This window comes from Phyllobates terribilis, unplaced genomic scaffold (assembly GCF_046119375.1).
Source record: "Phyllobates terribilis strain yellow unplaced genomic scaffold, ASM4611937v1 Scaffold_9__5_contigs__length_417890890, whole genome shotgun sequence".
NCBI classification, from domain to species: domain Eukaryota; kingdom Metazoa; phylum Chordata; class Amphibia; order Anura; family Dendrobatidae; genus Phyllobates; species Phyllobates terribilis.
This window is the reverse complement of record NW_027362769.1, coordinates 247,657,733-247,729,821: the sequence shown is the minus strand read 5'-3', so window position 1 is coordinate 247,729,821 and position 72,089 is coordinate 247,657,733.

Here is a 72,089-nt window from a genome sequence, read left to right as displayed (position 1 = left end):
TGTGTTTTTGTTTGCCTGCCATTGGTTTTAACGGTGTTCGAAGGTGTTCGACGAACAGTTCGGGGAACACACGGGTGTTCGGCGAACCGAACCGAACTCGAACACTACGAGGGGTGGCTCAACACTAGTCTCCAGAAGCACAAGCTTGGCACACTGCGTGTTTGTTACTGAAAATCACCCATGGAGTCAAAATCATCACTACACCGTAAATTCATTCCTAGAGGACTGTAGTTACCAAAAATGGGGTCACCTGAGAGGAGTTTCTGCGGTTCTGACAACTTAGGCCTCTGCAAATGGAGTCTGCAAGCTATTATAGGAAAATCTGTGGCCAAAAAATCAAATCGCGCTTCTTCCCTTTTTAGCCCTGCGGTGTGGCTAAAAAGTACTGTACAGCTACATATGGGGTATTGCCAGATTCAGGAGAAATTGTGTAACAAATTTTAGTGACAAAAACTTAACTAATCTTTTTTCATTACCTAATGGCATGCAATTTTGTGAAACACTTGTGGTATCAATATGGTCACTGCACATCTAGGTTAATTCATTAAGGAAGTAGCCATTAAAATGTGGTCATTTATAGAAGGGTTCTGCTGTTCTGGCACTTAAGTGGCTCTGCCAATGTGATATGGCACTCACAATCTATTCCAGCAAAATCTGTTCTCCAATATGGCGTTCTTTCCCTTCTGAACTTTACACTGTCTGAAAAGTAGTTAATGACCACATATGGGGTATCGGTGTACTGAGGAGAAAATGCGTAACAAATTATGTGATCCATTTTATTCTATTAGCCCTTTTGAAAATTGAAAAACTTGGGGCTAAAACGACATTTTAGTGGAAAAATTAATTATTTTTTCTTCACCAGGTAATAGTATACAATTCAGTTACTCGCCTGTGGTGTAAATATACTCACTGCACCTCTAGATGAATTCATTGAGGGTTGTATATTTTTTAAAATAGGGTCACTTATGGGAGGGTTCTACTGTTCTGGCACCTAAGGCGCTCTGCCAATTTAACATGGTGTCCGCAATATGTTCCAGCAAATTTTGTGCTCCAAAATTGAAATGGCGCTCCTTTTCTTCCAAACCCTGCCGTGTATCAATGTATTCAGGAGAAGATACACATTTTAATTTATTTACATTTCTAACAAAAAAAATGTCAAAAATGATGCTAATATAAATTAGATATGTGTCAAATGTTTTATATTAATTATTTTGAGTGGAATGACTAACTGTTCTAAGGGCATGATAATTGAAAGTTCAAAAATTTTGAATTTTTCTAAATTTTAGTAAAAATTTTTGATATTTTCATAAATAAATGCAAATCATATTTACCAAAACTTACCACTAACATGAATTACAATGTGTCACAAAAAACATGTCAGAATTGCCTCGGTAAGTTGAATTATTCCAGAGTTAGACGTGCAATGGTATACGTGCAAAGTGTAAGAGCATGTTCACATGGTAGCCATTTAATAGACAAAACCTAAGATAAAAACAAAATGAGCATATACCCTGTAGTAAGTAAGTGAGTGGTAATAGTACATCTAAATAATATAGGGTACTTAGTTAACACTATTTTGATTTAAAAAAAAGCACCATAGCCATCCCCCCATGACAAGGTGTACTCATTCGGGATGGCCAACCCTCAATGTACAGTACAGACCAAAAGTTTGGACACACCTTCTAATTTAAAGATTTTTCTGTATTTTCATGACTATGAAAATTGTACATTCACACTGAAGGCATCAAAACTATGAATTAACACATGTGGAATTATATACTTAACAAAAAAGTGTGAAACAACTGAAAAAATGTCTTATATTTTAGGTTCTTCAAAGTAGCCACCTTTTGCTTTGATGACTGCTTTGCACACTCTTGGCATTCTCTTGATGAGCTTCAAGAGGTAGTCACCGGAAAAGGTCTTCCAACAATCTTGAAGGAGTTCCCAGAGATGATTAGCACTTGTTGGTCCTTTTGCCTTCACTCTGTGGTCCAGCTCACCCCAAACCATCTCGATTGGGTTCAGGTCTAGCAACTGTGGAGGCCAGGTCATCTGGCGTAGCACCCCATCACTCTCCTTCTTGGTCAAATAGCCCTTACACAGCCAGGAGGTGTGATTGGGGTCATTGTCCTGTTGAAAAATAAATGATTGTCCAACTAAACGCAAACCGGATGGAATAGCATGCCGCTGCAAGATGCTGTGGTAGCCATGCTGGTTCAGTATGCCTTCAATTTTGAATACATTCCCAACAGTGTCACCAGCAAAGCACCCCCACACCATCACACCTCCACCTCCATGCTTTATGGTGGGATCCAGGCATGTAGAGTCCATCCATTCACCTTTTCTGCGTCGCACAAAGACACCGTGGTTGGAACCAAAGATCTCAAATTTGGACTCATCAGAAAAAAGCACAGATTTCCACTGGTCTAAAGTCCATTCCTTGTGTTCTTTAGCCCAAACAAGTCTCTTCTGCTTGTTGCCTGTCCTTAGCAATGGTTTCCTAGCAGCTATTTTACCATGAAGGCCTGCTGCACAAAGTCTCCTCTTAACAGTTGTTGAAGAGATGTGTCACCTGCTAGAACTCTGTGTGGCATTGACCTGGTCTCTAATGTGAGCTGCTGTTAACCTGCAATTTCTGAGGCTGTTGACTTGGATAAACTTATCCTCAGAAGCAGAGGTGACTCTTGGTCTTCCTTTCCTGGGGCGATCCTCATGTGAGCCAGTTTCTTTGTAGCGCTTGATGGTTTTTGCAACTGCACTTGGGGACACATTCAAAGTTTTCTCAATTTTTCACACTGACTGACCTTCATTTCTTAAAGAAATGATGGCCACTCGTTTTTCTTTACTTAGCTGCTTTTTTCTTGCCATAATACAAATTCTAACACTCTATTCAGTAGGACTATCAGCTGTTTATCCACCTGACTTCTGCACAACACAACTGATGGTCCCAACCCCATTTAGGAAAAAAATCCCACTTACTAAACCTGACAGGGCACACCTGTGAAGTGAAAACCATTTCCGGTGACTACCTCTTGAAGCTCATCAAGAGAATGCCAAGAATGTGCAAAGCAGTAGTGTTGAGCCACCCCCGCAGTGTTCGAGTTCGGTTCGGTTCGTATGTTCGCCGAACTGTTCGTCGAACTGTTCGTCGAACACCTTCGAACACCGTTAAAACCAATGGCAGGCAAACAAAAACACATAGAAACACATAGAAAACACCTTCAAAAGTGTCCAAAAGCTGACAAACTGCTCAGAAGACACAAATAACACATGGAAAAGTGACAAGTACATATAGTCATGCGAAAAGAAAAGAGGTGGAGGAGTAAAAGGAGGGGGAGACACAGATATAGGCATATCTTGCCCTTCTAAAACCAAAAAAGTGCGAAGCTGACACGGCCAGTCTGTTCCTGCCCGTGCGACCTCCAAGTCACCGGGTTTGTGCCAGAGCCGAGGTGGACCCTGACGGCCAGACCCCCTCTCCCAATACTGGTGCCTGTCCGCTGGTTGTTCGAGCGAGCCCCCCAGCGGTGGAGGCAGGTCTAATCTTTTTAATTTAAATTGTGTCTCTAATTTGAATGAGTACACTTTAAATCCTTTTACAAGGATCTATTGGAGGGCAAGTCTCATTCCAGCAGCCGTGTAATTCCAGCTCCAGTAGCGTCCACTAAAGCTGCTGCAGTTAAAAAGCTTTTATAAGGATCGAGCTTGGCGGTCCACCGCAAGGCGTCCTACCGCCAATCCCAGCCCCTGTGCCTTGGGGTGCCTCCCCGATGTTCTTCACTGAGTGTCCCGTGGGCCCGAACCATTTCCTTTGAAAAAATTAAGTGTCCAAACTACAGGTGGTGTAGCTTGCTTAACAGCTGGGATAATCCGCTGACTAGAAGACACTGCTACTAGGCACAAAGAATTTCCTGGGCTAGATGCAGTTAAATATTTGTATCTAGATACTCTCGTTGGATGCTGAGAAAGCATTGCATAGAGTCTCCTGCCACGCTATATATTATTCTCTTAAAAAGCTTGGGGTAGGGGTCTAGGGGACCCTTTTATAGGCAAAATCAAGGCCCTGTATCGCAATACGTCACCTAGGCTGAAGATAAACTGAACATTTTCATCACCTTTCATAATCACCAATGGGAAAAGGCAGGGATTTCCACTGTCCCCTCTCTTATACATCCTAGTGATGAAGCACCTGCTCTCATCAATTCGCCATAACACCAATATTAGGTGGATTGAGGTGGGAGGCACCGAGTACAAGTGCTCTGCATTTGCTGATGATGTCCTAGTATATATCACTCAATCACATATATCCATCCCTGATGTTATGGCTGAAATAGATCACTTTGTTACATGGTAAAATTTTAAAATCAATGCAGGGAAGTCTGAGGCCCTCGATGTCTCCCTCCCCAAATCCATACAGGATTCCATCCAGTCCAACTTTCCCTTTGCCTGGCCCTCACAGGGTATCAAATATTTAGGAATTGCTATTCATAGAGACCTCTCCCGTCTATGTTATCTTAATTTTGGGCCCTTTATTGAACAACTCCATACAGACCACGGTTGGCAAGTTAGAACTGTAAGATTCACTACGTGAACCACAGGTGGTTTGTGGAAAAGCACATGTACACTGTGTTCCAAATTATTATGCAAAAAGTGTTTAGGAGTGATAAGGGAAGAATTTGTTTGTTTGTCAGTTAAACTCATTGATGGTGATGTGTGTCAGGGCTCTTTATATCACTGTAAGCAATTGCAGACATCTGTGCTAATTAGTTTGGCAGGTGTGTCCAATGAAAGGCAAGACTACTTAAGAAGGCTGTCCCACATTATTAAGCAGCCTACATTTTCTGTCAAAATGGGAAAGAAAAAGGATGTGTCGGCTGCTGAGAAGCAACAAATTGTGGAGTGTTTAGGTCAAGGCATGACTACAATCAACACTGCCAAGACACTTCATCCTGATCATCGCACAATCCAGAAGTATGTAGCTGATTCACAGTACACACGTGTGCATGCTGATAAGGGAAAATTGAGGACTCTTTCCTACAGGCAATTACGTCAGGTTAAAAGAGCAGCGGCAAAAAAGCCTTGTCATAGCAGCAGACAAGTTTTTGAAGCTGCTGGTGACTCCAACGTCCCCCGAACAACAAGATGCAGGGTCCTTCAGAGGTTTGCAGCTGTGCGTAAGCCATCCTGTCGACCTCCTCTATCCACTGTACACAAGCCGAAACGGCTCCAGTGGGCTAATCAATACATGAAGACAGACTTCAAAACTGTTTTGTTCACCGATGAGTGCCGTGCAACGCTCGATGGTCCAGATGGATGGAGTGGAGGATGGCTGGTTGATGGACACCCCATGCAAACATGGCTATGGCGCCAACAAGGAGGAGGAGGAGTAATGTTTTGGGCTGGAATCATGGGGAGAGAGATTGTCGGCCCCTTTAGGATCCCTGAAGGGGTAAAGATGAACTCCATAATGTATGTGGAGTTTCTCAAACAGCACTTCCTGCCATGGTTTAAGAAGAAGAACCATGTATTCCGCAGCCAGATCATTTTTCTGCATGATAATGCACCGTTTCATGCTGCACATAACACATCTGCATCTCTGGCTGATATGGGCAAAAAAGGGGACAAACTTATGGTGTGACCCCCATGCTCCCCTGACCTCAACCCCATTGAGAACCTCTGGAGCATCATCAAAAGGAATGTCTATGATGGCGCGAGGCAGTTCACATCTAAGCAACAGCTCTGGGAGGGTATTCTGTCCTCATGCAAAACAATTGAAGCAGAAACCATCCAAAACCTGTCAAATTCAATGCACGAGAGAGTTCAGAAGATCCTTTCGAACAAGGGGTCCTATGTGCAAATATAGCATCACCTAGAATAAAGTTTTGAGTTGAAAACTGTTTGATTTCAGTTTCTAATAACCTGCTAATGCTTATAATTTCAAAAATGACCATTTTTTTGTTCTTTATTAAAATGAAAAGGTTGATCGAAGAGTGTGGGGGATCTAAGAGTGTGGCAACCCAGTAGTCAGGATTATTTCGAATTCTGACAATCTGAGGGTCATGTTGCAGGTAGTGCAGCAAGAAGGCACTCATGTGTCTTGCGCATCTAGGAGCCACAAAATTATTTTCCGGGCTAGATGCAGCTAAAAATTATTAATAATTTGAAAGCTGGTGGAGCTTAGTATAGATGGCCTAATAGAATCAGTACTGTAAACTGCTACAAGGCCCAAATTATTTTCCAGCCAAGATACAGATAACCATGATTAGTAATTTTAAATCTGGTGGAGCTTAGTATAGATGTCCTAATAGAATCAGTACTGCAAACTGCTACAAGGCCCAAAATATTTTCCAGCCAAGATACAGATAAACATGATTAGTAATTTTTAATCTGGTGGAGTTTAGTATATATGGCCTAATAGAATCTGTACTGCACACTGCTACAAGGACCAAATTATTTTCCAGCCAAGATACAGATAAATATGATTAGTAATTTAAAATCTTAAAACGGTTGGTGAGGTGATTTTAACAAATCATCAAGCTTTTAGGATGACACAGAGAAAAGTAGTTTCGGATCCATGATTTGTTGATCTTTATGAACGTGAGTTTGTCTACATTATCAGTTGAGAGCCTCATGCGCTTATGTGTCAGCACACCACCAGCAGCGCTGAACACACGTTCAGACAGAACGCTGGCTGCGGGGCATGACAAGATCTCCAAGGCGTAAGTTGCGAGCTCCGGCCATTTATCCAGTTTGGATGCCCAAAAAGAGCAAGGGTCCAGTGACACAGTCATGGCTTCAATGTTTACTTGGAGATACTCCTGTACCATCGTCTCTAGGCATTGACTATGTGTCAGACTTCTCGTCTCCTCTGGCCTTGCAAAGGATGGGCTAAAAAAGTGGTGAAATGATTCCGCAAAATTGATGTTACCAGCAGATACTGTGTTTCTGTTACGTTTTGAGTGCTGAACACTCGACTGTCCCACGGTTGGCAAGTTGGAACTGTGAGATTCACTACGTGCACCACTAGTGTTTTGGGGAAAAGCACATGTAAGATTCTGCAACAGTCTCTGCTGATACACCGGCATGCGTGCATCTCTTTCTATGGCAGGAATAATTTCTGCAAATTTACTTTTGTACCGGGGATCTAACAGAGTGGCAACCCAGTAGTAAGGATGAGTTCTAATTCTCACAATTTGAGGGTCATGTTGCAGGTAGTGCAGCAAGAAGGCACTCATGTGTCTTGAGCATCCAGGAGCACCAAGTCCCTGTTGTGTTGGTGGCGAGGTAACAATCATTCTTCCTTCCTCTGCCCTCTCCCCCCAACCTCGCACAACAGAAATGTGATCAAGGTCTCCCTCATCTGATGAGTCTTCCATAAGTACATCCTCCACTTTTCCTGGGCTCCTGCACCTTCCTCACTAGTTTGGCTGCTACCATGCGCCCTGGTAAAACCATCTCCCCCACCCTCACATGCCTGCCGCTTTGGTGCTGCCGACCGTCTGGACCTTGCAGATGTTAGCCCTTCTGCATACAACTCCTCCTCCGCTACTTCCTCCACCTCCCCTTGTGCCACCACCTGACTCTTAATTCTGTTTAACATGTGCTCCAGCATGTAAATCACCGGAATAGTCTTGTTGATAATGGCATCATCAGCACTAAACATCTTCGTCACCATTTCAAAACTGTGCAGAAGGGTGCATAGGTCCCTGATCTGAGACCACTCCTCCAGCGTGATTTGCCCCACCACTGGATCTCGTTGGCCCAGGCTATACATCAGAAAGTATTGCACCAGGGCTTGTCGGTGCTGCCACAGTCGCTGCAACATGTGCAGAGTTGAATTCCACCAGGTAGGCACATTGCATTATAGCCGGTGAAGTGGCAGGCCCAATAACTTCTGTAGAGATGTAAGTAGCTGAGCTGTGGGATGCGAACGGCGGAAGTGAGCACACAGCGACCGTGACTCTGCAGAAGGCCATCTAGTCCGGGATAGTGGCCTAAAAATTGCTGGACAACCAGGTTCAACACGTGAGCCATACAAGGCACGCGTGTGACATTGCCCCTGCGAAGGGCCGCACCCAGGTTTGCAGCATTGTCGCACACGGCCTTCCCTGGTTTCAGGTCCAGTGGAGACAACCATTCATGAAACTGGTTCTCCAGAGCTGATCACAACTACTCAGCTGTGTGACTCACATTTCCCAGACATTTCAAAGTGAAAACCGCCTGATGACGTTGAGCCCTGCTGCCAGCATAGTAAGGAGGTGTGCAGGATCCCTTCTGCGCAGTTAGAAAGCTTGTGGCATGACCAGACAGGCTTTGGGTGCAGGGAGAGGACCGAGAGGAGGTTGAGGAGGCAGAAGCAGTGGAGGAACTTCGAGATAAAGAGGATGGACGCACAACTCGTGGGGACGGCAAGACTTGGACAGCAGCCCCTTGTCCTGCTGTCACCATAGTTACCCAATGCATAGTCAGCGACATGTAATGCCCCTGTCCATGCCTACTCGTCCAAGTGTCTGTGGTGAAATGCACCCTGTCACACACAGAGTTTCTCAAAGAAGCGGTGATGTTGTGTGTTACATGCTGCTGGAGCGCAGGCACACCTTTCTTTGAGAAGTAGTGCCGACTGGGCATCTGGTACTGTGGCACTGCGACGGACATAAGGTCTCAAAAATCCTCTGTGTCCACCAGGTGGAAAGGCAGCATTTCTGAAGCCAAGAGCTTGCAGATGGTGAAATTCAACCTCTTAGCTTTCTCACGGCTAGGAGGAAATGTTTTTTTACTTGTCCACATCTGAGGGACCAAGGGCTGGCTTTTGTGCTTAGACGAGGTTGAGAAGGGTGTCCCCGGCAAACTGCCGGTCTGTGAGGAAGATGCAGGCGGACATGTTAGGTTGCCTTGATCCAAAGGTGGTGCTATCGATGTCGGACAGCGCTGAACACCAGCTGGTGTTTCCACCTCCAAAGAAAATGATGACCTGCCAATCACACTGGCTGTTGCGGGTAAAGAGGTGGCAGGTCTGCGTCACAAAACAGGTGTGACTGCTGTCCCCCCAGTCACAGAGGATGAAGAGGCCATGGGTGCACAAGATGTGGCAGATGGTGCTTGGCCCGGCCGGCTAGGCCGCATTGTAGCACAGTGAGCTTCCCACTGCAACTTATGCCTCACATCCATGTGCCGGTTCATGCATGAAGTACTCAAACTATGTATTTTTTGGCCTCTACTTAGCTTTTGCTGACAAATGTTACAGATAACACGAGTTGGGTCATCCTTATCGATCTGAAAAAATGCCCAGGCTATGCAAGGCTTAGCATCCATGCGACTTGAAGAGCCACCACGACTTGTGGTCAGAGGCAGAGTTGTGTTTGAGGATGCAGCTGTTGACGTGCTTCCAGTACTACGTCTCGGTCCAGGAAGGCGCAACCTGACCTCGTCGTCACTAGCATCCTCCTCCACCTCCTCTGCTGACCTCATCTCTTGGCTGACTGTGGGTTGACAGTAAGTGGGATCTCCAACCTCGTCATCATCACCCTGTGTGTTCTCACACCCGTCGTCCTCAGAGCCAACCTTTCCTGCCCTGACAAAAAACTCAAGTTGTCGCTCCAATCAGGTATTTGAGTCTCATCATCGCCTTCCTCTTTGTCTCCACCAACAGGAGTTACAGTTTGGGAACGAGGGTCTACATTATGGTCAGAACCTTCTGCGTCTTGTCCTGGATCCAACTCATAAAGATTCTGGGCATCAGTGCAGATCATTTCCTCGTCTGGATTCACATAAGCTCTGGAGCCGATCTCTGATTCCCAGGCTATAGTATGAGTAAACAGCTCTACAGATTCAACCATCTGTTCTACCCCATACTCAGACGGGCAGCTGGAGACTTGGGAGCTGTGAGGAAGCAAGTGCGATTGGAGTGACACCTCTGAGGACTGGAGTATTTGTGATGCTGAAGTTGAGGTGGAGGAGAGCCCACTTAAAGGAGCACTTGATATCCTTGAAGCACCTGCTGTTTTTGTGCCTCATCTGGAATTTGTAGCGATTGGTGTGGCCGTAAGAAAGGGATCTTATCACATTGTCTGCTAAAAGAAGTCGACATCTTAGTTTGGCTGGAAGATGGTCTTTCTTCTGCAGATGTTACTGTTGCTTTAACACCTACCCCGTGGACACAACCTTTTTTTCCCTTCCCAACAAGCCTATTCCCCATTCCACCAGCAGCAGGCCTTTTTCCACTCATTTTGGTGGTTAACTAATTGACAACTCTGGAGTTGTTTGCACAAAAAACAATGGATGGGTACCGAGCAGAGCTGAGTGGCCAAACTGTGGTATTCGCCCAAAAGTATTGGCTGGGTTAGATGCAGATAAAAATTATATTCAATTTGCAACGTGGTGGAGGTTAGTATACATGGACTAATAGAACAAGTCCCACACACTGCTGCAAGCCAAAGCCCAAATATTTTTTCAGAGCTAGATGCAGATAAAAATTATTTTGATTTTGCAACCTGGTGGAGGTTAGCATAGATGGACTAATAGAATAAGTCCCACACACTGCTTCAAGCCCAAGCCCAAATATTTTTTCAGAGCTAGATGCAGATAAAAATTATTTTGAATTTGTAACCTGGTGGAGGTTAGTATAGATGGACTAATAGAACAAGTCACACACACTGCTACAAGCCGAAGCCCAAATATTTTTTCAGACCTAGATGCAGATAAAAATTATTTTGAATTTGCAACCTGGTGGAGGTTAGTATAGATGGACTAATAGAACAAGTCCCACACACTGCTACAAGCCCAAGCCCAAATATTTTTTCAGAGCTAGATGCAGATAAAAATTATTTTGAATTTGCAACCTGGTGGAGGTTAGTATAGATGGACTAATAGAACAAGTCCCACACACTGCTACAAGTCCAAGCCCAAATATTTTTTCAGATCTAGATGCAGATAAAAATTATTTTGAATTTGCAACCTGGTGGAGGTTAGTATAGATGGACTAATAGAACAAGTCCCACACACTGCTACAAGCCCAAGCCCAAATATTTTTTCAGAGCTACATGCAGATAAAAATTATTTTGAATTTGCAACCTGGTGGAGGTTAGTATAGATGGACTAATAGAATGATGCTATGCCCAAAAGGTTTTACTTGGCTATCTGCAGTAAAAAAATGTGTATTCTATACACAGGTGGTATAGCTTGCAACACAGATATGCTACTCCACTAACTAACACACTCTGCAAGAGGCCAAAAAGGATTTGCTTAGCTAGATTTAACCAAATGCTGTGAAAAAAACTTGCACAGCACTGGCACAGACCTGTCTGGCAAAAAGTGATAGGAACTGATGTAACCTAGCCCTCAAAAGGACTGCAATTACAATTAGTCTTTACTCCCAACCTATCTATTTAAGAGCACAGACCTGCCTGGCAAAAAGTGATAGGAACTGATGTAACCTAGCCCTCAAAAGGACTGCAATTACAATTAGTCTTTACTCTCAGCCTATCTATTTAAGAGCACAGACCTGCCTGATAAAAGTGATAGGAACTGATGTAACCTAGACTCCAAAAGGACTGCAATTACAATTAGTCTTTACTCCCAACCTATCTATTTAAGAGCACAGACCTGCCTGATAAAAGTCGTAGGAAATGATGTAACCTAGTCCTCAAAAGGACTGCAATCACACCTATTCCCTACTCCTAAGCTATATGTAGATTTGTGCGAAAATTGGCTTGAAATTAACACTGAAAGTATAGCGCGCACAGCAACAGCGGTGCCATCTAACACGCAGTTGCTGCAGTGAGAAAATGGTGGGTCTTATAGGGCAAGGACTTGTGACATACCCTGCCAATGACACATGCCCTTGGTTGTGTGAAAAAAAGCAGTTCGCTCCGTGTGTGCGCTGCTGATATGCTGACAGATTGCACCTCCCCACTGTAAATGCGGGAAAGAGAAAAAAAAATGGAGATCTTTATTATTTATGCAGAGATCCATCACCTGCCCCTCCCCCCGCCCCGCTGTACACTCGAACTGCTTATTAACCTTAATTTTCAGCATTACTGAGAAAAAATCCAGTTATGATTTTGGTGCAGGAACAGTTATCGAGCATAACCTCGAACAGCCGAATTCTTTTCAAATTGTTCGTGTTCTCCGAACGGCTCGAACACCGCCCAAAACAGCTCGAATTTGAGATTGGCGAACAGTTTGAGTCGAACACCGCTCATCTCTACAAAGCAGTCATCAAAGCAAAAGGTGGCTACTTTGAAGACCCTAGAATATAAGACATTTTTTCAGTTGTTTCACACTTTTTTGCTAAGTATATAATTCCATATGTGTTAATTTATAGTTTTGATGCCTTCACTGTGAATGTACAATTTTCATAGTCATGAAAATACAGAAAAATCTTTAAATGAGAAGGTGTGTCCAAATTTTTGGACAGAAAAGGACAGGAGATCAACTGAGCAGACACCTAGCTATGGGAATCTACAGTAGATAGATGACAAAATGGTCACTACACCTCTTGATAAATGCCTTATGGGTTATACTGTAGTTTCCATAATGTGGTCACTTCTGGGGTTTTCTTCTGTACTAACACCTCAGTGGCTCTGCAAATGCAGAATGGCAACAGGAAACTATTCCAGCAAATTTGAGATACAAGTGATACTCATTTCTGTCTGAAGTGTATTGGACACACAAACAGTTGTGTACAATTATATACAAGGTATGTCAATTATGTATGTAAATACTTGGGAGAAATTGAAGAGGAGGAAGACGAAGAGCAGCAGGAGGTGAATGCAGAGGACAACATTGAATTGGCATAGGCAGGAGATGAGCCTGACAGTCAGAATGAAAATGATGATGAAGATGCTGGCCATGATGAGCAACTGTGGCAGCATTGTAATGAAAGTGAACCAACAGAGCCTTTAGTCGTGCAAGCAATCATGGAAAGCTGTTTCCAATAATGCTTGTGGGATGTCAGATATATTATTATCAAGCACAGGGATGACTATTGGGTAGTTGTGCGTGAGACTTTCGCTGTAAAAGCAAAATGAGTCCAAATTGGTGTACTATCATGTACTGTGTTGTTTGCTTGGGGAAGCTTTCAAAGAGTGGTTGAGGAAAATCTTACATTTGTCAAAAAGAATCAGGCATGGATCAGTGCTAGGTTTCACTCACCCATATCTGATATCAATGAATAGACTATCTGCATCATCTGTCTATCTGCATTTCAGTTGTTTTCTGCATCATTCTCCTGATGCCAGTGCTGATGGCCCACACCCAATAAAGCATCTACTCCCATTCCATTATGTTATCCATACTGTACTGTCAGAGTTGCCGTTGCAGGGACTTCACTGCCAGACATCTCCTTGCCTGCACTGTCTTATTTTTTCTGTGGTGTGGCTTCTCCCACTGCCACTGGCTCTACATGTCTACACATATCTCCTGCGCTTGTCAGGTATGTTGTACAGTTATACTGTACTAATGCTTTGAAGCATACCCTATTTAGGATAAACAAGTATGAAACTGCTCATGAAATAGATATATATTTTTACAGACTTGTTGACAAGCCATTGCTTCCTCACTTTGAATACAGCAAACCCGTTCCTCTTCTCTAAATAAATGAATATTTTTTTTGGACATCTTGATAAAAACTATTGTAATTGCTTAAGCATTTAAAGGCTGGCAAACCTGTTTCAAATCCTAAATAATGGACATATTTTTCACTCTTAGTTGAGAAGCCATTGCTTCTTCAATAAAACAGCACGCCTGTTTCTGTTGCCTAAATTGAGGAATAATTGTGTTACCATTTGTGAAAAAGCTATTCATCATTTAGCAAAAAACAATACTCTTGATACTCCACAAACTGGGAATATTTTTGTATTACACCCTATGAAAAAGCCACAACTTTTTCCATTTGCACCACTTGTGTACAAACATGAGCAAGGCAGGCATCTGCCACCAAATGGAACAATTTTTGGACCATCTTTACATTTGAAGTAGCCTAAAAAGATTGTTACTGCAGTATTGACGAATGGGCTGTTGGTTACCAATTGTTACCATCTGTTTGCTTCTAACTAGCTGTTGTGTTGAAGTCTCTTGGACATTAATAAGGCATTCAAGACCATTAATAGGGCATTAGAAAACTAAAAAAGGCTCAGTGTTGACTTTGGAGACCTTAGAGTGTTATAGACATCTTTTCCAGTCACTTAGAGACTTTAAAGTATTGAGAATATTTTTTTTTTCTAAAAATTTGGCATGTCTGGTACATTTGAATTTCATCTCCACTCATCTAAATTCCCCAAATTACAATATGGTCTCAGATTTCTGTACAGAATTAATCATGGATGCAAATACAACCTATTTTTAAATCTGCACTAATTTTCAGCTAACTCCCTCCTAAAGATGACACTTCAAAGGTTCTCTTTACCCTCTTCTGTAATTGTATCCATGCTGAAATGCACCTAATGACTCTGTCTAATAAGATAGCAGCTCAGCTATTCTAGGCCGAATATCCCAGTGATTCCAGCTGCATTTTCAATTAATGACCCTGTCTAAAGCATTAAAAATGTCACTTATGACAATGTCTAATAAAACATCCCCATAGCCTCTCACGTCATCTTCATTGCCCTGACAGCTGTGTTGTAGCAAAGCTTAGCTATAGTATGCCCAGCTCTGAAATGCATGCAGAGGAGAACATGACCAGGTTCAAAAGATCAACATAAACAACCAATTAAATGTGGAATTTGTAAATACTAATGAATATTGGTCAAACAGTGGGTCACATTCACTACATTCAAAACTTTCAATACTCACCTTATCCATATAAATAATAATTGCCCATATTGACAATTATCTAACCCTAAGGCTATGTGCCCACGATGCAGATTTTAAGCAGAAATTTCCTGAGTGTTTTTCCCTCTCCCTGGCAGAAAAAACGCAATCAGATTTTACATGCGTTTTTTCTGCCAGGGAGAAGTGTTTTTTCAGCGTTCTTACATGCATTTTCGCATGCGCTTTTTAAAGCGCTTTTACAAGCGATTTTGAGCATCATTTGGAAAAGTGCTTGACAAGTTGGTCACACAATATAAATCCATGCAACTGACATGGATTTATATTGTGTGACTGAGATTTCTGCTTAAAATACTGCACCTATAGTAAAAAAAAAAGAATTATAAAGTAAAAAATAAAAAAAAATAATCATAATCACCTCTCCGGCGGCCTCCGGTCTGCTCCTGGCGGCCTCCTCTCTCCTTGGTGGCCCGCCGTGTTCTGCCAGGACCTGCGGTGACGTCATTTAGTCAGCTGATGGTCATGCGACTGCTACCATCAGCGGTCAGGTGATGGTCGCGTGACCAATCAGCTGACTAAATGATGTCACCGCAGGTCCTGGCAGAACACCGCGGGCCACGGAGGAGAGAGGACGCAGCCGGAGAGGTGATTATGAATATATTTTTTTATTTTTTACTTTATAATTCTTTTTTAACTTGCAGGTACCATGGTACCCGGGTTGGAGGAGAGTCTCCTCTTCTCCAGACCCGGGTACCATCCGCGAATTGAACCGCATAACATCCGCATGTGTACATGTATACATGCGGATGTTATGCAGTTCAATGCAAGTCAATGGCAGCGATTTTGTTGTGAAATCACACAATAAATGGTTGTGCTGCGGATTTTTCCGCAATGATAATCCGCAGCGGAAATTTCCGCAGCATGTGCACAGCACATGCAGATTATCATTGGGAAACATGGCAGACATCTTAACAAGCAATTTTAATGCGTTTCCTCTGCGGAAACGCATTAAATCCTCATCGTGGGCACACAGCCTAAGTGTACATTTACACTACCGTTTATTCATTCTGAGTGGTGTCTGTGAAAAAAAATGGCCTCTCATAGACAGTAATTTAACCACTGTTATTCACTTGAGTAGTTCACATGACAATTTTTTCCCACACATCAAAGGTCAATGTGAAAAAATCACAACATGCACTACTCTTTTCTGTATGTCGAATTAGATTTGTGTATTCAAGTCTATTGGTGCACAAAAAAAAATCTTATCCCATACAGATAATCCATTTAGCATCCAATTTTTATGGATAGATTGAGTTTTTCAGATACTTTGCATTGTAAAAATATTGCTATTGTGGGAATAACACTACAAGTATATTTATATAAGACTGTACATACACTATTTATTATCATGACTTTTTAAAGTAATTTATGACTCTATACTTAACCGGTTCAGGACCGCCCACTGTACATAAACGTCGGTGCTGCCTGGGCTCTGTGCAGCGCCGACGTTTAAAAACGGTGGGAGGTCCCGCAGCGCTCAGGACCCCTAGGGTCCTGCAAGCACTGCGGTTCCAATGCAGAGCAATAGCTCTGACAGGGGACATCATCGGGACCTGATTGGATCAGGTCCCAATGATGTTAACACTTTGCTATCTTCTATATACCACGATCTATTGTGATTGCGGCATATAGAAGATAGTGAGAGGAGAGGGGGTCGTCAACTTACTTCTCCGACGGCCCGCTGATATCTTCCAGGACCTGCCGTTTTTATGGCAGCTGGAGGTCACATGACCGCCTCCAGATCTGCCACATATGGTGTCCTGCTAGGATCAGCTTGCAGCTGAAGCCGGGCAGGAGATACTGACTGTGAAACAGTCAGCAAAGATGTCATGCATAGAGATGAGCGTTGTTCGACTCGAACTGTTCGCCAATCTCAAATTCGAGCTGTTTTGGGCGGTGTTCGAGCCGTTCGGCGAACCCGAACGATTTGAAAAAAATACGGCTGTTCGAGGTTATGTTCGATAACTGTTCGTGCACCCAAATCATAACTGGATTTTTTCTCAATAATGATGAAAATTAATGTTAATACACAGTTTGAGTGTACAGCCGGGCGGGGGGAGGGGCAGGGGATGGATCTCTGCAGGAATAATGAAGATCTCCATTTTTTTTTCTCTTCCCCGCATTTACAGTGGGGAAGTGCAATCTGTCAGCCTATCAGCAGCGCACACACGGAGCGAAGTGCTTTTTTTCACACAAGCAAGGGCATGTGTGATGGGCAGTGTATGTCACATGTCCTTGCCCTATAAGACCCAGCCATTTTCCCCGTCGCCACCATTTTCTCACTGCTGCAGCTGCGTGTTAGACAGCACCGCTGTTGCTGTGTGTGATATACCTTGAAAATTTCAAGCCAATTTTCGCACAAATCTACAGATAGCTTGGGAGTAGGGAATAGTTGTGATTGCAGTCCTTATAAGAACTAGGTTACAGCATTTCCTATGACTTTTATCAGGCAGGTCAGTGCTCTTAAATAGATAGGTTGGGAGTAAAGACTAATTGTAATTGCAGTCTTAGTTTCAGGACTAAGTTACATCAGTTCCTATCAGTTTTTGCCAGGCAGGTCTGTGCCAGTGCTGTGCAAGTTTTTTTCACAGCATTTGGCTAAATATATCAAAGCTTATCCTTTTTGGCCTATTGCAGAGTGTGTTAGTCAGTGGAGTAGCCTATCTGTGTTGCAAGCTACACCACCTGTGTATAGAATACCAATTTTTTTACTGCACCTAGTGAAGTAAAACATTTTGGGCATAGCATCATTCTATTAGTTCATCTATACTGACCTCCATCAGGTTGCAAATTGAATATAATTTTTTTCTGCATCTAGCTCTGAAAAAATATTTGGGCTTCTAGCAGTGTGTGGGACTTGTTCTATTAGTCCATCTATACTGTCCTCCACCAGGTTGCAAATTGAATATAATTTTTATCAGCTTCTAGCTCTGAAAAAATATTTGGGCTTCTAGCAGTGTGTGGGACTTGGTCTATTAGTCCATCTATACTGACCTCCATCAGGTTGCAAATTAAAAATAATTTTTATCTGCTTCTAGCTCTGAAAAAATATTTGGGCTTCTAGCAGTGTGTGGGACTTGGTCTATTAGTCCATCTATACTGACCTCCATCTGGTTGCAAATTGAATATAATTTTTTTCTGCATCTAGCTCTGAAAAAATATTTGTGCTTCTAGCAGTGTGTGGGACTTGTTCTATTAGTCCATCTATACTGACCTCTATCAGGTTGCAAATTGAATATAATTTTTTCCTGCATCTAGCTCTGAAAAAATATTTGGGCTTCTAGCATTGTGGGGAACTTGTTCTATTAGTCCATCTATACTGACCTCCATCAGGTTGCAAATTGAATATAATTTTTTTCTGCATCTAGCTCTGAAAAAATATTTGGGCTTCTAGCAATGTGTGGGACTTGTTCTATTAGTCCTTCTATACTGACCTCCATCAGGTTGCAAATTGAATATAATTTTTTTCTGCATCTAGCTCTGAAAAAATATTTGGGCTTCTAGCAGTGTGTGGGACTTGTTATAATAGTACACCTATACTGACCTCCATCAGGTTGCAAATTGAATATAATTTTTTTCTGCATCTAGCTCTGAAAAAATATTTGGGCTTCTAGCAGTGTGTGGGACTTGTTCTATTAGTCCATCTATACTGACCTCCATCAGGTTGCAAATTGAATAGAATTTTTTTCTGCATCTAGCTCTGAAAAAATATTTGGGCTTCTAGCACTGTGTGGGCTAGTTCTATTAGTCCATCTATACTGACCTCCATCAGGTTGCAAATTAAAAAGAATTTTTATCTGCATCTAGCTCTGAAAAAATATTTGGGCTTCTAGCAGTGTGTGGGACTTGGTCTATTAGTCCATCTATACTGACCTCCATCAGGTTGCAAATTGAATATAATTTTTTTCTGCATCTAGGTCTGAAAAAAATAATTGGGCTTCTAGCAGTGTGTGGGACTAGTTATTTTAGTCCATCTATACTGACCTCCTTCAGGTTGCAAATTGAATATAATTTTTTTCTGCATCTAGCTCTGAAAAATATTTGGGCTTCTAGCAGTGTGTGTGACTTGTTCTAAAAGTCCATCTATACTGACCTCCATCTGGTTGCAAATTGAATATAATTTTTTTCTGCATCTAGCTCTGAAAAAATATTTGTGCTTCTAGCAGTGTGTGGGACTTGTTCTATTAGTCCATCTCTACTTACCTCTATCAGGTTGCAAATTGAATATAATCTTTTCCTGCATCTAGCTCTGAAAAAATATTTGGGCTTCTAGCAGTGTGGGGAACTTGTTCTATTAGTCCATCTAAACTGACCTCCATCAGGTTGCAAATTGAATATAATTTTTTTCTGCTTCTAGCTCTGAAAAAATATTTGGGCTTCTAGCAGTGTGTGGGACTTGTTCTGTTAGTCCATCTATACTGACCTCCATCAGGTTGCAAATTGAATATAATTTTTTTCTGCATCTAGCTCTGAAAAGATATTTGGGCTTCTAGCAGTGTGTGGGACTTGTTCTATTAGTCCATCTATACTGACCTCTATCAGGTTGCAAATTGAATATAATTTTTTCCTGCATCTAGCTCTGAAAAAATATTTGGGTTTCTAGCAGTGTGGGGAACTTGTTCTATTAGTCCATCTATACTGACCTCCATCAGGTTGCAAATTGAATATAATTTTTTTCGGCATCTAGCTCTGAAAAAATATTTGGGCTTCTAGCAGTGTGTGGGACTTGTTCTATTAGTCCATCTATACTGACCTCCATCAGGTTGCAAATTGAATACAATTTTTTTCTGCATCTAGCTCTGAAAAAATATTTGGGCTTCTAGCAGTGTGTGGGACTTGTTCTAATAGTACATCTATACTGATCTCCATCAGGTTGCAAATTGAATATAATTCTTCTCTGCATCTAGCTCTTAAAAAATATTTGGGCCTCTAGCAGTGTGTGGGACTTGTTCTATTAGTCCATCTATACTGACCTCCATCTGGTTGCAAATTGAAAATAATTTTTTTCTGCATCTAGCTCTGAAAAAATATTTGTGCTTCTAGCAGTGTGTGGGACTTGTTCTATTAGTCCATCTATACTGACCTCTATCAGGTTGCAAATTGAATATAATTTTTTCCTGCATCTAGCTCTGAAAAAATATTTGAGCTTCTAGCATTGTGGGGAACTTGTTCTATTAGTCCATCTATACTGACCTCCATCAGGTTGCAAATTGAATATAATTTTTTTCTGCATCTAGCTCTGAAAAAATATTTGGGCTTCTAGCAATGTGTGGGACTTGTTCTATTAGTCCTTCTATACTGACCTCCATCAGGTTGCAAATTGAATATAATTTTTTTCTGCATCTAGCTCTGAAAAAATATGTGGGCTTCTAGCAGTGTGTGGGACTTGTTATAATAGTACATCTATACTGACCTCCATCAGGTTGCAAATTGAATATAATTTTTTTCTGCATCTAGCTCTGAAAAAATATTTGGGCTTCTAGCAGTGTGTGGGACTTGTTCTATTAGTCCATCTATACTGACCTCCATCAGGTTGCAAATTGAATAGAATTTTTTTCTGCATCTAGCTCTGAAAAAATATTTGGGCTTCTAGCACTGTGTGGGACTAGTTCTATTAGTCCATCTATACTGACCTCCATCAGGTTGCAAATTAAAAAGAATTTTTATCTGCATCTAGCTCTGAAAAAATATTTGGGCTTCTAGCAGTGTGTGGGACTTGGTCTATTAATCCATCTATACTGACCTCCATCAGGTTGCAAATTGAATATAATTTTTTTCTGCATCTAGGTCTGAAAAAAATAATTGGGCTTCTAGCAGTGTGTGGGACTCGTTCTTTTAGTCCATCTATACTGACCTCCTTCAGGTTGCAAATTGTATTTAATTTTTTTCTGCATCTAGCCCTGAAAAATATTTGGGCTTCTAGCAGTGTGTGTGACTTGTTCTAAAAGTCCATCTATACTGACCTCCATCTGGTTGCAAATTGAATATAATTTTTTTCTGCATCTAGCTCTGAAAAAATATTTATGCTTCTAGCAGTGTGTGGGACTTGTTCTATTAGTCCATCTATACTTACCTCTATCAGGTTGCAAATTGAATATAATTTTTTCCTGCATCTAGCTCTGAAAAAATATTTGGGCTTCTAGCAGTGTGGGGAACTTGTTCTATTAGTCCATCTATACTGACCTCCATCAGGTTGCAAATTGAATAGAATTTTTTTCTGCATCTAGCTCTGAAAAAATATTTGGGCTTCTAGCAGTGTGTGGGACTTGTTCTGTTAGTCCATCTATACTGACCTCCATCAGGTTGCAAATTGAATATAATTTTTTTCTGCATCTAGCTCTGAAAAGATATTTGGGCTTCTAGCAGTGTGTGGGACTTGGTCTATTAGTCCATCTATACTGACCTCCATCAGGTTGCAAATTGAATATAATTTTTTTATGCATCTAGCTCTGAAAAAATATTTGGGCCTCTAGCAGTGTGTGGGACTTGTTCTATTAGTCCATCTTTACTGACCTCCATCAGGTTGCAAATTGAATATAATTTTTTTCTGCATCTAGCTCTGAAAATATATTTGGGCTTCTAGCAGTGTGTGGGACTAGTTCTATTAGTCCATCTATACTGACCTCCATCAGGTTGCAAATTAAAAATAATTTTTATCTGCATCTAGCTCTGAAAAAATATTTGGGCTTCTAGCAGAGTGTGGAACTTGGTCTATACGTCCATCTATACTGACCTCCTTCAGGTTGCAAATTGAATATAATTTTTTTCTGCATCTAGCTCTGAAAAAATATTTGGGCTTCTAGCAGTGTGTGGGACTTGTTCTAAAAGTCCATCTATACTGACCTCCATCTGGTTGCAAATTGAATATAATTTTTTTCTGCATCTAGCTCTGAAAAAATGTTTGTGCTTCTAGCAGTGTGTGGGACTTGTTCTATTAGTCCATCTATACTGACCTCTATCAGGTTGCAAATTGAATATAATTTTTTCCTGCATCTAGCTCTGAAAAAATATTTGGGCTTCTAGCAGTGTGTGGGACTTGTTCTAATAGTACATCTATACTGACCTCCATCAGGATGCAAATTGAATATAATTTTTTTCTGCATCTAGCTCTGAAAAAATATTTGGGCTTCTAGCAGTGTGTGGGACTTGTTCTAATAGTCCATCTATACTGACCTCCATCAGGTTGCAAATTGAATATAATTTTCTTCTGCATCTAGCTCTGAAAAAATATTTGGGCTTCTAGCAGTGTGTGGGACTTGGTCTATTAGTCCATCTATACTGACCGCCATCAGGTTGTAAATTGAATATAATTTTTTTCTGCATCTAGCTCTGAAAAAATATTTGAGCTTCAAGCAGTGTGTGGGACTTGTTCTATTAGTCCATCTATACTGACCTCCATCAGGATGCAAATTGAATATAATTTTTTTCAGCATCTAGCTCTGAAAAAATATTTGGGCTTCTAGCAGTGTGTGGGACTTGTTCTATTAGTCCATCTATACTGACCTCCATCAGGTTGCAAATTGAATATAATTTTTTTCGGCATCTAGCTCTGAAAAAATATTTGGGCTTCTAGCAGTGTGTGGGACTTGTTCTATTAGTCCATCTATACTGACCTCCATCAGGTTGCAAATTGAATACAATTTTTTTCTGCATCTAGCTCTGAAAAAATATTTGGGCTTCTAGCAGTGTGTGGGACTTGTTCTAATAGTACATCTATACTGATCTCCATCAGGTTGCAAATTGAATATAATTCTTTTCTGCATCTAGCTCTGAAAAAATATTTGGGCCTCTAGCAGTGTGTGGGACTTGTTCTATTAGTCCATCTATACTGACCTCCATCTGGTTGCAAATTGAAAATAATTTTTTTCTGCATCTAGCTCTGAAAAAATATTTGTGCTTCTAGCAGTGTGTGGGACTTGTTCTATTAGTCCATCTATACTGACCTCTATCAGGTTGCAAATTGAATATAATTTTTTCCTGCATCTAGCTCTGAAAAAATATTTGAGCTTCTAGCATTGTGGGGAACTTGTTCTATTAGTCCATCTATACTGACCTCCATCAGGTTGCAAATTGAATATAATTTTTTTCTGCATCTAGCTCTGAAAAAATATTTGGGCTTCTAGCAATGTGTGGGACTTGTTCTATTAGTCCTTCTATACTGACCTCCATCAGGTTGCAAATTGAATATAATTTTTTTCTGCATCTAGCTCTGAAAAAATATGTGGGCTTCTAGCAGTGTGTGGGACTTGTTATAATAGTACATCTATACTGACCTCCATCAGGTTGCAAATTGAATATAATTTTTTTCTGCATCTAGCTCTGAAAAAATATTTGGGCTTCTAGCAGTGTGTGGGACTTGTTCTATTAGTCCATCTATACTGACCTCCATCAGGTTGCAAATTGAATAGAATTTTTTTCTGCATCTAGCTCTGAAAAAATATTTGGGCTTCTAGCACTGTGTGGGACTAGTTCTATTAGTCCATCTATACTGACCTCCATCAGGTTGCAAATTAAAAAGAATTTTTATCTGCATCTAGCTCTGAAAAAATATTTGGGCTTCTAGCAGTGTGTGGGACTTGGTCTATTAATCCATCTATACTGACCTCCATCAGGTTGCAAATTGAATATAATTTTTTTCTGCATCTAGGTCTGAAAAAAATAATTGGGCTTCTAGCAGTGTGTGGGACTAGTTCTTTTAGTCCATCTATACTGACCTCCTTCAGGTTGCAAATTGTATTTAATTTTTTTCTGCATCTAGCCCTGAAAAATATTTGGGCTTCTAGCAGTGTGTGTGACTTGTTCTAAAAGTCCATCTATACTGACCTCCATCAGGTTGCAAATTGAATACAATTTTTTTCTGCATCTAGCTCTGAAAAAATATTTGGGCATCTAGCAGTGTGTGGGACTTGTTCTAATAGTACATCTATACTGATCTCCATCAGGTTGCAAATTGAATATAATTCTTTTCTGCATCTAGCTCTTAAAAAATATTTGGGCCTCTAGCAGTGTGTGGGACTTGTTCTATTAGTCCATCTATACTGACCTCCATCTGGTTGCAAATTGAAAATAATTTTTTTCTGCATCTAGCTCTGAAAAAATATTTGTGCTTCTAGCAGTGTGTGGGACTTGTTCTATTAGTCCATCTATACTGACCTCTATCAGGTTGCAAATTGAATATAATTTTTTCCTGCATCTAGCTCTGAAAAAATATTTGAGCTTCTAGCATTGTGGGGAACTTGTTCTATTAGTCCATCTATACTGACCTCCATCAGGTTGCAAATTGAATATAATTTTTTTCTGCATCTAGCTCTGAAAAAATATTTGGGCTTCTAGCAATGTGTGGGACTTGTTCTATTAGTCCTTCTATACTGACCTCCATCAGGTTGCAAATTGAATATAATTTTTTTCTGCATCTAGCTCTGAAAAAATATGTGGGCTTCTAGCAGTGTGTGGGACTTGTTATAATAGTACATCTATACTGACCTCCATCAGGTTGCAAATTGAATATAATTTTTTTCTGCATCTAGCTCTGAAAAAATATTTGGGCTTCTAGCAGTGTGTGGGACTTGTTCTATTAGTCCATCTATACTGACCTCCATCAGGTTGTAAATTGAATAGAATTTTTTTCTGCATCTAGCTCTGAAAAAATATTTGGGCTTCTAGCACTGTGTGGGACTAGTTCTATTAGTCCATCTATACTGACCTCCATCAGGTTGCAAATTAAAAAGAATTTTTATCTGCATCTAGCTCTGAAAAAATATTTGGGCTTCTAGCAGTGTGTGGGACTTGGTCTATTAATCCATCTATACTGACCTCCATCAGGTTGCAAATTGAATATAATTTTTTTCTGCATCTAGGTCTGAAAAAAATAATTGGGCTTCTAGCAGTGTGTGGGACTAGTTCTTTTAGTCCATCTATACTGACCTCCTTCAGGTTGCAAATTGTATTTAATTTTTTTCTGCATCTAGCCCTGAAAAATATTTGGGCTTCTAGCAGTGTGTGTGACTTGTTCTAAAAGTCCATCTATACTGACCTCCATCAGGTTGCAAATTGAATAGAATTTTTTTCTGCATCTAGCTCTGAAAAAATATTTGGGCTTCTAGCAGTGTGTGGGACTTGTTCTGTTAGTCCATCTATACTGACCTCCATCAGGTTGCAAATTGAATATAATTTTTTTCTGCATCTAGCTCTGAAAAGATATTTGGGCTTCTAGCAGTGTGTGGGACTTGGTCTATTAGTCCATCTATACTGACCTCCATCAGGTTGCAAATTGAATATAATTTTTTTATGCATCTAGCTCTGAAAAAATATTTGGGCCTCTAGCAGTGTGTGGGACTTGTTCTATTAGTCCATCTTTACTGACCTCCATCAGGTTGCAAATTGAATATAATTTTTTTCTGCATCTAGCTCTGAAAATATATTTGGGCTTCTAGCAGTGTGTGGGACTAGTTCTATTAGTCCATCTATACTGACCTCCATCAGGTTGCAAATTAAAAATAATTTTTATCTGCATCTAGCTCTGAAAAAATATTTGGGCTTCTAGCAGAGTGTGGAACTTGGTCTATACGTCCATCTATACTGACCTCCATCAGGTTGCAAATTGAATATAATTTTTTTCAGCATCTAGCTCTGAAAAAATATTTGGGCTTCTAGCAGTGTGTGGGACTTGTTATTTTAGTCCATCTATACTGACCTCCTTCAGGTTGCAAATTGAATATAATTTTTTTCTGCATCTAGCTCTGAAAAAATATTTGGGCTTCTAGCAGTGTGTGGGACTTGTTCTAAAAGTCCATCTATACTGACCTCCATCTGGTTGCAAATTGAATATAATTTTTTTCTGCATCTAGCTCTGAAAAAATGTTTGTGCTTCTAGCAGTGTGTGGGACTTGTTCTATTAGTCCATCTATACTGACCTCTATCAGGTTGCAAATTGAATATAATTTTTTCCTGCATCTAGCTCTGAAAAAATATTTGGGCTTCTAGCAGTGTGTGGGACTTGTTCTAATAGTACATCTATACTGACCTCCATCAGGATGCAAATTGAATATAATTTTTTTCTGCATCTAGCTCTGAAAAAATATTTGGGCTTCTAGCAGTGTGTGGGACTTGTTCTAATAGTCCATCTATACTGACCTCCATCAGGTTGCAAATTGAATATAATTTTCTTCTGCATCTAGCTCTGAAAAAATATTTGGGCTTCTAGCAGTGTGTGGGACTTGGTCTATTAGTCCATCTATACTGACCGCCATCAGGTTGTAAATTGAATATAATTTTTTTCTGCATCTAGCTCTGAAAAAATATTTGAGCTTCAAGCAGTGTGTGGGACTTGTTCTATTAGTCCATCTATACTGACCTCCATCAGGATGCAAATTGAATATAATTTTTTTCAGCATCTAGCTCTGAAAAAATATTTGGGCTTCTAGCAGTGTGTGGGACTTGTTCTATTAGTCCATCTATACTGACCTCCATCAGGTTGCAAATTGAATATAATTTTTTTCGGCATCTAGCTCTGAAAAAATATTTTTGCTTCTAGCAGTGTGTGGGACTTGTTCTATTAGTCCATCTATACTGACCTCCATCAGGTTGCAAATTGAATACAATTTTTTTCTGCATCTAGCTCTGAAAAAATATTTGGGCTTCTAGCAGTGTGTGGGACTTGTTCTAATAGTACATCTATACTGATCTCCATCAGGTTGCAAATTGAATATAATTCTTTTCTGCATCTAGCTCTGAAAAAATATTTGGGCTTCTAGCAATGTGTGGGACTTGTTCTATTAGTCCTTCTATACTGACCTCCATCAGGTTGCAAATTGAATATAATTTTTTTCTGCATCTAGCTCTGAAAAAATATGTGGGCTTCTAGCAGTGTGTGGGACTTGTTATAATAGTACATCTATACTGACCTCCATCAGGTTGCAAATTGAATAGAATTTTTTTCTGCATCTAGCTCTGAAAAAATATTTGGGCTTCTAGCACTGTGTGGGACTAGTTCTATTAGTCCATCTATACTGACCTCCATCAGGTTGCAAATTAAAAAGAATTTTTATCTGCATCTAGCTCTGAAAAAATATTTGGGCTTCTAGCAGTGTGTGGGACTTGGTCTATTAATCCATCTATACTGACCTCCATCAGGTTGCAAATTGAATATAATTTTTTTCTGCATCTAGGTCTGAAAAAAATAATTGGGCTTCTAGCAGTGTGTGGGACTCGTTCTTTTAGTCCATCTATACTGACCTCCTTCAGGTTGCAAATTGTATTTAATTTTTTTCTGCATCTAGCCCTGAAAAATATTTGGGCTTCTAGCAGTGTGTGTGACTTGTTCTAAAAGTCCATCTATACTGACCTCCATCTGGTTGCAAATTGAATATAATTTTTTTCTGCATCTAGCTCTGAAAAAATATTTATGCTTCTAGCAGTGTGTGGGACTTGTTCTATTAGTCCATCTATACTTACCTCTATCAGGTTGCAAATTGAATATAATTTTTTCCTGCATCTAGCTCTGAAAAAATATTTGGGCTTCTAGCAGTGTGGGGAACTTGTTCTATTAGTCCATCTATACTGACCTCCATCAGGTTGCAAATTGAATAGAATTTTTTTCTGCATCTAGCTCTGAAAAAATATTTGGGCTTCTAGCAGTGTGTGGGACTTGTTCTGTTAGTCCATCTATACTGACCTCCATCAGGTTGCAAATTGAATATAATTTTTTTCGGCATCTAGCTCTGAAAAAATATTTGGGCTTCTAGCAGTGTGTGGGACTTGTTCTATTAGTCCATCTATACTGACCTCCATCAGGTTGCAAATTGAATACAATTTTTTTCTGCATCTAGCTCTGAAAAAATATTTGGGCTTCTAGCAGTGTGTGGGACTTGTTCTAATAGTACATCTATACTGATCTCCATCAGGTTGCAAATTGAATATAATTCTTTTCTGCATCTAGCTCTGAAAAAATATTTGGGCCTCTAGCAGTGTGTGGGACTTGTTCTATTAGTCCATCTATACTGACCTCCATCTGGTTGCAAATTGAAAATAATTTTTTTCTGCATCTAGCTCTGAAAAAATATTTGTGCTTCTAGCAGTGTGTGGGACTTGTTCTATTAGTCCATCTATACTGACCTCTATCAGGTTGCAAATTGAATATAATTTTTTCCTGCATCTAGCTCTGAAAAAATATTTGAGCTTCTAGCATTGTGGGGAACTTGTTCTATTAGTCCATCTATACTGACCTCCATCAGGTTGCAAATTGAATATAATTTTTTTCTGCATCTAGCTCTGAAAAAATATTTGGGCTTCTAGCAATGTGTGGGACTTGTTCTATTAGTCCTTCTATACTGACCTCCATCAGGTTGCAAATTGAATATAATTTTTTTCTGCATCTAGCTCTGAAAAAATATGTGGGCTTCTAGCAGTGTGTGGGACTTGTTATAATAGTACATCTATACTGACCTCCATCAGGTTGCAAATTGAATATAATTTTTTTCTGCATCTAGCTCTGAAAAAATATTTGGGCTTCTAGCAGTGTGTGGGACTTGTTCTATTAGTCCATCTATACTGACCTCCATCAGGTTGCAAATTGAATAGAATTTTTTTCTGCATCTAGCTCTGAAAAAATATTTGGGCTTCTAGCACTGTGTGGGACTAGTTCTATTAGTCCATCTATACTGACCTCCATCAGGTTGCAAATTAAAAAGAATTTTTATCTGCATCTAGCTCTGAAAAAATATTTGGGCTTCTAGCAGTGTGTGGGACTTGGTCTATTAATCCATCTATACTGACCTCCATCAGGTTGCAAATTGAATATAATTTTTTTCTGCATCTAGGTCTGAAAAAAATAATTGGGCTTCTAGCAGTGTGTGGGACTAGTTCTTTTAGTCCATCTATACTGACCTCCTTCAGGTTGCAAATTGTATTTAATTTTTTTCTGCATCTAGCCCTGAAAAATATTTGGGCTTCTAGCAGTGTGTGTGACTTGTTCTAAAAGTCCATCTATACTGACCTCCATCAGGTTGCAAATTGAATACAATTTTTTTCTGCATCTAGCTCTGAAAAAATATTTGGGCTTCTAGCAGTGTGTGGGACTTGTTCTAATAGTACATCTATACTGATCTCCATCAGGTTGCAAATTGAATATAATTCTTTTCTGCATCTAGCTCTTAAAAAATATTTGGGCCTCTAGCAGTGTGTGGGACTTGTTCTATTAGTCCATCTATACTGACCTCCATCTGGTTGCAAATTGAAAATAATTTTTTTCTGCATCTAGCTCTGAAAAAATATTTGTGCTTCTAGCAGTGTGTGGGACTTGTTCTATTAGTCCATCTATACTGACCTCTATCAGGTTGCAAATTGAATATAATTTTTTCCTGCATCTAGCTCTGAAAAAATATTTGAGCTTCTAGCATTGTGGGGAACTTGTTCTATTAGTCCATCTATACTGACCTCCATCAGGTTGCAAATTGAATATAATTTTTTTCTGCATCTAGCTCTGAAAAAATATTTGGGCTTCTAGCAATGTGTGGGACTTGTTCTATTAGTCCTTCTATACTGACCTCCATCAGGTTGCAAATTGAATATAATTTTTTTCTGCATCTAGCTCTGAAAAAATATGTGGGCTTCTAGCAGTGTGTGGGACTTGTTATAATAGTACATCTATACTGACCTCCATCAGGTTGCAAATTGAATATAATTTTTTTCTGCATCTAGCTCTGAAAAAATATTTGGGCTTCTAGCAGTGTGTGGGACTTGTTCTATTAGTCCATCTATACTGACCTCCATCAGGTTGTAAATTGAATAGAATTTTTTTCTGCATCTAGCTCTGAAAAAATATTTGGGCTTCTAGCACTGTGTGGGACTAGTTCTATTAGTCCATCTATACTGACCTCCATCAGGTTGCAAATTAAAAAGAATTTTTATCTGCATCTAGCTCTGAAAAAATATTTGGGCTTCTAGCAGTGTGTGGGACTTGGTCTATTAATCCATCTATACTGACCTCCATCAGGTTGCAAATTGAATATAATTTTTTTCTGCATCTAGGTCTGAAAAAAATAATTGGGCTTCTAGCAGTGTGTGGGACTAGTTCTTTTAGTCCATCTATACTGACCTCCTTCAGGTTGCAAATTGTATTTAATTTTTTTCTGCATCTAGCCCTGAAAAATATTTGGGCTTCTAGCAGTGTGTGTGACTTGTTCTAAAAGTCCATCTATACTGACCTCCATCAGGTTGCAAATTGAATAGAATTTTTTTCTGCATCTAGCTCTGAAAAAATATTTGGGCTTCTAGCAGTGTGTGGGACTTGTTCTGTTAGTCCATCTATACTGACCTCCATCAGGTTGCAAATTGAATATAATTTTTTTCTGCATCTAGCTCTGAAAAGATATTTGGGCTTCTAGCAGTGTGTGGGACTTGGTCTATTAGTCCATCTATACTGACCTCCATCAGGTTGCAAATTGAATATAATTTTTTTATGCATCTAGCTCTGAAAAAATATTTGGGCCTCTAGCAGTGTGTGGGACTTGTTCTATTAGTCCATCTTTACTGACCTCCATCAGGTTGCAAATTGAATATAATTTTTTTCTGCATCTAGCTCTGAAAATATATTTGGGCTTCTAGCAGTGTGTGGGACTAGTTCTATTAGTCCATCTATACTGACCTCCATCAGGTTGCAAATTAAAAATAATTTTTATCTGCATCTAGCTCTGAAAAAATATTTGGGCTTCTAGCAGAGTGTGGAACTTGGTCTATACGTCCATCTATACTGACCTCCATCAGGTTGCAAATTGAATATAATTTTTTTCAGCATCTAGCTCTGAAAAAATATTTGGGCTTCTAGCAGTGTGTGGGACTTGTTCTTTTAGTCCATCTATACTGACCTCCTTCAGGTTGCAAATTGAATATAATTTTTTTCTGCATCTAGCTCTGAAAAAATATTTGGGCTTCTAGCAGTGTGTGGGACTTGTTCTAAAAGTCCATCTATACTGACCTCCATCTGGTTGCAAATTGAATATAATTTTTTTCTGCATCTAGCTCTGAAAAAATGTTTGTGCTTCTAGCAGTGTGTGGGACTTGTTCTATTAGTCCATCTATACTGACCTCTATCAGGTTGCAAATTGAATATAATTTTTTCCTGCATCTAGCTCTGAAAAAATATTTGGGCTTCTAGCAGTGTGTGGGACTTGTTCTAATAGTACATCTATACTGACCTCCATCAGGATGCAAATTGAATATAATTTTTTTCTGCATCTAGCTCTGAAAAAATATTTGGGCTTCTAGCAGTGTGTGGGACTTGTTCTAATAGTCCATCTATACTGACCTCCATCAGGTTGCAAATTGAATATAATTTTCTTCTGCATCTAGCTCTGAAAAAATATTTGGGCTTCTAGCAGTGTGTGGGACTTGGTCTATTAGTCCATCTATACTGACCGCCATCAGGTTGTAAATTGAATATAATTTTTTTCTGCATCTAGCTCTGAAAAAATATTTGAGCTTCAAGCAGTGTGTGGGACTTGTTCTATTAGTCCATCTATACTGACCTCCATCAGGATGCAAATTGAATATAATTTTTTTCAGCATCTAGCTCTGAAAAAATATTTGGGCTTCTAGCAGTGTGTGGGACTTGTTCTATTAGTCCATCTATACTGACCTCCATCAGGTTGCAAATTGAATATAATTTTTTTCGGCATCTAGCTCTGAAAAAATATTTTTGCTTCTAGCAGTGTGTGGGACTTGTTCTATTAGTCCATCTATACTGACCTCCATCAGGTTGCAAATTGAATACAATTTTTTTCTGCATCTAGCTCTGAAAAAATATTTGGGCTTCTAGCAGTGTGTGGGACTTGTTCTAATAGTACATCTATACTGATCTCCATCAGGTTGCAAATTGAATATAATTCTTTTCTGCATCTAGCTCTGAAAAAATATTTGGGCTTCTAGCAATGTGTGGGACTTGTTCTATTAGTCCTTCTATACTGACCTCCATCAGGTTGCAAATTGAATATAATTTTTTTCTGCATCTAGCTCTGAAAAAATATGTGGGCTTCTAGCAGTGTGTGGGACTTGTTATAATAGTACATCTATACTGACCTCCATCAGGTTGCAAATTGAATATAATTTTTTTCTGCATCTAGCTCTGAAAAAATATTTGGGCTTCTAGCAGTGTGTGGGACTTGTTCTATTAGTCCATCTATACTGACCTCCATCAGGTTGCAAATTGAATAGAATTTTTTTCTGCATCTAGCTCTGAAAAAATATTTGGGCTTCTAGCACTGTGTGGGACTAGTTCTATTAGTCCATCTATACTGACCTCCATCAGGTTGCAAATTAAAAAGAATTTTTATCTGCATCTAGCTCTGAAAAAATATTTGGGCTTCTAGCAGTGTGTGGGACTTGGTCTATTAATCCATCTATACTGACCTCCATCAGGTTGCAAATTGAATATAATTTTTTTCTGCATCTAGGTCTGAAAAAAATAATTGGGCTTCTAGCAGTGTGTGGGACTCGTTCTTTTAGTCCATCTATACTGACCTCCTTCAGGTTGCAAATTGTATTTAATTTTTTTCTGCATCTAGCCCTGAAAAATATTTGGGCTTCTAGCAGTGTGTGTGACTTGTTCTAAAAGTCCATCTATACTGACCTCCATCTGGTTGCAAATTGAATATAATTTTTTTCTGCATCTAGCTCTGAAAAAATATTTATGCTTCTAGCAGTGTGTGGGACTTGTTCTATTAGTCCATCTATACTTACCTCTATCAGGTTGCAAATTGAATATAATTTTTTCCTGCATCTAGCTCTGAAAAAATATTTGGGCTTCTAGCAGTGTGGGGAACTTGTTCTATTAGTCCATCTATACTGACCTCCATCAGGTTGCAAATTGAATAGAATTTTTTTCTGCATCTAGCTCTGAAAAAATATTTGGGCTTCTAGCAGTGTGTGGGACTTGTTCTGTTAGTCCATCTATACTGACCTCCATCAGGTTGCAAATTGAATATAATTTTTTTCTGCATCTAGCTCTGAAAAGATATTTGGGCTTCTAGCAGTGTGTGGGACTTGGTCTATTAGTCCATCTATACTGACCTCCATCAGGTTGCAAATTGAATATAATTTTTTTATGCATCTAGCTCTGAAAAAATATTTGGGCCTCTAGCAGTGTGTGGGACTTGTTCTATTAGTCCATCTTTACTGACCTCCATCAGGTTGCAAATTGAATATAATTTTTTTCTGCATCTAGCTCTGAAAATATATTTGGGCTTCTAGCAGTGTGTGGGACTAGTTCTATTAGTCCATCTATACTGACCTCCATCAGGTTGCAAATTAAAAATAATTTTTATCTGCATCTAGCTCTGAAAAAATATTTGGGCTTCTAGCAGAGTGTGGAACTTGGTCTATACGTCCATCTATACTGACCTCCTTCAGGTTGCAAATTGAATATAATTTTTTTCTGCATCTAGCTCTGAAAAAATATTTGGGCTTCTAGCAGTGTGTGGGACTTGTTCTAAAAGTCCATCTATACTGACCTCCATCTGGTTGCAAATTGAATATAATTTTTTTCTGCATCTAGCTCTGAAAAAATGTTTGTGCTTCTAGCAGTGTGTGGGACTTGTTCTATTAGTCCATCTATACTGACCTCTATCAGGTTGCAAATTGAATATAATTTTTTCCTGCATCTAGCTCTGAAAAAATATTTGGGCTTCTAGCAGTGTGTGGGACTTGTTCTAATAGTACATCTATACTGACCTCCATCAGGATGCAAATTGAATATAATTTTTTTCTGCATCTAGCTCTGAAAAAATATTTGGGCTTCTAGCAGTGTGTGGGACTTGGTCTATTAGTCCATCTATACTGACCGCCATCAGGTTGTAAATTGAATATAATTTTTTTCTGCATCTAGCTCTGAAAAAATATTTGAGCTTCAAGCAGTGTGTGGGACTTGTTCTATTAGTCCATCTATACTGACCTCCATCAGGATGCAAATTGAATATAATTTTTTTCAGCATCTAGCTCTGAAAAAATATTTGGGCTTCTAGCAGTGTGTGGGACTTGTTCTATTAGTCCATCTATACTGACCTCCATCAGGTTGCAAATTGAATATAATTTTTTTCGGCATCTAGCTCTGAAAAAATATTTGGGCTTCTAGCAGTGTGTGGGACTTGTTCTATTAGTCCATCTATACTGACCTCCATCAGGTTGCAAATTGAATACAATTTTTTTCTGCATCTAGCTCTGAAAAAATATTTGGGCTTCTAGCAGTGTGTGGGACTTGTTCTAATAGTACATCTATACTGATCTCCATCAGGTTGCAAATTGAATATAATTCTTTTCTGCATCTAGCTCTGAAAAAATATTTGGGCCTCTAGCAGTGTGTGGGACTTGTTCTATTAGTCCATCTATACTGACCTCCATCTGGTTGCAAATTGAAAATAATTTTTTTCTGCATCTAGCTCTGAAAAAATATTTGTGCTTCTAGCAGTGTGTGGGACTTGTTCTATTAGTCCATCTATACTGACCTCTATCAGGTTGCAAATTGAATATAATTTTTTCCTGCATCTAGCTCTGAAAAAATATTTGAGCTTCTAGCATTGTGGGGAACTTGTTCTATTAGTCCATCTATACTGACCTCCATCAGGTTGCAAATTGAATATAATTTTTTTCTGCATCTAGCTCTGAAAAAATATTTGGGCTTCTAGCAATGTGTGGGACTTGTTCTATTAGTCCTTCTATACTGACCTCCATCAGGTTGCAAATTGAATATAATTTTTTTCTGCATCTAGCTCTGAAAAAATATGTGGCTTCTAGCAGTGTGTGGGACTTGTTATAATAGTACATCTATACTGACCTCCATCAGGTTGCAAATTGAATATAATTTTTTTCTGCATCTAGCTCTGAAAAAATATTTGGGCTTCTAGCAGTGTGTGGGACTTGTTCTATTAGTCCATCTATACTGACCTCCATCAGGTTGCAAATTGAATAGAATTTTTTTCTGCATCTAGCTCTGAAAAAATATTTGGGCTTCTAGCACTGTGTGGGACTAGTTCTATTAGTCCATCTATACTGACCTCCATCAGGTTGCAAATTAAAAAGAATTTTTATCTGCATCTAGCTCTGAAAAAATATTTGGGCTTCTAGCAGTGTGTGGGACTTGGTCTATTAATCCATCTATACTGACCTCCATCAGGTTGCAAATTGAATATAATTTTTTTCTGCATCTAGGTCTGAAAAAAATAATTGGGCTTCTAGCAGTGTGTGGGACTAGTTCTTTTAGTCCATCTATACTGACCTCCTTCAGGTTGCAAATTGTATTTAATTTTTTTCTGCATCTAGCCCTGAAAAATATTTGGGCTTCTAGCAGTGTGTGTGACTTGTTCTAAAAGTCCATCTATACTGACCTCCATCAGGTTGCAAATTGAATACAATTTTTTTCTGCATCTAGCTCTGAAAAAATATTTGGGCTTCTAGCAGTGTGTGGGACTTGTTCTAATAGTACATCTATACTGATCTCCATCAGGTTGCAAATTGAATATAATTCTTTTCTGCATCTAGCTCTTAAAAAATATTTGGGCCTCTAGCAGTGTGTGGGACTTGTTCTATTAGTCCATCTATACTGACCTCCATCTGGTTGCAAATTGAAAATAATTTTTTTCTGCATCTAGCTCTGAAAAAATATTTGTGCTTCTAGCAGTGTGTGGGACTTGTTCTATTAGTCCATCTATACTGACCTCTATCAGGTTGCAAATTGAATATAATTTTTTCCTGCATCTAGCTCTGAAAAAATATTTGAGCTTCTAGCATTGTGGGGAACTTGTTCTATTAGTCCATCTATACTGACCTCCATCAGGTTGCAAATTGAATATAATTTTTTTCTGCATCTAGCTCTGAAAAAATATTTGGGCTTCTAGCAATGTGTGGGACTTGTTCTATTAGTCCTTCTATACTGACCTCCATCAGGTTGCAAATTGAATATAATTTTTTTCTGCATCTAGCTCTGAAAAAATATGTGGGCTTCTAGCAGTGTGTGGGACTTGTTATAATAGTACATCTATACTGACCTCCATCAGGTTGCAAATTGAATATAATTTTTTTCTGCATCTAGCTCTGAAAAAATATTTGGGCTTCTAGCAGTGTGTGGGACTTGTTCTATTAGTCCATCTATACTGACCTCCATCAGGTTGCAAATTGAATAGAATTTTTTTCTGCATCTAGCTCTGAAAAAATATTTGGGCTTCTAGCACTGTGTGGGACTAGTTCTATTAGTCCATCTATACTGACCTCCATCAGGTTGCAAATTAAAAAGAATTTTTATCTGCATCTAGCTCTGAAAAAATATTTGGGCTTCTAGCAGTGTGTGGGACTTGGTCTATTAATCCATCTATACTGACCTCCATCAGGTTGCAAATTGAATATAATTTTTTTCTGCATCTAGGTCTGAAAAAAATAATTGGGCTTCTAGCAGTGTGTGGGACTAGTTCTTTTAGTCCATCTATACTGACCTCCTTCAGGTTGCAAATTGTATTTAATTTTTTTCTGCATCTAGCCCTGAAAAATATTTGGGCTTCTAGCAGTGTGTGTGACTTGTTCTAAAAGTCCATCTATACTGACCTCCATCAGGTTGCAAATTGAATAGAATTTTTTTCTGCATCTAGCTCTGAAAAAATATTTGGGCTTCTAGCAGTGTGTGGGACTTGTTCTGTTAGTCCATCTATACTGACCTCCATCAGGTTGCAAATTGAATATAATTTTTTTCTGCATCTAGCTCTGAAAAGATATTTGGGCTTCTAGCAGTGTGTGGGACTTGGTCTATTAGTCCATCTATACTGACCTCCATCAGGTTGCAAATTGAATATAATTTTTTTATGCATCTAGCTCTGAAAAAATATTTGGGCCTCTAGCAGTGTGTGGGACTTGTTCTATTAGTCCATCTTTACTGACCTCCATCAGGTTGCAAATTGAATATAATTTTTTTCTGCATCTAGCTCTGAAAATATATTTGGGCTTCTAGCAGTGTGTGGGACTAGCTCTATTAGTCCATCTATACTGACCTCCATCAGGTTGCAAATTAAAAATAATTTTTATCTGCATCTAGCTCTGAAAAAATATTTGGGCTTCTAGCAGAGTGTGGAACTTGGTCTATACGTCCATCTATACTGACCTCCATCAGGTTGCAAATTGAATATAATTTTTTTCAGCATCTAGCTCTGAAAAAATATTTGGGCTTCTAGCAGTGTGTGGGACTTGTTCTTTTAGTCCATCTATACTGACCTCCTTCAGGTTGCAAATTGAATATAATTTTTTTCTGCATCTAGCTCTGAAAAAATATTTGGGCTTCTAGCAGTGTGTGGGACTTGTTCTAAAAGTCCATCTATACTGACCTCCATCTGGTTGCAAATTGAATATAATTTTTTTCTGCATCTAGCTCTGAAAAAATGTTTGTGCTTCTAGCAGTGTGTGGGACTTGTTCTATTAGTCCATCTATACTGACCTCTATCAGGTTGCAAATTGAATATAATTTTTTCCTGCATCTAGCTCTGAAAAAATATTTGGGCTTCTAGCAGTGTGTGGGACTTGTTCTAATGGTACATCTATACTGACCTCCATCAGGATGCAAATTGAATATAATTTTTTTCTGCATCTAGCTCTGAAAAAATATTTGGGCTTCTAGCAGTGTGTGGGACTTGTTCTAATAGTCCATCTATACTGACCTCCATCAGGTTGCAAATTGAATATAATTTTCTTCTGCATCTAGCTCTGAAAAAATATTTGGGCTTCTAGCAGTGTGTGGGACTTGGTCTATTAGTCCATCTATACTGACCGCCATCAGGTTGTAAATTGAATATAATTTTTTTCTGCATCTTGCTCTGAAAAAATATTTGAGCTTCAAGCAGTGTGTGGGACTTGTTCTATTAGTCCATCTATACTGACCTCCATCAGGATGCAAATTGAATATAATTTTTTTCAGCATCTAGCTCTGAAAAAATATTTGGGCTTCTAGCAGTGTGTGGGACTTGTTCTATTAGTCCATCTATACTGACCTCCATCAGGTTGCAAATTGAATATAATTTTTTTCGGCATCTAGCTCTGAAAAAATATTTTTGCTTCTAGCAGTGTGTGGGACTTGTTCTATTAGTCCATCTATACTGACCTCCATCAGGTTGCAAATTGAATACAATTTTTTTCTGCATCTAGCTCTGAAAAAATATTTGGGCCTCTAGCAGTGTGTGGGACTTGTTCTATTAGTCCATCTATACTGACCTCCATCTGGTTGCAAATTGAAAATAATTTTTTTCTGCATCTAGCTCTGAAAAAATATTTGTGCTTCTAGCAGTGTGTGGGACTTGTTCTATTAGTCCATCTATACTGACCTTTATCAGGTTGCAAATTGAATATAATTTTTTCCTGCATCTAGCTCTGAAAAAATATTTGAGCTTCTAGCATTGTGGGGAACTTGTTCTATTAGTCCATCTATACTGACCTCCATCAGGTTGCAAATTGAATATAATTTTTTTCTGCATCTAGCTCTGAAAAAATATTTGGGCTTCTAGCAATGTGTGGGACTTGTTCTATTAGTCCTTCTATACTGACCTCCATCAGGTTGCAAATTGAATATAATTTTTTTCTGCATCTAGCTCTGAAAAAATATGTGGGCTTCTAGCAGTGTGTGGGACTTGTTATAATAGTACATCTATACTGACCTCCATCAGGTTGCAAATTGAATATAATTTTTTTCTGCATCTAGCTCTGAAAAAATATTTGGGCTTCTAGCAGTGTGTGGGACTTGTTCTATTAGTCCATCTATACTGACCTCCATCAGGTTGCAAATTGAATAGAATTTTTTTCTGCATCTAGCTCTGAAAAAATATTTGGGCTTCTAGCACTGTGTGGGACTAGTTCTATTAGTCCATCTATACTGACCTCCATCAGGTTGCAAATTAAAAAGAATTTTTATCTGCATCTAGCTCTGAAAAAATATTTGGGCTTCTAGCAGTGTGTGGGACTTGGTCTATTAATCCATCTATACTGACCTCCATCAGGTTGCAAATTGAATATAATTTTTTTCTGCATCTAGGTCTGAAAAAAATAATTGGGCTTCTAGCAGTGTGTGGGACTAGTTCTTTTAGTCCATCTATACTGACCTCCTTCAGGTTGCAAATTGTATTTAATTTTTTTCTGCATCTAGCCCTGAAAAATATTTGGGCTTCTAGCAGTGTGTGTGACTTGTTCTAAAAGTCCATCTATACTGACCTCCATCTGTTTGCAAATTGAATATAATTTTTTTCTGCATCTAGCTCTGAAAAAATATTTATGCTTCTAGCAGTGTGTGGGACTTGTTCTATTAGTCCATCTATACTTACCTCTATCAGGTTGCAAATTGAATATAATTTTTTCCTGCATCTAGCTCTGAAAAAATATTTGGGCTTCTAGCAGTGTGGGGAACTTGTTCTATTAGTCCATCTATACTGACCTCCATCAGGTTGCAAATTGAATAGAATTTTTTTCTGCATCTAGCTGTGAAAAAATATTTGGGCTTCTAGCAGTGTGTGGGACTTGTTCTGTTAGTCCATCTATACTGACCTCCATCAGGTTGCAAATTGAATATAATTTTTTTCTGCATCTAGCTCTGAAAAGATATTTGGGCTTCTAGCAGTGTGTGGGACTTGGTCTATTAGTCCATCTATACTGACCTCCATCAGGATGCAAATTGAATATAATTTTTTTCTGCATCTAGCTCTGAAAAAATATTTGGGCCTCTAGCAGTGTGTGGGACTTGTTCTATTAGTCCATCTTTACTGACCTCCATCAGGTTGCAAATTGAATATAATTTTTTTCTGCATCTAGCTCTGAAAATATATTTGGGCTTCTAGCAGTGTGTGGGACTAGTTCTATTAGTCCATCTATACTGACCTCCATCAGGTTGCAAATTAAAAATAATTTTTATCTGCATCTAGCTCTGAAAAAATATTTGGGCTTCTAGCAGAGTGTGGAACTTGGTCTATACGTCCATCTATACTGACCTCCATCAGGTTGCAAATTGAATATAATTTTTTTCAGCATCTAGCTCTGAAAAAATGTTTGTGCTTCTAGCAGTGTGTGGGACTTGTTCTATTAGTCCATCTATACTGACCTCTATCAGGTTGCAAATTGAATATAATTTTTTCCTGCATCTAGCTCTGAAAAAATATTTGGGCTTCTAGCAGTGTGTGGGACTTGTTCTAATAGTACATCTATACTGACCTCCATCAGGTTGCAAATTGAATATAATTTTTTTCTACATCTAGCTCTGAAAAAATATTTGGGCTTCTAGCAGTGTGTGGGACTTGTTCTATTAGTCCATCTATACTGACCTCCATCAGGTTGCAAATTAAAAATAATTTTTATCTGCATCTAGCTCTGAAAAAATATTTGGGCTTCTAGCAGTGTGTGGGACTTGGTCTATTAGTCCATCTATATGGACCGCCATCAGGTTGCAAATTGAATATAATTTTTTTCTGCATCTAGCTCTGAAAAAATATTTGTGCTTCTAGCAGTGTGTGGGACTTGTTCTATTAGTCCATCTATACTGACCTCCATCAGGTTGCAAATTGAATATAATTTTTTTCTGCATCTAGCTCTGAAAAAATATTTGGGCTTCTAGCAGTGTGTGGGACTTGTTCTAATAGTCCATCTATACTGACCTCCATCAGGTTGCAAATTGAATATAATTTTCTTCTGCATCTAGCTCTGAAAAAATATTTGGGCTTCTAGCAGTGTGTGGGACTTGGTCTATTAGTCCATCTATACTGACCGCCATCAGGTTGTAAATTGAATATAATTTTTTTCTGCATCTAGCTCTGAAAAAATATTTGAGCTTCAAGCAGTGTGTGGGACTTGTTCTATTAGTCCATCTATACTGACCTCCATCAGGATGCAAATTGAATATAATTTTTTTCAGCATCTAGCTCTGAAAAAATATTTGGGCTTCTAGCAGTGTGTGGGACTTGCTCTATTAGTCCATCTATACTGACCTCCATCAGGTTGCAAATTGAATAGAATTTTTTTCTGCATCAAGCTCTGAAAAATTATTTGGGCTTCTAGCAGTGTGTGGGACTTGTTCTATTAGTCCATCTATACTGACCTCCATCAGGTTGCATATTAAAAATATTTTATATCTGCATCTAGCTCTGAAAAAATATTTGGGCTTCTAGCAGTGTGTGGGACTTGGTCTACTAGTCCATCAATACTGACCTCCATCAGGTTGAAAATTGAATATAATTTTTTTCTGCATCTAGCTCTGAAAAAATATTTGGGCTTCTAGCAGTGTGTGGGACTTGTTCTAGTAGTCCATCTATACTGACCTCCATCAAGTTGCAAATTGAATATAATTTTTTTCTGCATCTAGCTCTGAAAAATATTTGGGCTTCTAGCAGTGTGTGGGACTTGTTCTAATAGTCCATCTATACTGACCTCCATCAGGTTGCAAATTGAATATAATTTTTTTCTGCGTCTAGCTCTGAAAAAATATTTTGGCTTCTAGCAGTGTGTGGGACTTGGTCTATTAGTCCATCTATACTGACCTCCATCAGGTTGCAAATTGAATATAATTTTTTTCTGCATCTAACCCAGCCAATAGATTTGGCCTAATACCACAGTTTGGCCACTCAGCTCTGCTCGGTTCCCATCCAATGTTTTTTTTGAGCAAACAACTCCAGAGTTGTGAATTAGTTAACCACCAAAATGAGTGGAAAAAGACCTGCTGCTGGTGGAAAGGGGAATAGGCGTGTTGGGAAGGGGAAAAAAGGTTGTGTCCGTGGGGTATGTGTTAAAGCAACAGTAACATCTGCAGAAGAAAGAACATCTTCCAGCCAAACTAAAATGTCTACTTCTTTTAGCGGACAATGGGATAAGATCCATTCTTTCGGCCACGCCAATCGCTACAAACTTCAGATGAGGCACAAAAACAGCAGGTGCTTCAATGGATATCAAGTGCTCCTTTAAGTGGGCTCTCCTCCACATCAACTTCAACATCACAAATACTCCAGTCCTCAGAGGTGTCACCCCAATCGCACTTGCTTCCTCACAGCTCCCAAATCTCCAGCTACCCATCTGAGTATGAGGTAGAACAGATGGTTGAGTCTGCAGAGCTGTTTACTCATACTATAGCCTGGGAATCAGAGGTCGGCTCCAGCGCTTCTGTGAATCCAGACGAGGAAATGATCTGCACTGATGCCCAGAATCTTTATGAGTCGGATCCAGGACCAGACGCAGAAGGTTGTGACCATAATGTAGACCCTCATTCCCAAACTGTAACTCCTGTTGGTGGAGACAATGAGGAAGACGATGATGAGACTCAAATACCTGATTGGAGCGACAACTTTAGTTTTTTGTCAGGGCAGGAACAGGTTGGCTCTGAGGACGACGGGTGTGATAACACACAGGGTGATGATGATGTGGTTGGAGATCCCACTTACTGTCAACCCACAGTCAGCCAAGAGATGAGGTCAGCAGAGGAGGTGGAGGAAAATGCTAGTGACGACGAGGTCAGGTTGCGTCTTCCTGGACAGAGACGTAGTACTGGAGGCACGTCAACAACTGCATCCTCAATCACAACTCTGCCTCTCACCACAAGTCGTGGTGGCTCTTCAGGTCGCATGGGTGCTAAGCCTTGCATAGCCTGGGCATTTTTTCAGATCGATAAAAATGACCCAACTCGTGTTATCTGTAACATTTGTCAGCAAAAGCTAAGTACAGGCCAAAAAATACATAGTTTGAGTACTTCATGCATGAACCGGCACATGGACATGATGCATAAGTTGCAGTGGGAAGCTGACGGTGCTACAATGCGGCCTAGCCGGCCGGGCCAACCGCCGTCTGCCACATCTTGTGCATCCGCGGCCTCTTCATCCTCTGTGACTGGGGGGACAGCAGTCACACCTGTTTTGGGACGCAGACCTGCCACCTCTTTACCCGCAACAACCAGCGTGATTGGCAGGTCATCATTTTCTTTGGAGGAGGTTACACCAGCGGGTGTTGAGCGCTGTCCGACATCGATAGCACCACCTTTGGATCAAGGCAACCTAACATGTCCTCCTGCATCTTCCTCACAGACCGGCAGTTTGCCGGGGACACCCTTATCAACCCCTTCTAAGCACAACAGCCAGCCCTCGGTCCCTCAGATGTGGACAAGTAAAAGACCATTTCCTCCTAGCCATGAGAAAGCTAAGAGTTTGAATTTCACCATCTGCAAGCCCTTGGCTACAGAAATGCTGCCTTTCCGCCTGGTGGACACAGAGGATTTTCGAGACCTTATGTCCGTCGCAGTGTCCCAGTACCAGATGCCCAGTCGGCACTACTTCTCAAAGAAAGGTGTGCCTGCTCCACCAGCATGTCACACACAACATCACTGCTTCTTTGAGAAACTCTGTGTGTGACAGGGTGCATTTCACCACAGAGACTTGGACGAGTAGGCATGGACAGGGGCTTTACATGTCGCTGACTGGGCACTGGGTAACTATGGTGACAGCAGGACAAGGGGCTGCTGTCCAAGTCTTGCCGTCCCCACGAGTTGTGCGTCAATCCTCTTTATCTCAAAGTTCCTCCACTGCTTCTGCCTCCTCAACCTCCTCTCGGTCCTCCACCTGAACCCAAAGCCTGCCTGGTCATGCCACAAGCTTTCTAACTGCGCAGAAGGGATCCTGCACACCACCTTACTATGCTGGCAGTAGGGCTCAACGTCATCAGGCGGTTTTTACTTTGAAATGTCTGGGAAATGTGAGTCACACAGCTGAGGAGTTGTGGTCAGCTCTGGAGAACCAATTTCATGAATGGTTGTCTCCACTGGACCTGAAACCAGGGAAGGCCGTGTGCGACAATGCTGCAAACCTGGGTGCGGCCCTTCGCCGGGGCAATGTCACACACGTGACTTGTATGGCTCACGTGTTGTCCAGAAATTTTTAGCCCACTATCCCGGACTAGATGGCCTTCTGCAGAGGGCACGGTCGCTGTGTGCTCACTTCCGCCGTTCGCATCCCGCAGCTCAGCGACTTACATCTCTACAGAAGTCGTTGGGCCTGCGACTTCACCGGCTAAAATGCGATGTGCCTAACCGGTGGAATTCAACTCTGCACATGTTGCAGCGACTGTGGCAGCACTGACAAGCCCTGGTGCAATACGTTCTGACATATAGCCTGGGCCAACGAGATCCAGAGGTGGGGCAAATCACGCTGGAGGAGTGGTCTCAGATCAGGGACCTATGCACCCTTCCGCACAGTTTTGAAATGGCGACGAAGATGTTTAGTGCTGATGATGCCATTATCAGCATGACTATTCCGGAGATTTACATCCTGGAGCACATGTTAAACAGAATTCGGAGTCAGGTGGTGGCACAAGAGGAGATGGAGGAAGTAGAGGAGGAGGAGTTGTATGCGGAAGGGCTAACATCTGCAAGGTCCAGACGGTCGGCAGCACCAAGGCGGCAGGCATGTGAGGGTGGGGGAGATGGTTTTACCAGGGCGCATGGTAGCAGCCAAACTAGTGAGGAAGGTGCAGGAGCCCAGGAAGAAGTGGAGGACGAACTGATGGAAGACACATCAGATGAGGGAGACGTTGATCACATTTCTGTTGTGCGAGGTTGGGGGGAGAGGACAGAGGAAGGAAGCATGATTGTTACATCGCCACCAACACAACTGGGACTTGGTGCTCCTGGATGCGCAAGACACATGAGTGCCTTCTTGCTGCACTACCTGCAACATGACCCTCGAATTGTGAGAATTAGAAATAATCCTGACTACTGGGTTGCCACACTGTTAAATCCCGGTACAAAAGTAAATTTGCAGAAATTATTCCTGCCATAGAAAGGGATGCACGCATGCAGGAGTATCAGCAGAGACTGTTGCAGAATCTTACATGTGCTTTTCCACAAAACACCAGTGGTGCACGTAGTGAATCTCACAGTTCCAACTTGCCAACCGTGGGACCGTCGAGTGTTCAGCACTCAAACCGTAACAGAAACACAGTATCTGCTGGTAACATCAATTTTGCGGAATCATTTCACCACTTTTTTAGCCCATCCTTTGCAAGGCCACAGAAGACAAGAAGTCTGACACATAGTCAACGCCTAGAGACGATGGTACAGGAGTATCTCCAAGTAAACATTGAAGCCATGACTGTGTCACTGGACCCTTGCTCTTTTTGGGCTTCCAATCTGGATAAATGGTCGGAGCTAGCCACTTACGCCTTGGAGATCTTGTCATGCCCCGCAGCCAGCGTTCTGTCTGAACGTGTGTTCAGCGCTGCTGGTGGTGTGCTGACAGATAAGCGCGCGCGGCTCTCCACTGATAATGTAGACAGACTCAAGTTCATAAAGATGAACAAATCATGGATCCGAAACGACTTTTCTACCCCTGTGTCATCCTGGGGAGAGTAAAAGCTTGATAATAGGTTAAAATCACCTCACCAACCTTTTTAAGCTTTCAAATTACTAATCATGTTTATCTGTATCTTGGCTGGAAAATAATTTTGGCTTTGTAGCAGTGTGCAGCACTGATTCTATTTGGCCATCTATACTAAGCTCCACCAGATTTAAAATTACTAATCATGCTTATCTGTATCTTGGCTGGAAAATAATTTGGGCTTTGTAGCAGTGTGCAGTACTGATTCTATTAGGCCATCTATACTAAGCTCCACCAGATTTAAAATTAATAATAATTTTTAGCTGCATCTAGCCCGGAAAATAATTTTGGGGCTCCGAGATGCGCAAGACACATAAGTGCCTTCTTGCTGCACTACCTGCAACTTGACCCTCAGATGGTCAGAATTCGAAGCAATCCTGACTACTGGGTTGCCACACTCTTACATCCCCACACTCTTCGATCAACCTTTTCATTTTAATAAAGACCAAAAAAATGGTCATTTTTGAAATTATAAGCATTAGCAGGTTATTAGAAACTGAAATCAAACAGTTTTCAACTCAAAACTTTATTCTAGGTGATGTTACATTTGCACATAGGACCCCTTGTTCGAAAGGAGCTTCTGAACTCTGTCAGTGGATAGAGGAGGTCGACAGGATGGCTCACGCACAGCTGCAAACCTCTGAAGGACCCTGCATCTTGTTGTTCGAGGGACGTTGGAGGCACCAGCAGCTTCAAAAACTTGTCTGCTGCTATGACAAGGCTCTTTTAACCTGACGTAATTGCCTGTAGGAAAGAGTCCTCAATTTGCCCTTATCAGCACGCACACGTGTGTACTGTGAATCAGCTACATACTTCTTAATTGCCAAGACACTTCATCCTGATCATCGCACAATGTTGATTGTAGTCATGCCTTTACCTAAACACTCCACAATTTGTTGCTTCTCAGCAGCCGACACATCCTTTTTCTTTCCCATTTTGGCAGAAAATGTAGGCTGCTTAATAATGTGGGGCAGCCTTCTTAAGTAGTCTTGCGTTTCATTGGACACACCTGCCAAACTAATTAGCACAGGTGTCTGCAATTGCTTACAGTGATATAAAGAGCCCTGACACACATCACCATCAATGAGTTTAACTGACAAACAAATTCTTCCCTTATCACTCCTAAACACTTTTTGCATAATAATTTGGAACACAGTGTACATGTACTTTTCCACAAAACACCAGTGGTTCACGTAGTGAATCTTACAGTTCTAACTTGCCAACCGTGGTCTGTATGGAGTTGTTCAATAAAGGGCCCAAAATTAAGATAACATAGACGGGAGAGGTCTCTATGAATAGGAATTCCTAAGTATTTGAAACCCTGTGAGGGCCAAGCAAAGGGAAAGTTGGACTGGATGGAATCCTGTATGGATTTGGGGAGGAAGACATCGAGGGCCTCAGACTTCGCTGCATTGATTTTAAAATTTTACCATGTAACAAAGTGATCTATTTCAACCATAACAGCAGGGATGGATATATGTGATTGAGTGATATATACTAGGACATCAGCAACAAATAGAGAGCACTTGCACTCGGTTCCTCCCACCTCAATCCACCTAATATTGGGGTTATGGCGAATTGATGAGAGCAGGTGCTCCATCACTAGGATGTATAAGAGAGGGGAAAGAGGACATCCCTGCCTTGTCCCATTGGTGATTATGAAAGGTGATGAAAATGTTCTGACGCGCCCCCTGGGCCTTGGGACACCCGGAGCCGGACCCATTTTGGTGGATGCTGGTGGTTGTAGTCTCCGTGGCGGCGACCCGGTTCCGTGGCTCAGGGCGGTCAAACCAGTGGCGGAATTATTTATGTGGTTTTGATGTTTAAACGTCCGACTACGCCTCCCGTGGATTGCGGTCAGAGTGAACCGCCGCTGCAGGGCAGACCGCTGATGCTGTTGGTGTGGGTGCAGCAGAGTGTAGCATAACTCCCCACAGGAGGAGTATAGCCTCAGGGCAGTGTATGCGGAGAATGGGGGTGATGGTGCAGGGTAGCAGCAGTAATGACACGGAGTCAGTGATGCAGTCCAGGGCCTTTACTCACAGATCTTATTATCCAGACCACTTCTGCAGGTAACGGCTGCCCACGTCGTACTGTGCTCACCAGGTGAGGGGCTCAGACTACTCCCAGATAACTTTGGAGCGCATCACAGGACCCCCTTTGTGTGTCCTTTGTCTGGCCTTTCTTACCAACCCTTCTGTCCGGGTGCCTCGGGCCTCCTATTGGTAAACTTGGCGCCAGTTTCCCTGACCCTATGTGGTGCCTTCCTAGCAGGTGTAGTTAAGGGCTGCGCCACATAAAATGTCACAGCCTCGGGTTTCTAGCTGAGGGTCGTTTCCCGCCTCCACTCGTTTCGGGGACCGATCTCCCCCTTTGGCCTGACCCCCTCCACGCAGGTGGATTCGGGCGTGCGGTGGCGATTCGCCCGTCCGCACCCCTGGGATCCCTTCATTCCTCATTCCTGGAGCCTTCTCCGCTCCTCTTCCTTCCTTCTCCCTCTTCCAGGCCTGGGCCTCTCTTACTAGGCCCGCCTCCGGAGCAGAGCTCATGTAGAGCCCCTAATCCCTGTCACTTCAGCTCAGACTTCTCTGCACTGAACTAAGATGGTGCCCACCTTTTATACTCCCTTCTCAATGCACCCAGGAACTGCTTCCTCCCTGCTCCTGCACTACAGGGTTCCCCTTCCTCAGTGTTCCCTCCCCCCACTCCAGCAAGGGACAGGGACTGTCGTGCCCATCTCAGGGGCATATTGGTCGCCCTGCCCCACGGCAATGTGGTGTGATGCATGCAGGTGTCGGGTCCTGATCCACACTCCATCCTTACTTGACAGTGAGATATCACACCTCTGGGTGAGGTGCAACACCTCTGTAGCAACCGAGCCCTCAGGGTGCTACAGTTCCATTTATCTTCAGCCTAGGTGACGTATTGCGATACAGGGCCATGATTTGGGCTATAAAAGTGTCCCCTAGACCCCTACCCCAAGCTTTTTAAGAGAATAATATATGGCGTGCCAGGAGACTCTATGGAATGCTTTCTCAGCATCCAACGAGAGTATCTAATTACAAATTTTTAACTGCATCTAGCCCAGGAAATACTTTGTGCCTAGTAGCAGTGTCTGCTAGTCAGCGGATTATCCCGGCTGTTAAGCAAGCTACACCACCTGTAGTTTGGACACTTAATTTTTTCAAAGGAAATGCTTCGGGACCACGGGATACTCAGTGAAGAGCATCAGGAGGCACCCCAAGGCATAGGGGCTCGGACTGGCGGTAGAATGCCTTGCGGTGGTCAGCCGAGCTCGATCCTTATAAAAGCTTTTTAACTGCAGCAGCTTTAGTGGACGCTACTGGAGCTGGAATTACGTGGCTGCTGGCATGAGACTTGCCCTCCAATAGATCCTTGTAAATGGATTTAAAGTGTATTCATTCAAATTAGAGAGACAATTAAATTAAAAAGCTTAGAGCTGCCTCCACCACAGGGGGGCTCGCTCGACCCACCAGCGGACAGGCACCAGTATTGGGAGAGGGGGGCTGGCCGTCAGGGTCCACCGTGGCTCTGGCACAAACCCGGCGACACGGAGGTGGCACGGGCAGCAACGGACTGGCTGTGTCGGCTTCTCACTTTTTGAATTTTAGATGGGCATGACATGCCTATATCTGTGTCTCCCCCTCCTTTGACTCCTCCACCTCATTTCTTTTCGCATGACTATATGTACTTGTCACTTTTCCATGTGTTAGTTATGTCTTCTGAGCAGTTTGTCAGCTTTGGGACACCTTTGAAGGTGTTTTCTATGTGTTTCTATGTGTTTTTGTTTGCCTGCCATTGGTTTTAACGGTGTTCGAAGGTGTTCGACGAACAGTTCGACGAACAGTTCGGCGAACACACGGGTGTTAGACGAACCGAACCGAACTCGAACACTACGGGGGTGGCTCAACACTAGTCATGCAATGTAATACATGTCTATTACATTGCATGACATCAGTGATTAGAAAAATAAAAATTAATGTCCCATACAGGGACTAAGTAAAAATGTAAAAAAAAAGTCCAAAAAATGTTTTTAAACTGTTAAAAAAAAATCACAAAATAAATAAAAATAAATAAATAAAATAATAAACCAATAAATCCGTATATTTATGCAAAAACAAAAAAAGTACACATATTTGGTATCGCCGCATCCGAAACAACCCGATCTATAAAACTGTCACACTAATTAACTCCTTCTGTGCACACCGTAATAAAAATAAATAAAAAACGGAGCAAAAAACTATGCTTTTTCATCATATCGCCAAACAAAAAGTGGAAAAAAATGCGATCAAAAAGCAAAATGGAAATAAAAATGGTACCGCTGAAAATGTCATCTTGTTCCGCAAAAAAAAGCTGCCATACAGCTCTATCAGCCAAAAAATAAAAAAGTTATAGCGCTCAGAATAAAGCGATGCAAAAAAAATATTTTTTCTACAAAATTGTTTTATTGTGTAAAAGCGCCAAAATATAAAAAAAATATACAGTAAGTGTTGCATCGCTATAAACGTACTGACCCGGAGAATAACGCTGCCTTATCACTTTTACCACACGCAGAACGGCATAAAAAACACCTCAAAAAACAATTCCTGAATTGTTGGTTTTTGTTAATGTTACCTCCCAAAAAACGGAATAGAAAGCGATCAAAAAATGTCACATAACCAAGAATGGTACCAATAAAAATGTCAACTCGTCCCGCAAAAAACAAGCCATCACATGACTCTATCGGCTGAAATATGGAAAAATTATAACTCTCAAAATATGGCGATGCAAAAAACTAGATTTTGCAAAAAAAAGCGACTCTTAGTGTGTGACAGCTGTCAATCATAAAAACCCGATATAAATCTGGTATCTCTGTAATCGCACCGACCGGAAGAATAAAGTAATCTCATCACTTATACCGAACGCGGAACGGCGTAAAAAATCCTATTACCCTTATGATAATGCAAAATTAAGGGATGAAAAACGTTTTTGTGGGAAAAATGTGAAAATTTTACAGCTCAATATTATAAACTTCTGTGAAGAACCTTGGGGTTCAATGTGCTCACCACACATCTAGATAAGTTCCCTAAGGGGTCTAGTTTCCAAAGTGGTGTCACTTGTGGGGGGTTTCCACTGTTTGGGCACATCAGGGGCTCTCCAAACGCAACATGGCGTCTGCTAATTATTCAAACAAATTTTACATTCAAAAAGTCTAATGGCACTCCTTCCCTTCCGGACCCTGCAGTGCATCCAAACAGTGGTTTTCCCTCACATATGGGGTATCAGCGCGCTCAAGAGAAATTGCACTAAAAATTGTGTATTCAATTTTTCCTGTTACCCTTGTGAAAATAAAAAAATTGGGTATTTAATAACATTTTTGTGAAAAAAAGTTAAATGTTCATTGTTTTCTTCCACATTCCAAAAATTCCCGTGAAACACCTGAATGTGGTTTTGAGAACCTTGAGGGGTGCAGTTTTTAGAATGGTGTCACTTTTGGGTATTTTCTGTCTTAAAGGCCCCTCAAAGTCACTTCAAATAAGATGTGGTCACTAAAAAAATGTTTTTGTAAATTTTGTTGGAAAAATGAGAAATCGCTGGTCAACTTTTAACCCTTATAGCTTCCTAACAAAAAAAATTTTGGTTCCAAAATTGTGCTTATGTAAAGTAGACATGTGGGAAATGGTATTTATTAACTATTTTGTGTGACATATCTCTATGATTTAAGGGTATGAAAATTCAAAGTTTGAAAATTGCAAAATTTTCAAAATTTTCACCAAATTTCTGATTTTTTCACAAATAAACGCAAGTGATATCAAAGAAATTTTACCACTATCATGAAGTACAATATGTCACGAAAAAACAATCTCAGAATCAGGGTAATCCGTTGAAGCGTTCCAGAGTAATTCCTTCATAAATTGACAGTGGTCAGAATTGAAAAAATTGGCCCGGTCACGAAGGCAAAAACAGGCTCTGGCGCGAAGTGGTTAAAATCTCAAAAACATGTGGCACCCCAGGGGTCTGGTTTTCCACAGTAATGTAATGTTATGTCTGAGAGCAGGTGGGAGGTCCTTTGGTCAGGGATCCTGTGCATGCCACACCTCCTGCCCAGTCTTGGGAGGGGAAGAACTTCCCCTGTATAAACCCGGGGCTGAGGCAGGGTGAGTCAGACAAGGAGAGTGGAGACAAGAAGCAGCATAGGAAACAGCAGAGTTACAAGGAGTCAGGGGCTGGCAGCTGCAGAGCTCGCCCTGACTAAGAAGATTCTTTACCGGACCCGGAGTCCGAGGCTGTGGGGACTAACTCCTACCCAGCAGCAGAATCCGTCAGGCAGGGGATTTCAGGTCCTCTGGCCCAGAAGCCCGAAGGCACGGTCACACGTGTGGGACCAGCACCGCCATCGTGGAGCGGAAGCCATTAGAAGGCCCCGAGTCACCGGCCATACGGGTGAGCACCACACGGTACACTCAGGGACGTGGGCTACTTACATCAGCTTCTAGCAAGGTAGCCAGAAGAGTACAGTCAGTTTGAGAGGCCTACAACTACGCCTGGCCAGGGGAGATCCCATCTGCTCAAAGACTGACCAGGCCCCGTTTGCTAGCAAGTACTCTGGGAGGGTCTGTCGTTGTTACCAGTAAAGACCCTGAACTACACCGTACCGTCTCTGAGTGGTTCCTGCTACCCCCATCATCCACGTCGGCTGCCCTGAGGCCATACCCCTCCCGTTGGGGGTTATACTATCACGCTGCACAATCCTACCACCGGCCTCAGCGGTCTGCCCTGCAGCAGCAGCTTCCTGGCTGCACTCAACGGGTGGCGTAGTCATCAACTATTTACTACTAATAGACTGCCGTCTAGTTTGACTCCCTGGGCACGGACCGGGTCACCGCCACGAGACTACAACCCTCCACTGATCCAGCTCCGGGTAGGCTCCCGCGTGCGCAACGCAGCGCGACACAGGCCCAGGGGCGCGTCACATATATAGAGCATTGTAGTATGTAAAAAAACAACTAACAAAAAAATCAGCTGTAATGATGCAAAAGAAATATTTGAATTGCTCATATAAAAAATTAGCTGCATTATGTTCTACCTGGCTTTATCTTTCACTTAAACACAATGCACTCAAGTATAGGTTAATTTCTAAATGTCCTCAATTTCTTGATCTGTTTAAGTATACCTTTAAAAACTTTTATTTATGATTCCAATGAATAGAAACAGTAGACAACTGACTACATTAAGGGGCCTGTGAGTGAGAAGGGGGTTGGTCAATAGTGAGCGGCCCTGCACTTCCTCTCAATTTCAATGGTATCTGTATCACCCAGATGAAGATGGCACTCCAGGGCCCCGGACCTGCATCAACTAACCACTGAGTCAGACAGAAGCGTAGTCAGACAGTCCAAGGTCAGGGCAGGCATCACAGGATCAGAATACAAAGCTGGGGTCAGGAACAGAGAGGTCAGACAGATTGGGGAAAACAAGCTAGGACGGTAACAAGAGAGGCAAACCAAACATGCACCAAAGTGTAAACCTAGAGATAGACTGCAACTAGCAACCTTATCTCAGGCAAAGGTGAGGAGATAGGAGTTGCCTTAAATATCCCCAGCCTGGCAATGGATAAACTGGGGAAGACAAAACCTCCAGGACATTGCAATATTGAATTCCTGCAGGATCTGACCTCATCTCTTTATAACCAGGTTGAGACAGCAGAGAAATGCAGCAGAGTTGGAAGAGCTACATGGGGACTCAGCAGCGGCCTGACACAAGGAGAAGCAGTGAGTAGGGTGGAGCTGAGAAGGCATACGAGTCGCCATCATGACACTGAGTCTCAATGCATCAAGTGCAATGATGTCATTAGATTGCACCTGCAGTGCAGAGACTTAGTCCACATACTGCATCATCAGGTAGAAGAGTAGTTTTATTCTATTCATGTCAGTACTTGTGGGCGGGCTGTAGGGCCCTGATTCTATGTGGGGGGCTTCATGTTGTGTGGAAGCCATCATATTGGGTGGAGGCCATCAGATTGTTTGGGTGCCATCAAATTGCATAGGAGCTGTCATACTGAGTTCAGGCCAAGATGCTGTGTGGAGGTACTGTGGGGATACTTTGCATGTGAGGGTAAATTGTGTGGCGGAATTCACTATCATACTGTGTGTGGGGGGTCATTTTTGGGGGCATCATATTCTGTGGGATCCATGAAAGTTGGATTGCTGTTGGTGAAAACACTAAGGGGCTGCAGTAGGAGTCTACTACGTACAGTATGTGCTGCAATACATGCACTTTTCCCTGTTTTCAATATTTAAGAGGTATGAGCCCGCCTATTACATTAAATATTTATTAGGGGGTTATGGAGAGAGTGGGGGAAACAATTAGGACTTTTGCTATGTGGTTATGTAATTTTTTGTGCATGCTCCTGAATACATTTGATGGTTGAACCTTTTATCAGTGCTTATTAGGGTTGAGCGAGTATGTTCTGTCTGAGTATGCTCCGGCCGAGCTCCGAGTATTTACAGCTGCTCTGTGATGAGGTTACATCGCTCCCGTGTGCATGATTTGCTACTGTTTGACAGTTTTATTACATGTGAGGAATGTGTAAGAAATTCATGCACATGTCGCAAATCATGCACACAGGAGCGATTTAACCTTATCACCGAGCTGCTGTAAATACTCGGAGCTCGTCTGAGCATGCTCAAACAGAACATACTCGCTCAACCCTAATTACAAATAAACCCTGTGTAGTCTGATCCTTAAGTCAAAATACCTTATGTTTTAAAAAACATGGTAATTTAAGCTTTATTATTGCTTGTTTTATAATTCCTTCCAAATAATGAAAAAAAAAATTCTTAGCTTACCTTCTCTTATTTTATTTTTTTGTAATTTATGACATCGTAATGTTTTCCAAAAATGTTAATATTTAGCTAAGACAATTGTGCATATTAACTTCTATGTTTATTTGAAACATCTATAGCAACTGTAAACAATGCAAGCGAAATTGAGATGGATATGTTATAGAAAACTAAAAAGAAGTCTTCAAATAGTTTACAACACTGCCATGGCCAAATTACAAAGTGTTTTCAAGTCATTTATCTATCTTGTTCTGTCTAGCTCTTGTACAGATAATTTGTGAATGCCTCAGGCTGTCAGGTTCATGCTCTGCTAACCCTTATCAGAGCTAACATGGAGAAAAAAAAGAAAATTGCATTTTGCAGCATGCTTAAATGATGGACACATCAATTATTGACAAGTTTTATTTGTTAAAAAATTCAGAAACCAATTTGTGTTCAAAATTCAAAAAGTATGAGAATCGTATGAATTATTCTAACATCTGCTTTCATTAAGAAATATCTGAAATATAGATTAATTATGTACCAAGATAAAGCATATTTAATTCAGAACTTCAGTATTAGCATGAAATACAAAAATTGAATATGAATACATGTAGAAGCGAGGTTTCAAAAACAATTACCAACTACTTTGTGCATAGGGTTTCTACCGATGAACATCTTGTCAGTGCCGGTTCTCTAAATTGCTGCATGTGGCACTTTGTGTTCTGAGAATTAACAAATGAAGCTGAACACGGCTTTCAACTTATTTTCTCTGATGGACACTTAACATCTGTTGGCATTTTGCAGCCTTAACAACATGTCTGACACCAAAAAATGCTTGCACACACCTAATGATTAATTACTGTGCCTTCCAAGTGGTGATTTTCCATTAAACATATTGTTCTAAACTATAGAATCCTAATCTATATGGAATTACTTGTATGGCTACTAATTTACATTGCTGGTGACAGATTTATTTTTTGATCACAAACAATAATGTTCCCCAGCTTACAAAGTTTGAAGGTCAGCGCTGTCAGCAGGTTATACATGACCACTTCAATTCTCTTGTTCATATTATGTTCATTATTAAATATCTCCCAAAATAGTAATACAGTTCTTAAGGTTGAAAAAGACAAGGCCACCACATTCAACCCGTTGCCTATATATATATATACATATATACAAGGAATACATGGCTACTTTATTGTTATATTTAAGCTTAACTATCTTTGCACAATGAAAATATTTTGTGAAAAAAAGAGAAACATTTTTGAAATTGCCAAACTTTAGGAGACACTATTTTATTTTTTTTGTGTTGATGTAGTTTAATAAGCTGCATTTTCCATGTTTCGTTGTCTGGGTCAATAAGACTTTTTGATCACATATATTCCATCTTTTTAAGACCAATGACTGTGTCTGACATTGTTTTCTATGGTGTTGACTGGATAGGATAAATAGCTTGCTAATTTTATTCATTACTTCAGAATGGACATTTTATTCTGAATATGTACAGCAAATTATATTTTATAATTTTTTTTATAATAAAATCTCACATTTAAAAATTGATCCTTTCATGTGTTGCCATATTATGAGAGTTGTAACTTTTTAAAAATGTTGTCAATGGAGCATCTTGAGAGCTTATTTTTTGCGTGATAACCTGTAGTTTCTAAAGGTATTATTTTGGAGATCATGAATTTATTCACTTTTTATTACATTTTTATGGTATTTATTGGGCGCAATAAATGGCCCATTTTATAGTTTGGATTGTTATGGACACACAATATCAAATATATATCATTATTTGTACTTTTTCCTGTACCACAATCACATTCCAACATTTTTTATGGTGTTTACTGGGTGAGCTAAGTGATAAGCTTGTTTTATAGTTTGGATTGTGACATATACAACAATGCCAAATATCTGAATATATTTTTTTAATAATAAAGGATTTTTCTGAACAATTTTTTTTTAACTTTTTTGGTGTGATAAAAAAGCATCATGTTGCACAAGGAAAGCATCTCTCCCTCAGTTGCAGTTTGTTTAACCCCTTCACGACATCTGTCTTACATGTACAGCGCAAGTTCGAAGTGGGTGTATGGAGCGGGCTCATGCAGCCAGCCCGTCCCATACCCGGCACATGATGGCTGTCAATCACAGCAATGACCTGCCACTAAAAATTGCGGATAAGATGGTGTTCTGCCCACGATTGTCAACCTGTTAAATGCTGCTGTCAATCTCTGACAGCGACATTTAACACGCGCTGACATTCTCTCCTTCCATCAGCGTGCTGGTTAAGTGATCGTGGGTCGCTGAAGGGTTATCATGACAGCAGTTGGTCAGCTGATGACCCTTATATCTGTCATTACAAAGTTCCTTTGAAAATACTGCCTGTGGCAGGGCTTCAAAGAAGACAATGATTTCTGCTATGTGCAGCGATGCTGTATATAGCACAGCGATCCGACTATCATAGCCACTATAAAAGATGAGGGTGGGGAAAGCAGTGACCATTTTAGGGTTTTACATGTTAAAGATAGGCCGCTAGAGCACACAGAGCATTATGAGAGATATGGACAGAAAACCCTATATCAGAGTGTCATGTACTAGTATCATAGCCTGTATAAAAACCTAGGCAGATAATGAAGTAGTCATTTTATGGTGATATAAGGATGATGAGAGGGCGTAAGAGTGCAAAAAGAAGAAAGAAAGTCTTCAAACATTTGACAAATACTCCAGTAAATAATGTGTTGTATAAATTCAGCACTGAAGAAGAGTAAAGTGGTAATCTGGGAATAAAAGAGATTGAATAACAATATTAATCTCTGTGTGATTGATCAGTGATATAGTGTAGCTGGCATCTGTCCTGCTGCATTTCTTCTACAAATACATATTTTTTTAATTATTTATAATCTACTAAAAAGCAGAATAAAGATAGCACAATAGTTTAAATAAAATAAAAATATGCTGAATTAGTACATCTGCTTTTGACAAGCAAGACACTAAGTTTCTATATTTCTTGAGAAGAGGAGGGATAATTATTTTTAAAAAATCAAAAATCAAATCCCCTAAAATCATGCCAGGCAACGCAGGATGCTGCTGTGTCTGAAACTATGCAGTGGTGGGATGTTGTCCATTCTGCTGTTCAAACTAGCAGGGAGTGGCTCTTCGGGTATGATTGGGAGGTATTCAACACCTGATCATTAGGCATGTTATTTAATCCTGCTCCCTGCTCAGTCCTTTGCTGTTTATTGCAGTTCCTATGTGCAGTAGTGGTGAGTGGTGCTTTCATTAGGTTTTGCTATCTTTTCAAGGGTTTTCTCATTTTCTCTTCTGGTTTCACTTCACAAGGGTTGTTGCAGAGGTACTTTCCTGGTTCTTGACTAGGCACCGACCGCGTCCCCAGGCACCAGCTGTCCGGCAACTGTGGGCCTGGGAAGGGTTCAGCCAAAGTCCCCCTTATATTTACTGGGAGCTTGGTGAAGAGTATTCCCAGCCCTCATGGATTTGCCGAGCTGGGCAGCTGGTGTAAAGTGCATCTGTGGCTGCACCTTTGCTGGTTTGGTGTCAGTCTTGCTGGGTCCCTCTGCAAAATGAATAACAACTACCTGAAGTACTCCTTTACAATTATTTGACTTGAAACATGCAAATTAGCCATCTCCCAGAAAGACAAACCTGCTGCTCTAATGCTAACTATAAATAGGGTAGTACCCTTCGTTCTGTAAAACAGCTATTTTCTATACTTTCCTGGATCCTGGATCTCTACAAGTCAAACCACTACCTTCACATATCTGCATTTGACTTTCACAATAAAAGCTCAATTAAATAATAAACCAGCTAATAATGATAATAATAAACAATAAAACTTAATGATAATTTCACAAAAAATTATGCCTGAAAATCTCTATATAATTTGAAATTTGTAAATGTAATGTTCCAATTATTACACAATAGACATAGTTTTGAAAAATTTAATATTTAATCCAACGTAATTTTCTGATTTGCTTCTAGACACTATGATATGAGCTTGTAAAAATGTAACATGTAGATTGTGAATGAGTGCCACCTATATAAGGCTCGTTAAAAGGTCACTATTGACTTTTAGGATTGCTACTTCCTGTAGGTGGCACTAAAGTTCTAGTCCTCCTCCTCTCTGAAGAGCCAATTTGCATATTTCCCAGAGGAGCATTGCAGCTTTAAAAGTCTCCTCACCGTGACATGCTTAACATGTCACTCGGCATGGAGAAATGTTACCCCTTGAATACCGGTCTGACACCTCTCACCCAGCCAAACGAGAACAGACACTTTGCACTGACGAGGGGCAGTACCCCGAAACACAGTGTCTGCAAATTGAGTTTCTGGCTCTGGCTTATATCCAAAGTCATGTGATAAGGCTCCTTAAAGGGTCATGTTGACTTTTATGATTGATACATCCTGTAGGTGGCAGTAGAGTTCAAGTCCTCTTCCTCTCTGAAGAGACAATTTGTATTTTTCCCAGAGGAGCATTGCAGTTTTAAAAGACTCCTCACCGTGACATGCTTAACATGTCACTCTCCGCAAGGAGAAATGTTACCCCTTGGATACCGGTCTGACACCTCTCACCTAGCCAAACCAGAACTCACTCTTTGCACTGACAAGTGTAAGTACCCCGAAACACAGTGTCAGCAAATTGAGTTGACTAGGTGCAAAGGTTCCTGAACACCTTGAGTGCTGTCTCTTGGCCACTTTGGTGGCTTAAGCCGGTCGCTTTTTAGGGGAGATAGCCAGGAGGATTCGGGAGGAAGATCCTGGAGGCTGTGGATGATGGGAGTCCAGATTCAATTCTCTGGGACCGGAGATAGCCGGGTCAATAGAGGATTTAGGATTGACAGCGCTGAAGATAAGAAGTTGCATTTTTCTCTGGGATATTTGGTTAGCATGGTGTTTTATGACATCCTGAAGATTCGGAAGTCTGAGATAATATGCCTGCAGGAGTTCAGGAGGAAAGGTAGGTATGTGCTGGTACTATCTTCTATGGCTGCTTGCTAGAATTTGTTTACTGCCCTGAAAAATGGAATTGCAAATTCTTTTCTGGAAGGTCTTACTTTTACTGTGTTTTACTCTAAGGGGGATATCCCCCTTATAGTTTTTATGCACAACCCTTTTGTTTGCCTGAATGACATTACTTTATTTTTAAAGACACATTGCATTTATGTTCAGTACTCCCACAGGGTCCTGAGTGGAGAAGTGCTCTGGACTGGGAAGTACAAATTTTTTGTGAGATTTGGGATGGATCACCAAAGCCCGGGAGGCATCCATTACCCCCCCCCCCTCTTAATTTTTCTATTGGGAAGAATAGTGTTTTTTTGTTTTTCCCAGATGCCCCAATGTACTGCAGGAGTTGAAAAAATTTGAGGCATACCCAGGATACTTACGAGGAGATGCCAACTTGCAGGAATTGCAATGGTTCTGGCCAAATGGCAAAGGCTGCACAAATCCTGGTATGTGCAGTGCTTGTAGTGAGGAAGGCCATAAGTATCGGGACTGTAAGGCCAGGAACTAGGTCTTATGCTGAGGTCCCAGGTGGGGCGGCTGTGCCTCCTGCTGCTGTTGTTGACATTCCACAGGTTACAGGCCCGGATCTTAATGAGGAACCTGAAATCATAGATGCACATGAGGAGGCCCTGCCCCAAATGGAGTCTCGCAGCCCAGTGGCGGCGAGTTTGGAACTTGCTGAAGTTGAGTGTGAGATCCCTCATCAGTCTGATATCTGCGGGGAGGCAGAGTTGGGCAGTTCTCTTGGTAAGTTCCCCAGTGAATCTTGGATAGCTACTGAATAGTTGGCCAATTGTGGAGGTCAAGGTGACTTCACTCTTTCAAGGTTCTCTGAGAACGATGAGCCTGGAACTTGCTGTAAGAAGCCCAGAACAGATTGGGCAGACGCCGGTGAAGACGTTTTAAGTCCAGTGAGAGAATGCAGCTATCCTCAGAATGTCTTCTCTCCTGACACCAGTGCTTTTTTAGACATTCACGCAGACGTAAACAGATTCAAGGAGTTGCAGTTCCAGATGGAAGATGAAAACGGTTGAAGAGGAAGTGGCCTGTTTGTCATCATATATATAATACCATCATGTTATGGCTCCCCATGCTGGTTGGTACATTGCGTCCCTGAATGTCAAGCAAATTAGATACAAATCCAGGAAGGCAATCGTCCTTGGTTATATCAAACAGATGAATGCTGATGTCTTCTGTCTTCAGGAATGGGGATTGTGGACTCTCCAAGTGATAGGGACTGGTCTTACAGACACCATGTATTGTTCGGCTCATGTCTTAATAGGAATGATGGTGTAGGGATATTAATTGGTAACAGGGAGATTAGTTTAGATAGCTACACGGTGGTAGAGGTGGGTAGATGTATAATTGCACATGTTAGCTATAGGCGGTGGAAGGCTAGAATTATTAATGTGTACTGTCCATCTGGAAGGGACAAAAAAAGGAGCAGCTGGCTCTTTTGGAAAAAATAAGTTTGTTTCTTCCAGGCAAAATGCCTATAGTTTTAGTTGTAATCACAGAAGGTAATTGTGACATAACTGGTAAAAAGTTATCCTATCTTATTTCTGATTTCTCCCATCTAGATGCTGCTGCTCTTGAATTTGGCATCCCACCACTGCCAACATACCATGCTGATAGGGGTGTTGTTACGTTCACGCCGGACTGACTGGCGTGAGCGTGATTAGTGATCCCACTCTACCATGAACCGAGGAGTGCCTGGAGGGGCGTAACTAAGTATCAACCCGATGCGGCCAAGGTCGCGCGGTGGCTTAGTCAACTCCGTGGACCAAAGGAGGAAACGAGCAGAGGGACCAGGTGCGACTCCAGGTAAGACCCTGGTCACAGCTGTTGACCCACACCGGGAATGCAGGAACAGGCAGTTTAGACTGGCATACAGGCAGGTGGGTATTGGCAAGTACGGCTGGTATGCAGACAGGTGGGTACTGGCAAGTATGGCTGGTATGCAGACAGGTGGGCACTGGCAAGCACGGCTGGTATGCAGACAGGTGGGCACTGGCAAGAACGGCTGGAGTGCAGACCGGGAGGTACAAGCAGGGTGGAGCGCAGGCTGGATAGGGTCCAGTACAGACTGGGAGAAAGGTACAGAGCCGCAGATGCGGTAGACAAGCAGAGTAAAGCGAAACTGCCGGAGCGTAGGACAAGGCAGAGGAGAGAGGAACTGCTGGTGTGGTGAGCAAGCAGAGCGGAGTGAAAACCGCAGGTGCGGTGGGCAAGGCAGAGCAGAGCGGAACCGCCGGAGCGGTAGACAAGGCAGAGCAGAGAGAAACCGCAGGTGCAGTGGACAAGGCAGAGCAGAGCAGAACTGCCGGAACGGTGATCAAGGCAGAGCAGAGAGAAGCTGCCGGAGCGTTGGGCAAGTCTGAGCAGAGAGAAACCACCGGAGCGGTGGGTAAGGCAGAGCAGAGGGAAGCCGCCGGAGCAGTGGGCAAGACAGAGCAGAGAGAAACCGACGGAGAGGTGGGTAAGGCAGAGCAGAGGGAATCTGCCGGAGCGGTGGGAAAGTCAGAGCAGGGAGAAACCGCCGGAGCGGTGGGTAAGGCAGAGCAGAGGGAAGCCACCAGAGCGGTGGGCAAGACAGAGCAGAGAGAAACCGCTGGAGCGGTGGGTAACGCAGAGCAGAGAGAAACCACCGGAGCAGTGGGCAAGTCAGATCAGGGAGAAATCGCCGGAGTGGTCCGTAAGGCAGTGCAGAGGGAAACCGCCGGAGGGGTGGACAAGTCAGAGCAGAGAGAAACCGCCAGAGCGATGGGCAAGGCAGAGAGGACAGGGCTTTGTTCTCATGGAACAGACTGGAAAATACAGGACGATACGGAGGAAGGGAAAAGGGACAAGCAGAACCAGATACACACAAGGTACTTACTATGAAGTAGCGAGTGGACACAAAACTCACAAACACAAGTACAGAGACAATGAGTTGGAGTTAGGAGCAGGTTCAGATATTGCAGGAAAAGGGAAGGTACGGACATAGAGATAAACAGGTAGCAGGCTAGGATACAGTTCAGACAGGAACTGCTACTGCAATGAGATACAAAAACGAGCCTGGGAATACAGCCCCCAGAGTGGCGGAAACAGACTAGAAGTCAGAGATAACAGGTCTGGGAATGCAGCCCCCAGATTGGCGGAAACAGACTAGAAGTCAGAGATAACAGGACAGGACCTGGCAATACAGTTGCAAAGACAAACTGAGTGAAGGTGTTGCTCAGACACCTCCTACTGGGTGGAGGGGGTTTAATTATCCAGTGACTCACAGCAATAGGCTGGAGACGCATTAGGGGTGCGCCCACAGCAGCTATAAGAATCAGGAAGTAACCGGGCCGCCGCCCTAAGCAGTCAGACAAGAAGCATGCACACAGCATGAACTGGAGCAAGATTATCAGGCTGTACTGACAGTTAAGATTGCGGTCTTGCATAGTGGGAGGTGGTGCACTATGCAAGCACGCCGCCAGGGATGTTGCAGTACCCCCCTCTTTACGCCCCCTCTTCTTCAAGCCTGCAAGGGTCTTCTGCAGAGAATTTGGAGGCCAATCCTTCTCTTCAAGAGGATTACCTCTTCTGTCCATTAGAGGAAACGAAACTGAACTCATCATCTTGGTGACTAGGATGCTTCCTCCTATCAAGCCATCCTCAGCAACAGATGAAGTGGGTGAAGTACCAGGAACAGCACACAGGAAATTCTCTCTCCGTTTGTTATCAGGTAGCACCCTAGTGGATTCAGAAGACAACTGGAGGTCCTCTGCCTGGTTGGAGGGGTGCAGAGACTCGGGGGTAACCACCGCCTTGACGTTCACTTTGCCAAGCTTACTGGATGAAGTGGGTGGCGTACCAGGTACCGGGGGTAGGAAAGTCTCTCTCCATTTATCAGGTAGCACCCCGGGAAATTCAGGAGACAACTGGAGGTCCTCCGCCTGGTTGGAGGGATGCAGAAACTCGGGGGTAATCACTGCTTCAATGTACACTTTTCCAAACTTACTGGATGAAGTGGGTGAAGTACCAGGTACAGGGTGTAAGAAAATCTCTCTGCCTTTGTTAACAGGTAGCACCGCGGAGGGTTCAGGAGACAACTTGAGGTCCTCTGCCTGATGGGAGGGGTGCAGAGGCTCGGGTGTAAACACAGCCTTGATGGACGTAGGACCAGATTTATTAAAGACGGAGGGTCCTTGCTTTAGGACTATCTTCAGACTGGTTTCGGAGATGACTTGTCTGTAAGGCGGGACGGTACCTGAAGCCAGATCATTGGTGCAATCGTCGAAACTATGTGGGGACAACGCCTCCGCTTCTTTTCCTTTGGAGACTTCAGTGCACAGCGAGTCAGCGACTAGCAGATCTGGTGAAGAAGAATAAGAAACTGCCCACTGTCCTGAAGATGTGAGGACTGGACACCCCTTATACCTTAGCAGTCCCCCAGGATACACCATGCAGGATCTCCAGACCTGAGCGGGCATTAGATCTCTCGGCTCTGGACGACCTGTGGGTAAGCCAGTCAGCACCTGGAATGTGAACTTCTTCATATGTAATGCTCCAATCTCGAGCTTAATTTGTACAGACATATTTTGACTGTTTCTGAGTAGGGCTCGTCCTTCTGCTGACAATGGCCAAACCGGCTTCTGGAGTTGTCGGACGGGAATCAGACACCGACTCTTCAAGGCTTTAATCCCGAAACCTCCGGTTAATCCGAGGCCTTCACTTGCCACAGAGACAGTCATGGTCATCTGTGGAGAGGAAACACTAACGCCAAGGGCAGCCTCTCCTTCAGGCCTAATGTCTTGGGATTCTCCAACCTTCGCTGGACAAAGACCGTCAGGGGTCCCAAACCACCGCAGCGGGACCGCAATCTGATTTTGTGACTGAGTTCTGGCTTCTGCTTTGCCTGACGAACATAGTCATCCTTCATGGATTCTGTGCGGAAAGCTGCCTCTACAGGCTGGGGAACAGGAGGTCTTTGGGAGGACAAAACCTGGCGTGATGGTTTACCTCTACGCCTAGCACGTCTGGACTGCCTCTTGAGGTTGAGAAGAGAAGTATTCTGTGGAGCATAGTCATCCTGTGTGGATTCTGGGTGGGCAGCAGTCTCTTTGGGCTGGAGGACTGGTAGGCTACCTACACACATTACCCATCGGGGCTGCTCCAGGATATTGGGAAGGGAAGCTTTAGCAGAGGCTTCAGGATTAGGGTAATCGAAGACCATTAGAAAGGCCACCAGGAAGACCTGCAGGTCAGAGATGATAGGATCCCATGCTTCCCATAGGGGGGTGATCCATTTCAAGGCATCACCCTCTAGGTAGTACATTATGAATGCTACTTTAACCCGATCAGTAGGAAAATAGTGAGCATAGAACTTGAAATGTAGCATGCATTGCTCCACAAATGCACGGCTTTGTTTTGGATCCCCATAGTACCGTGGTGGATCCGCAGGAACGAGTGCTGATAGATCCATTTGGGCGGGTGCATAAATCGCCTGGGCCTTAGCTTGAGAAAAAAAAATTTTCTTGGTGCACATATTCGCCAGACAAGGATTCAAAATGTCTCTGAGAGCAAAAGGCCGTGGGGCTGAATGGGAACCATGGCCTCAGCAAACTGTTACGCTCGCGCCCGGACTGACTGGCGTGAGCGTGATTAGTGATCCCACTGTACCATGAACCGAGGAGTACGTGGAGGGGCATAACTAAGTATCAACCCAATCCGACCAAGGTCGCACGGCGGCTTAGTCGACTCCGTGGACCAAGGAGGAACCGAGCAGAGGGACCAGGTGCGACTCCAGGTCAGACCCCGGTCACAGTTGTTGACCCACCCCGGGAATGCAGGAACAGGCAGGTTAGACTGGCATAAAGGCAGGTGGGTATTGGCAAGTACGGCTGGTATGCAGACAGGTGGGTACTGACAAGTATGGCTGGTATGCAGACAGGTGAGCACTGGCAAGCACGGCTGGTATGCAGACAGGTGGGCACTGGCAAGCACAGCTGGTATGCTGACAGGTGGGCACTGGCAAGCACGGCTGGTATGCAGGCAGGTGGGCACTGGCAAGCACGGCTGGTATGTCGACAGGTGGGCACTGGCAAGCACGGCTGGTATGCAGACAAGTGGGCACTGGCAAGCATGGCTGGAGTTCAGACCGGGAGGTACTAGCAGGTTGGAGCTCAGGCTGGATAGGGTCCAGTACAGACTGGGAGACAGGTACAGAGCCGCAGATGCGGTAGACAATCAGAGTAATGCGAAACCGCCGGAGCGTAGCACAAGGCAGAACAGAGAGGAACTGCTGGTGCAATGAGCAAGCAAATCAGAGGGAAAACCGCAGATGCGGTGGGCAAGGCAGAGCAGAGCGGAACCGCCAGAGCGGTAGACAAGGCAGAGCAGAGAGAAGCCGCAGTTGCGGTGGACAAGGCAGAGCAGAGCGGAACTGCTGGAGAGGTGGGCAAGGCAGAGCAGAGAGAAGCCGCCGAAGCGGTGGACAAGTCAGAGCGGAGAGAAACCGCCAGAGTGGTGGGTAAGGCAGAGCAGAGGGAAGCCCCTGGAGCGGTGGGCAATTCAGAGCACAGAGAAACCGCCGGAGTGGTGGGTAAGGCAGAGCAGAGGGAAGGAGCCGGAGCGGTGGGCAAGACAGAGCAGAGAGAAACCGCCGGAGCAGTGGGTAAGGCAGAGCAGAGGGAAACGGCCAGAGCCGTGGGAAAGTCAGAGCAGGGAGAAACCGTGGGAGCAGTGGGCAAGGCAGAGAGGACAGGGCTCTGTTCACATGGAACAGACTGGAAAATGCAGGACGATACGGAGGAAGGGAAAAGGGACAAGCAGAACCAGATACATACAAGGTACTTACTATGAAGTAGCGAGTGGACACAAAACTCACAAACTCAAGTACAGAGACAACGAGTTGGAGTTAGGAGCAGGTTCAGATATTGCAGGAAAAGGGAAGGTACGGACATAGAGATAAACAGGTAACAGGCTAGGATACAGTTCAGACAAGAACTGCTACTGCAATGAGATACAAAAACGAGCCTGGGAATACAGCCCCCAGAGTGGCGGAAACAGACTAGAAGTCACAGGTAACAGGCCTGTAAATACAGCCCCCTGATTAGCGGAAACAGACTAGAAGTCAGAGATAACAGGAGAGGACCTGACAATACAGTTGCAAAGACAAACTGAGTGAAGGTGTTGCTCAGTCAACTCCTACTGTGTGAAGGGGGTTTAAATATCCAGTGACTCACAGCAATATGCTGGAGACGCATTAGGGGTGCGCCCACAACAGGTAAGATTGCGGTCTTGCATAGTGGGAGGAGGTGCACTCTGCAAGCACGCTGCCAGGGATGTTGCAGGTGGTATTGTATCCAGAATAGATAAAATTTTGTTTTCCAAAAATATGTTGTGTATGAATTTTGAACAAAACTTTGTACCTTTTTCTGATCATGAGTGTTTAAGAGGTGTGTTTAGTGTGATTGACTACCATGTGTATGGGGATGGGGTATGGAATTTGAATGTAAGATTGCTAGAAGATGAGGATGTGATGAATGAATTAAAAATAAAATATAAAGAGTGGAGAGTATGTAAGAGAAATTTTGCGTGTGTGCTTGAATGGTGGGCCTGGGTTAAGGTGTGTTGCAAAGAATTCTTCAAAAAATGGGGCTTTAAAAAAGCTGCTATTTATCTGAGCAGATTTAATGATTTAAACAAGCGAATAGATTGGTTATGAAAGTGTGGAGCAAGTGGGATGAATGTATCTGATCTGATGGTTGAGAGGAAGAGTGAATTAAAGCGTGTTATGGATGAAAATGGGAAAGAAATCATTTATCGTACAAAAATAGAACATCTTGAGAAATATGAAAACTGCACAAGGTTCTTTTTTAAGAAAATGAATGGGAGAAAGATTGATATGAATAAAGTCCTGGATAGGAACGGTTTGTGTGTGTTAGGTGACAATGTGATAAAGGAGGTGAATAGGTTCTATAGCAAGTTATTTGATACAAAAAATGGATTGATTCTGGTCTTGTTTCAGAAGTGCTGAATGGGTTAGAGAATACGTTGGATAGTGATGAATGTGATATTTTGAATGAGGAAGTGATTATGGATGAAGTGGAAAACCTGATGAAGAGTGCTAAAAAGAATAAGACACCCGGAAAAGTGCTGATTTGACTGAGATATATATAAATATGTGGGAGAATGGGATGTTGTATGAATCTATGAAAGCAGGTGTGGTTGTGCTTGTGTATAAGAAAGGTGAGAGAAATTGTCTGGAGAATTGGAGACCTATAACGTTGTTTAATTCAGATTACAAAATCTACAGCAAATTGTTGGCGAATCGTATGCATGAGGTGATTGTGGTGTTGTGGGTGAGGATCAAGTGTGTGCTGTACCTGGAAGGAGTATGAGTGATAACTTGTTATTAAAAAGGGATTGAATTGGAGACTGCATGGTGAGGAAACAGAAGTGAATGGTTCTTGCAATTGATTTTGAGAAAGCGTTTGATAGGGTCTCGCATGTGTTTTTGCTTAAAGTTCTGGAGAGAATGGGATTTCCTAAAAAATTTGTTAATGGGATAATGTTTTTGTACAATTTTGTGTCAAGTGAGTTTCTTGTTAATAGATGGTTGAGTGAGAAAGTGAATATTATGTCTGGTGTAAGGCAGGGGTGTCCTTTGTCTCCTGTCTTGTTTGTAGGTGTGATTGAACCTTTGTTGTGTTTGGTGAGTTGTGATAAAATCGTTTGAGGATTGTTGGTACCTGGGAGTGGTGGGAAGCATATTAAAGTTCTTGGTTATATGGATGACGTTGTGACTGTGAGTGAAAGTGTTGCGTCTATGAGTAGTGTTAAGTTGCTTTTAGATTTTTTTCTGTGATGTGTCTGGCTTTAGAGTGATTTGGAATAAATGTAGTTTTAAATGTTTTGGGGATGACAAGGTTAAAATGGAGGGGGTAAAGTTTGAGGAGGGTGCTATCAAAGTGCTAGGAGTATTATTTAATAAGGATTTGGAAGGAAAGGAGAGCTGGGAGGATTGTGGATTGTGCATAGAACGTAAGTTAAATTTTTGGTGCCTGAGAGACTTGACCTTGAGTGGTAAGATTTTGATCAGCGCTGATTTTTCCAATTTTGCTTTTTATTGCAACAGTTTTTCCATCATCTTATAGAAAAATCAAAAGACTGGAGAAGTTAGTTTTTACTTTTTTCTGGAGCAGTAAAATGGAGAAACTTAAGAGAGAAACTCTTTTCAACGCTTGTCAGCATGGTGGCATGGCCTTTCCAAACATTGAGTTTTTTCTGGGGCTTCAATATATCAAAATGGTAGTTATGCTGTTGAATAAAGAGAATAAGGGAGCACATATGGCAAGTTGTTCAGCTGGTTGGATGTTTTATGGCTTATGTTGGAGAAAGAGGAATGCTAGAGTGCCTGTTGCTTTAATGTGTCTTTTCTGGTATGAGGTGATTGAAAAGTTTTTGAGGAAGCGTGATTTACTGAGTGTGCCGATGAATGATTTTAGAATGGCTAAGAATGTGATGAAAATAATATGTAAGAATGAGGTGGAGAGTAATATTGTGGGGTTGAAAGGGAATTAAGTTTCGGTTGCAAGGAAGAGTTTGGGAATGCATGGTATGTCTAATAGACAAGGAGATATTGTATGGATGTCCTTGCACAATATTTTGCCTGTGAGACAGGTTCCGAAGAGAAGAGGTCTGACCAGAATGGATGTGTGCCTTAGAGAAGGATGTGGGGGTTATGAAACTATTTGGCAAACTATGTGGGACTGTGATTATGCGTACAGTGTGTGGAAGAGTGTAGGTGGTTTGTGTAAAGAGATAGAGGGTGTGAGATTCATTGATTGGCGTGTTGCGATGTTTGGAATTGGCACGTGTAGTCATGTGAAAAATAGAGCATTATTGTTAATTATGGCATGTGTGATGCAGAGTTTGTGGGATGTGAGGAATTTAGGACTTTTCAAAGAGAAGCATCTATCTGTGAATAAGTGAGTCGGGCTGATCCTTTCTAGGTTATTCTTGATTCAGAAATTAGACAGCAAAGGCATTGGTGGTTCTGATGCAGAGGGTGTTTGGAAGTTTAAAATATGGCAGCACCTGATGAAATATCAGTGAGTTTTACTGATGTTTAGCTAAAGAGTCTTTTTTTCCTAGAGAATTTAGGATGTCTTATCTGTGTATACCTTTGGTTTGTTACACTGGAATAAATATGAACTATGATGATGAGAGTTTGAAACAACAACGTTTAAGTTGATGAGCTTATATTCAGTTGACCTGAACCTGAATGGTTTAAAAAAAAAAAAAATGAAACAGTGTCTGCAAATTGAGTTCCTGGTTCTGGCTTATATCCTGTCTTGTGATAAGGCTCGTTAAAGGTTCACTATTGACTTTAAGGATTTCTACTTCCTGTAGGTGGCACTAGAGTTCTAGTCCTCTTCCTCTCTGAAGAGACAATTTGCATATTTCCCAGAGGAGCATTGCGGCTTTTAAAGTCTCCTCACTATGACATGCTTAACATGTCACTCTCCGCCATGAGAAATGTTACCCCTTGGATAATTAATAAAATAGTCTGAAATGCAAACTCCCTTATTCACATGAACAATTTCACTCTTTCATCTCAGCTTTCCGATATACATCAATTTATTTAATACAAGTAAACCTGCTTTAGAATTAAATTATCTGATTATTTTTTACACTGACAATATTATACAATAAAGCTAATAAACTTCTTTGACTGCTTGATTCAATTTACATTGTTGCCATCTTGTAACTCACAAAATGATATTTTATCATACTGTAAGGTTATGTGCCCACGATGCAGAAATGAAGCAGAAAATTTCTTCAGCATTTCTACATGGTCTTGACAGTCAAAAAACGCTTGCGGATTTTACACGCGTTTTTGCAGCGTTTTTACATGCGGATTTGACTTGCGTTTTTCAAATGCATTGGAACCTCAATTCCGCATGCAGAAACGCACAAATAATGGACATGATGCAGATTTTTCCGCAAGGAAAATCCGCTGCGGAAAATTCCACAGCATTGGCTCAGAACATGCAGATTTTCATTGGGGATCATGGGGCACGGATTACCAAGTGTTTTTCAAGCGTTTACGCTGCAGAAAATCCGCATCAAAAACACTTGAAAAATGCATAGTGGGCATACAGCCTAATAATCTTAAAAGTTAAACTCTCATTCTTGAAATGTTGGTGGACAATTCTTTCTATTTTCCTATTTATCAGAGATTATATTTAAAAATAATTACATGCATTTCAATATCTCATACTGTATGTATATCACAAAGCTTTACAACAAAAAAGAATAGATAATTTAAAAATATATAAAGATTTTATATTTACAGAACTGTGCAAAGGTTTCAAGCTGGTGTGGCAAAAATGCTGCAAAGCAATAATGCTTTAAAAAAACTTTTAATAGTTAATTTTTAGCAAAGTGAACAAATGATAAATCAAATTTAGTGATGGTGAGCACTAAAATGCTGGTGTGCTTGATGCTCAGGTTGAGCAAATTGGAATGCTCGGGTGCTCGACCCGAGCAACGAGCCCAATGTAAGTCTATGGGAAACTCGAGCATTTTTCAGGCAGCTCCCCCCAGCGGTCTGCAGAGGGTCTGAAAATTGCCCAAATCGATGGGAACAGTGCTCAAATGACATGGGAACAGCATGGAGAAGACCCCTGGAAGCATTTCTGACTCCCAGGTCACTGCTGTCAACAATGTTGTCAGAGGTATTGCTCCACTTTTACGGGCTCACAATAAAACATACAAAAGCAAAACCAAAATGGATTTTCCTGGGAAATATGTTAAGGAACATCCTTTCCCGGGTAATGACATGCATATAAGGTAAAATAAATATACAAAAACAAGAATACTCCTCCACACCTTGGGCTATGTTCACACGTAGCGTTTTTGATGCGTTTTTGCACTTTTGCATTACTTTCAACCAAGACAAATGCATTCACTGAGAGATGTCATTTTAACAGTTTACAACCTCATCTGGCCATGTGGTGTGTGACACATCATCAGACACATCCTGTTTCATTTATGATAGAGGGACTCTGAAAGTCACAAAGCCTATTTTTATAGGGCCATCAGGCGGCCCTTATTATTCTTAAAGGGACAGCAATCGGCCCTCGCTATTGTTAATGAGCCATCAGCTGGCTATGCTTTGTTGATCCTATTATTAACGAGGGGGTCTCCTATACTGTTATTGTGTATGCAGTGACTGCAAGAGCCACCAAAAATTTGGAGGAACTCCAATGCCCCATGCAAGAGATGTAGAGGTCAGAGAGCCTCCTAAAAACAATGTTCCCATTATTAGGAAGAGGGTCTCCCATAGTGTTTTCCTATACAGTGAATAAAAAGAAACAAAAGCCCTGCTGTAAATAAATAAAAAGCAAGTGCATTTAAATAAAATAGGGTTCTTAGCAACACTGTTTTTGATCAAAAATAGTATATAAGCCATCCGACCATTGACAAGCTGAACCTGTTCAGGACAGTCCTACACTGTCTAATTTCAAAAACCTTATCATGTGTTAAAGTTGACCTCAATGTGTGAATAAGGGCAGACAAAGGACTGAGTCCCAAACTGTGAACACCAGCCTACGGAAGCTTTAAATGTATTATACAGCTCTAGGAAGGGAGGCCACACCCAGGTTTGCACAGAATGCAAAAAATACAAAAAGACCAAATTTGAGCTTGGTTTAAGTTGTTATACATGGAGCACATAAATGTATGTTTCACAATGTCCATGAATCAGAAAAACCTACTAGAAGCAAAATGAACAAAAACCCTGCTGTAAATAACTAAAAAGCAAGTGCATTTAAATAAAATAGGGTTCTTAGTAACACTGTTTTTGTTCAAAAATAGTATGTAAGCCATCCCACCATCGACAAAGTGAACCCGTTCGGGACGTGTGGCCTCCCTTCCTAGAGCTGGATAATACATTTAAAGCTTCCCTAGGCTGGTGTTCACAGTTTGGGACTCAGTCATTTGTCTGCCCTTATTCACACATTGAGGTCAACTT